This window comes from Callionymus lyra, chromosome 14, assembly GCF_982586985.1.
Source record: "Callionymus lyra chromosome 14, fCalLyr1.hap1.1, whole genome shotgun sequence".
NCBI lineage: Eukaryota > Metazoa > Chordata > Actinopteri > Syngnathiformes > Callionymidae > Callionymus > Callionymus lyra.
This window is the reverse complement of record NC_141831.1, coordinates 6,797,218-6,864,717: the sequence shown is the minus strand read 5'-3', so window position 1 is coordinate 6,864,717 and position 67,500 is coordinate 6,797,218. Positions and strand designations below refer to the sequence as shown.

The 67,500-nt window shown below is 38.7% G+C and overlaps 3 protein-coding genes across 5 annotated transcripts in view; all 3 read right to left on the bottom strand.

The window, feature by feature from the left end:
* The window catches only part of LOC148065872 (von Willebrand factor A domain-containing protein 7-like), a 17,762-nt gene extending 14,081 nt beyond the window's left edge, over positions 1-3,681 (bottom strand). The window contains exons 1-2 of one of the 2 annotated variants that reach the window (XM_087806637.1): positions 3,549-3,681; positions 950-1,154 (exon numbers count right to left, since the gene is read on the bottom strand). In XM_087806637.1, the coding sequence (XP_087662763.1) occupies positions 950-1,123 (174 nt within the window). In that variant the 5' untranslated portion in view covers positions 1,124-1,154; positions 3,549-3,681. The remainder of the gene's footprint in view (positions 1-949; positions 1,155-3,548) is intronic. The other variant, XM_087806638.1, reaches the window with a different exon arrangement.
* A 12,055-nt stretch (positions 3,682-15,736) lies between these two features.
* LOC148065871 (serine/threonine-protein kinase TAO1-like) lies at positions 15,737-43,801 on the bottom strand. 2 transcript variants are annotated; one of them, XM_087807242.1, is made up of 20 exons: positions 43,208-43,801; positions 32,667-32,926; positions 31,927-31,998; positions 31,741-31,842; positions 30,014-30,059; positions 29,729-29,939; positions 28,684-28,775; positions 28,517-28,610; positions 26,509-26,590; positions 25,013-25,180; positions 24,746-24,952; positions 23,758-23,889; positions 23,455-23,691; positions 23,268-23,396; positions 22,229-22,312; positions 22,054-22,173; positions 21,761-22,000; positions 21,472-21,684; positions 19,987-20,169; positions 15,737-19,304 (listed from the first exon to the last, which is right to left on the bottom strand). In XM_087807242.1, the coding sequence occupies exons 2-20, from the start codon at positions 32,805-32,807 to the stop codon at positions 18,726-18,728; spliced, it is 3,132 nt and encodes a 1,043-aa protein (XP_087663368.1). In that variant the 5' UTR covers positions 32,808-32,926; positions 43,208-43,801; the 3' UTR covers positions 15,737-18,725. The 2 variants fall into 2 exon arrangements, with proteins under 2 accessions (XP_087663368.1, XP_087663367.1); XM_087807241.1 differs by having other exon boundaries at positions 43,216-43,801.
* A 2,161-nt stretch (positions 43,802-45,962) lies between these two features.
* smg6 (SMG6 nonsense mediated mRNA decay factor) lies at positions 45,963-59,902 on the bottom strand. Its single transcript, XM_087807268.1, has 19 exons — positions 59,802-59,902; positions 56,164-58,423; positions 55,893-56,085; positions 55,688-55,798; positions 54,876-54,982; positions 54,614-54,692; positions 54,440-54,550; positions 54,075-54,290; positions 53,124-53,185; positions 52,903-53,048; positions 52,695-52,808; positions 52,306-52,465; positions 51,256-51,475; positions 50,991-51,158; positions 50,396-50,566; positions 50,180-50,324; positions 48,063-48,322; positions 47,043-47,124; positions 45,963-46,984 (listed from the first exon to the last, which is right to left on the bottom strand). Exons 1-19 carry the CDS (start codon positions 59,890-59,892, stop codon positions 46,854-46,856), a joined length of 4,827 nt encoding a protein of 1,608 aa, XP_087663394.1. The 5' UTR covers positions 59,893-59,902; the 3' UTR covers positions 45,963-46,853.
* Positions 59,903-67,500: the final 7,598 nt, after the last annotated feature.

Here is a 67,500-nt window from a genome sequence, read left to right as displayed (position 1 = left end):
ACACACACATGAGGAAACACACATGAGGACACATGTACATAAACACACACATGAGGACACACCTACATAAACACACACACACACACACACATGAGGAAACACACATGAGGACACATGTACATAAACACACACATGAGGACACACCTACATAAACACACACACACACACACACACATGAGGACACATGTACATAAACACACACATGAGGACACACCTACATAAACACACACACACACACACACACATGAGGAAACACACATGAGGACACATGTACATAAACACACACATGAGGACACACCTACATAAACACACACACACACACACATGAGGAAACACACATGAGGACACATGTACATAAACACACACATGAGGACACACCTACATAAACACACACACACACACACACACACACATGAGGACACACACATGAGGACACATGTACATAAACACACACATGAGGACACACCTACATAAACACACACACACACACACACACATGAGGAAACACACATGAGGACACATGTACATAAACACACACATGAGGACACACCTACATAAACACACACACACACACACACACACATGAGGAAACACACATGAGGACACATGTACATAAACACACACATGAGGACACACCTACATAAACACACACACACACACACACACACATGAGGACACACACATGAGGACACATGTACATAAACACACACATGAGGACACACCTACATAAACACACACACACACACACACATGAGGACACATGTACATAAACACACACATGAGGACACACCTACATAAACACACACACACACACACACACACATGAGGACACACACATGAGGACACATGTACATAAACACACACACACACGAGCACACACATACGTAAACATATATTAACACACACTCACACACACACACATCCTGTCCTGTCAATCATCAAGTCATACCGGGGCAGTGAAGTCGTTTCCCGCCGCCTGAGAAATGGCTCGACACGTCTCCACGGTAACATTAAAAATGGCCGCCTCCGTGATGTCCAGGTGGTTCTGGGACTTTCCCGGGAGGATCCCGAACCCGAGACCCTCGTGGACCAGGAGCAGGAGACACAGGAAGGTTCTCCACATGTTTGAGAAGGTTCTTCGTCTGGAAGAAGATCTGAGAAAATGATCAAAAGTCTCCTTTTGTCGACGCAAACATGTTTGGAAACAAATCACAGTCGAAGTTGAAGGAAAGAAAAGAACAAAACCCTGAACACGAGAGCAGCTTCAAGAGATTTGTGGATCCAGATGGTTATTCAGAAACATTTTATCAAATCATTTCAAACATATCTTTTTAGATATTTGACAGATGTCGCTCTGAACCATCACGAATGTTCGTACAAAAATGCATAAAACTGACAAAAATTATGTTTGAATCTGTTTTAAAGAAGAAAAACACTTTGGAGGAACTTTTGTCAAACTTTTTGTAAAGATTAGAAGATCAAATATTAGGTCAAAGTAAAATAACGTGTTGTTCGACCGTTGTGAAGACTTTTTTATATGACTTTTTTTTTACCAGTTACTTTACTTGAGTCGTTTACTGTTTGTGTTTCTTTTCTATATTTCGCTCGACTTTTTCCCCTAAATTACTGACTTACTTTGCTTTTTTTTTACATGACTTTTTGTTCCTGAAATATGAATTAAAATAAATTAAAGAAGAAGAAAAATATTCTTGCAGAACAAAGTTTAAAGTTGAATATAAAACCAGACGAAACAAATATTACGTTTAAAAAGACTTTTTCTCCTGGTGACTAACGTTTGTTGCAGATGTTTTTATACTTTTTCTGTTAACTCATTTTTGACTTTGTGACTTTTTTTTTCTATTAAATCCTTTGACTTTACTTCTTTTTTTTTTGCTACAGACTTTTGTTTACTTCATTTCCAAATAAACAAAGAACCTTTCAAATAGAAAAAAGATTCGACTGTTAAATGAAGTCGTGACTATTTTGCATGTTTTGCTTTAAAGGGAAATAAGAACTTGATTGACAGGAGTGACTTTAAGACTAATTATTTTAATTAGTTTCCTTTTCTAAGGTATAGCGTCAGGTTCAGAGCAGGACAGGCATTTTTTAACGTGACTTTTTTTTGCTCAAGACTTATTTTTGCCTTATTTTTCAAAATACTTTTTTGGTGACTTTTCCCCGACGACTTTTCCCTTTTCCAGGTGACTTTTTATCTCATCTTTGAAGTTGACCTTCCTGGTTATTATTTTCCTGATTGTTTTTTTCTATGACTATTTTTTAACTTGACTTTTTTCCCTCAAGACTTTCTTTTCCTGGCGACTTTTATTTTGTTCCCTTTGACTTCTTTTACTTTAAAAGTTTTCAGCAGAGAAACAACTTAAACATTTAATTGGCTCAATAAACAAAGAAACCTTTCGTACAAAAGATGAACTTAATAGTTGATCATTAAAAACCTGATCGACAGTCACTGTGAGCCAAATTATTTAATGAAAAAAATGTTTATGTTTTTTTGGCGGTTCAAAGCAGGTTCTTTTGCTCGAGACTTTTTTTTTAACTTGACTTTGTTTTTGCTCAAGGCTTCTTTTACTGTAACTATTTTGACTAAATTGATTTTTAATGTGACTTTTCTGCTGAAGACTTTTTAAACTTAACCTTTTGTTCTGAAGGATTCTTTTACTGTAAGTTTTTTGCTGGACAGCTTTTTAACGTGACTTTTTTCCTCGAGACTTTTTAAACTTTACTTCTTTTACTGGAACTTTTTTTTTGCCAGTGACTTTTCTTTCATCTGCTGATTTTCTTGATTTTTTAAATTGACTTAGTTTAACAATTAAGGAAATATTTTAACCAAATGTGAACTAAATAACAAAAACTATTGTCATAAAATTTTCCAAAAACATTTTTTGATTTAATTTTATATTATGTGTTTACATTTTACACTATTTTACTTCCTGATGTAACCATTTGACGTGTGAAGAAGTTAATGTTTGAAAAGTCATGGACTATTTTGATGTTTATTGACGCAGTTTTCGACACGAGACGAAAAAACGATTCAAAAGTGACATAAAGGCTAAAAACAAATCTACGAACAGAACAATGTTGACTCAAGAGTCGTGTTAGAAACGAGTTCAACCTTGAACTCTATATGAAATATATTATGATTCATAAAAAAGTCTCAGAGTCGTCATTAGTAAAAAGTCGTTCTCAACAAAAGACAGAAGTGGACAGAAGTGGACAGAAGAGGACAGAAGAGGACAGAAGAGGACAGAAGAGGACAGAAGTGGACAGAAGAGGACAGAAGTGGACAGAAGAGGACAGAAGAGGACAGAAGAGGACAGAAGTGGACAGAAGAGGACAGAAGAGGACAGAAGTGGACAGAAGAGGACAGAAGAGGACAGAAGAGGACAGAAGAGGACAGAAGAGGACAGAAGAGGACAGAAGAGGACAGAAGAGGACAGAAGTGGACAGAAGAGGACAGAAGTGGACAGAAGAGGACAGAAGAGGACAGAAGAGGACAGAAGAGGACAGAAGAGGACAGAAGAGGACAGTACCTGCGTGGACGCCTGCTGCCTCGACACGAAGAGGTTATTTTGGCAACAGTGGCTGCGGCGACTTCCTGGAGCCGCGAGACTCGTCCGACCTGTTGACGCTGAAGGAAGATTTCATGGAAGAACGACGAGTCGAATAAAAACCCTTTACAATATGAAAGTGAGTCGACCAATCAGACGCGAGCGTCACTAACTAACCACTGATCCGGGGATTAACGGGCGAGACGTTCATTAGTTTATAGTTTATTTTTCACTCACAGTGGAAACTATCGAGGAATGAGATTTAAAAACACGTTTAAATGTTTTAGCATCGAACGAATGTTGAACTTTAAACGTGTGAGGAAGTGAAAACTTTCAGTTTGTTTCTATGACGAAAATACTATTTTAAATACAGTTTTAAAGTACAAATTAAGTATAAATAAATGTAGGTGCGAATTAATATAAAGTTACTCCAAATAAATTCATTATTTCCGAATGGGTCGAAGAACTGTTACTATTAACTAGTAACTATTAACTATTACTAGCAGTGTCATTTTTAAAATTAATAAAACACAAAAAGTGGAAAAGTCAGTAAAAAGTGAAATGTATGATGATATATATATATATGTTACATCATGTATATATATATATATGTTACATCATGTAACATATACAGTATATATATGATACATGATGTAACATATATATATATATATATATGTATATATATATATACATATATATATGTATATGATACATGATGTAACATATATATATATATATATAAATATATATATATATATATATATATATATATATATATATATATATTTATATATATAAATAATCATTCATTTAATAACTCTCAGGAAAAGAAAGTACCTATTATTTCTGATAATATACATTTAAAGTCAACGTTTGATTCTTTAAGGTTCAACTGCTTCAAAAAAACTTTATTTGATTAACAAAGTCTTTGAGGTTTTTCAGTCAAACTGATGCAAATGTAAGTTAAGTTTCTTTGAACAAGTACTTATCAGATCAGGTCAAACAAACAACTTCTGAGCTCTTAAGAACAGCACTTATGATTAAAAACAACACACATGTTTAAAAACAACACTTATGATTAAAATCAACACACATGTTTAAAAACAACACTTATGATTAAAAACAACACTTATGTTTAAAAAACACACATGTTTAAAAAACACACATAATAAACTAGAAGATTCTAGAAACAAGAGTGTGTTTCATCATCAGGTAAATACAGGTCATGACAGTGACGCAGTAAAGACGACGAACTGGAAGAAAATACTTGAAATACTTTGGTCGCACCTTCTTCTCTTCTACTCTTCTCTTCTACTCTTCTCTTCTACTCTTCTCTTCTACGCTTCTCTTCTACTCTTCTCTTCTACTCTTCTCTTCTACTCTTCTCTTCTACTCTTCTCTTCTACTCTTCTCTTCTACTCTTCTCTTCTACGCTTCTCTTCTACTCTTCTCTTCTATGCTTCTCTTCTACTCTTCTCTTCTACTCTTCTCTTCTACTCTTCTTTTCTACGCTTCTCTTCTACTCTTCTCTTCTACGCTTCACTGTCACGTCCGATACCATCTGTTCATTTTCTACATTCTTACATGTCTTGCATGACATATCAACCCTTTCCTCTCACAAACATAATATGAGTGTGTGAGAAGAAGATGATTACACATGTTATTTGAAGATGTACAAGATAGAAAACTACACCTCACACTGATGTGACATCATTTGAAAATGAACAAGATAGAAAACTACACCTCACACTGATGTGACATTTTAAAAATGAACAAGATAGAAAACTACACCTCACACTGATGTGACATTTTAAAAATGTACAAGATAGAAAACTACACCTCACACTGATGTGACATTTTAAAAATGAACAAGATAGAAAACTACACCTCACACTGATGTGACATTTTAAAAATGTACAAGATAGAAAACTACACCTCACACTGATGTGACATTTTAAAAATGAACAAGATAGAAAACTACACCTCACACTGATGTGACATTTTAAAAATGTACAAGATAGAAAACTACACCTCACACTGATGTGACATTTTAAAAATGTACAAGATAGAAAACTACACCTCACACTGATGTGACATTTTAAAAATGAACAAGATAGAAAACTACACCTCACACTGATGTGACATTTTAAAAATGAACAAGATAGAAAACTACACTTCACACTGATGTGACATTTTAAAAATGAACAAGATAGAAAACTACACCTCACACTGATGTGACATTTTAAAAATGAACAAGATAGAAAACTACACCTCACACTGATGTGACATTTTAAAAATGAACAAGATAGAAAACTACACCTCACACTGATGTGACATTTTAAAAATGAACAAGATAGAAAACTACACCTCACACTGATGTGACATTTTAAAAATGTACAAGATAGAAAACTACACCTCACACTGATGGGACATTTTAAAAATGAACAAGATAGAAAACTACACCTCACACTGATGTGACATTTTAAAAATGAACAAGATAGAAAACTACACCTCACACTGATGTGACATTTTAAAAATGAACAAGATAGAAAACTACACCTCACACTGATGTGACATTTTAAAAATGAACAAGATAGAAAACTACACCTCACACTGATGTGACATTTTAAAAATGTACAAGATAGAAAACTACACCTCACACTGATGTGACATTTTAAAAATGAACAAGATAGAAAACTACACCTCACACTGATGTGACATTTTAAAAATGTACAAGATAGAAAACTACACCTCACACTGATGTGACATTTTAAAAATGAACAAGATAGAAAACTACACCTCACACTGATGTGACATTTTAAAAATGAACAAGATAGAAAACTACACCTCACACTGATGTGACATTTTAAAAATGAACAAGATAGAAAACTACACCTCACACTGATGTGACATTTTAAAAATGTACAAGATAGAAAACTACACCTCACACTGATGTGACATTTTAAAAATGAACAAGATAGAAAACTACACCTCACACTGATGTGACATTTTAAAAATGAACAAGATAGAAAACTACACCTCACACTGATGTGACATTTTAAAAATGAACAAGATAGAAAACTACACCTCACACTGATGTGACATTTTAAAAATGAACAAGATAGAAAACTACACCTCACACTGATGTGACATTTTAAAAATGTACAAGATAGAAAACTACACCTCACACTGATGTGACATTTTAAAAATGAACAAGATAGAAAACTACACCTCACACTGATGTGACATTTTAAAAATGAACAAGATAGAAAACTACACCTCACACTGATGTGACATTTTAAAAATGAACAAGATAGAAAACTACACCTCACACTGATGTGACATTTTAAAAATGAACAAGATAGAAAACTACACCTCACACTGATGTGACATTTTAAAAATGAACAAGATAGAAAACTACACCTCACACTGATGTGACATTTTAAAAATGAACAAGATAGAAAACTACACCTCACACTGATGTGACATTTTAAAAATGTACAAGATAGAAAACTACACCTCACACTGATGTGACATTTTAAAAATGAACAAGATAGAAAACTACACCTCACACTGATGTGACATTTTAAAAATGAACAAGATAGAAAACTACACTTCACACTGATGTGACATTTTAAAAATGAACAAGATAGAAAACTACACCTCACACTGATGTGACATTTTAAAAATGAACAAGATAGAAAACTACACCTCACACTGATGTGACATTTTAAAAATGAACAAGATAGAAAACTACACCTCACACTGATGTGACATTTTAAAAATGAACAAGATAGAAAACTACACCTCACACTGATGTGACATTTTAAAAATGTACAAGATAGAAAACTACACCTCACACTGATGTGACATTTTAAAAATGAACAAGATAGAAAACTACACCTCACACTGATGTGACATTTTAAAAATGAACAAGATAGAAAACTACACCTCACACTGATGTGACATTTTAAAAATGAACAAGATAGAAAACTACACCTCACACTGATGTGACATTTTAAAAATGAACAAGATAGAAAACTACACCTCACACTGATGTGACATTTTAAAAATGTACAAGATAGAAAACTACACCTCACACTGATGTGACATTTTAAAAATGAACAAGATAGAAAACTACACCTCACACTGATGTGACATTTTAAAAATGTACAAGATAGAAAACTACACCTCACACTGATGTGACATTTTAAAAATGAACAAGATAGAAAACTACACCTCACACTGATGTGACATTTTAAAAATGAACAAGATAGAAAACTACACCTCACACTGATGTGACATTTTAAAAATGAACAAGATAGAAAACTACACCTCACACTGATGTGACATTTTAAAAATGTACAAGATAGAAAACTACACCTCACACTGATGTGACATTTTAAAAATGAACAAGATAGAAAACTACACCTCACACTGATGTGACATTTTAAAAATGAACAAGATAGAAAACTACACCTCACACTGATGTGACATTTTAAAAATGAACAAGATAGAAAACTACACCTCACACTGATGTGACATTTTAAAAATGAACAAGATAGAAAACTACACCTCACACTGATGTGACATTTTAAAAATGTACAAGATAGAAAACTACACCTCACACTGATGTGACATTTTAAAAATGAACAAGATAGAAAACTACACCTCACACTGATGTGACATTTTAAAAATGTACAAGATAGAAAACTACACCTCACACTGATGTGACATTTTAAAAATGAACAAGATAGAAAACTACACCTCACACTGATGTGACATTTTAAAAATGAACAAGATAGAAAACTACACCTCACACTGATGTGACATTTTAAAAATGAACAAGATAGAAAACTACACCTCACACTGATGTGACATTTTAAAAATGAACAAGATAGAAAACTACACCTCACACTGATGTGACATTTTAAAAATGTACAAGATAGAAAACTACACCTCACACTGATGTGACATTTTAAAAATGAACAAGATAGAAAACTACACCTCACACTGATGTGACATTTTAAAAATGTACAAGATAGAAAACTACACCTCACACTGATGTGACATTTTAAAAATGAACAAGATAGAAAACTACACCTCACACTGATGTGACATTTTAAAAATGAACAAGATAGAAAACTACACCTCACACTGATGTGACATCATTTGAAAATGAACAAGATAGAAAACTACACCTCACACTGATGTGACATTTTAAAAATGTACAATATAGAAAACTACACCTCACACTGATGTGACATTTTAAAAATGTACAAGATAGAAAACTACACCTCACACTGATGTGACATTTTAAAAATGTACAAGATAGAAAACTCACCTCACACTGATGTGACATTTTAAAAATGAACAAGATAGAAAACTACACCTCACATTGATGTGACATTTTAAAAATGTACAAGATAGAAAACTACACCTCACACTGATGTGACATAATTTAAAAAATGAACAAGATAGAAAACTACACCTCACACTGATGTGACATCATTTGAAAATGAACAAGATAGAAAACTACACCTCACACTGATGTGACATTTTAAAAATGTACAAGATAGAAAACTACACCTCACACTGATGTGACATCATTTGAAAATGAACAAGATAGAAAATTAAACCTCACACTGATGTGACATCATTTGAAAATGAACAAGATAGAAAACTACACCTCACACTGATGTGACATCATTTTAAAAATGAACAAGATAGAAAACTACACCTCACACTGATGTGACATCATTTGAAAATGAACAAGATAGAAAACTACACCTCACACTGATGTGACATTTAAAAAATGAACAAGATAGAAAACTACACCTCACACTGATGTGACATTTAAAAAATGTACAAGATAGAAAACTACACCTCACACTGATGTGACATTTGAAAAATGAACAAGATAGAAAACTACACCTCACACTGATGTGACATCGTTTGAAAAGGAACAAGATAGAAAACTACACCTCATACTGATGTGACATCATTTGAAAATGAACAAGATAGAAAACTACACCTCACACTGATGTGACATCATTTTAAAAATGAACAAGATAGAAAACTACACCTCACACTGATGTGACATCATTTTAAAAATGAACAAGATAGAAAACTACACCTCACACTGATGTGACATCATTTTAAAATGAACAAGATAGAAAACTACACCTCACACTGATGTGACATCATTTTAAAATGAACAAGATAGAAAACTACACCTCACACTGATGTGACATCATTTGAAAATGAACAAGATAGAAAACTACACCTCACACTGATGTGACATCATTTTAAAAATGAACAAGATAGAAAACTACACCTCACACTGATGTGACATCATTTTAAAAATGTACAGGATAGAAAACTACACCTCACACTGATGTGACATCATTTGAAAATGAACAAGATAGAAAACTACACCTCACACTGATGCGACATCATTTGAAAATGAACAAGATAGAAAACTACACCTCACACTGATGTGACATCATTTGAAAATGAACAAGATAGAAAACTACACCTCACACTGATGTGACATCATTTTAAAAATGAACAAGATAGAAAACTACACCTCACACTGATGTGACATAATTTCAAAATGAACAAGATAGAAAACTACACCTCACACTGATGTGACATCATTTTAAAAATGAACAAGATAGAAAACTACACCTCACACTGATGTGACATCATTTGAAAAATGAACAAGATAGAAAACTACACCTCACACTGATGTGACATCATTTCAAAATGAACAAGATAGAAAACTACACCTCACACTGATGTGACATCATTTTAAAAATGAACAAGATAGAAAACTACACCCCACACTGATGTGACATCATTTCAAAATGAACAAGATAGAAAACTACACCTCACACTGATGTGACATCATTTTAAAAATGAACAAGATAGAAAACTACACCTCACACTGATGTGACATCATTTGAAAATGAACAAGATAGAAAACTACACCTCACACTGATGCGACATCGTTTCAAAATGAACAAGATAGAAAACTACACCTCACACTGATGTGACATCATTTTAAAAATGAACAAGATAGAAAACTACACCTCACACTGATGTGACATCATTTTAAAAATGAACAAGATAGAAAACTACACCTCACACTGATGTGACATCATTTTAAAATGAACAAGATATACAACTACACCTCACACTGATGTGACATCATTTGAAAAATGAACAAGATAGAAAACTACACCTCACACTGATGTGACATCATTTGAAAAATGAACAAGATAGAAAACTACACCTCACACTGATGTGACATCATTTGAAAAATGAACAAGATAGAAAACTACACCTCACACTGATGTGACAGCATTTGAAAATGAACAAGATAGAAAACTACACCTCACACCGATGTGACATCATTTGAAAATGAACAAGATAGAAAACTACACCTCACACTGATGTGACATCATTTGAAAATGAACAAGATATAAAACTACACCTAACACTGATGTGACATAATTTTAAAAATGAACAAGATAGAAAACTACACCTCACACTGATGTGACATCATTTGAAAAATGAACAAGATAGAAAACTACACCTCACACTGATGTGACATCATTTGAAAAATGAACAAGATAGAAAACTACACCTCACACTGATGTGACACCATTTGAAAATGAACAAGATAGAAAACTACACCTCACACTGATGTGACATCATTTGAAAATGAACAAGATAGAAAACTACACCTCACACTGATGTGACATCATTTGAAAATGAACAAGATAGAAAACTCACCTCAGGATTTAAGAGTCAGCGTCTCCTCAAGGCATGATGGGAAAATAAAAACAATTTCAATCAGAAGCTGCTGAGAACAAAACCATCTGAAGAAAATACACAATTTAATTGTGTGAGGATGTAAATACTTTGTTAAAAAGTTAAAATGTATAAATAAAAGTACAAATACACAGAAAAACCTTGATCTTCACCCAAAATAAAATCTGAATTATTATTATTTTATTATTATCATTTAAATTCATTATCAGAAGCAGAAACTTTTATCGTCAGCGTCGTAAACAAAATACAAGAATTTGTTGTGTTTGAATCACAGAATATAACATATTAAATGCAGTAAATTGGGAAATATTTAAATAAAATCCTATATATGTACATATTGAATTATTAATAAACATAAAATATGTTGCATTTATACATATATGATTTCTATGTATTTATACATTAGTTCTATGTATTTATACATTAATTCTATGTATTTATGCGATAATTCTATGTATTTATACATTTATTCTATGTATTTATACATTAAATGTATGTTTTTATACATTAATTCTATGTATTTATACATTAATTATATGTATTTATACATTAGTTCTATGTATTTTTACATGAATTATATGTATTTTTACATGAATTATATGTATTTATACATTCATTTTATGTATTTATACAATAATTCTATGTATTTATACAATAATTCTATGTATTTATACATTTATTCTATGTATTTATACATTAAATGTATGTATTTATACATTAATTCTATGTATTTATACATTCATTCTATGTATTTATACAATAATTATATGTATTTATTCATGAGTTGCATCGTTGTGAACAATTGAAGTGACATCACGGCTAAACAATGCATCGACCGTCACAGTCACTGACACCTGAAAACACCTGTTGACACCTGAACACCTGTTGACACCTGAACACCTGATCCAAGCACCTGCAGCTCTGACGTGACTCTCGACACGAGGAGGAAGTTTGCAACATAAAAACATCAACCAGAAAGTAAAGTCATGACTCTACTCACCTTTGGCACTAGTGGCGGATCAACAGGTGAGACCGGATTAGAACTGAAGCATGTCATTCTTGGCACAGATAAGTCTGACAGCTACAGGTGAGTCTGACAGTTACAGGTGAGTCTGACAGGTACAGGTGAGTCAGACAGGCACAGGTGAGTCTGACAGTTATAGGTGAGTCTGTTAGGTACAGGTGAGTCTGAAAGTTACAGGTGAGTCTGAGAGGTACAGGTGAGTCTGTTAGGTACAGGTGAGTCTGTTAGGTACAGGTGAGTCTGACAGGTACAGGTGAGTCTGTTAGGTACTGGTGAGTCTGAAAGTTACAGGTGAGTCTGACAGGTACAGGTGAGTCTGACAGTTGCAGGTGAGTCTGTTAGTTACAGGTGAGTCTGACAGGTACAGGTGAGTCTGTTCAGTTCAGTTCAGGTACAGGTGAGTCTGACAGGTACAGGTGAGTCTGTTCAGTTCAATCCAGGTACAGGTGAGTATGACAGGTACAGGTGAGTCTGTTCAGTTCAATCCAGGTACAGGTGAGTATGACAGGTACAGGTGAGTCTGTTCAGTTCAGTTCAGGTACAGGTGAGTCTGTTAGGTACAGGTGAGTCTTTTCAGTTCAGTTCAGGTACAGGTGAGTATGACAGGTACAGGTGAGTCTGTTCAGTTCAGTTCAGGTACAGGTGAGTCTGTTAGTTACAGGTGAGTCTGACAGGTACAGGTGAGTCTGTTCAGTTCAATCCAGGTACAGGTGAGTATGACAGGTACAGGTGAGTCTGTTCAGTTCAGTTCAGGTACAGGTGAGTCGGTTAGGTACAGGTGAGTCTGACAGTTGCAGGTGAGTCTGACAGTTGCAGGTGAGTCTGTTAGTTACAGGTGAGTCTGACAGGTACAGGTGAGTCTGTTCAGTTCAGTTCAGGTACAGGTGAGTCTGACAGGTACAGGTGAGTCTGTTCAGTTCAATCCAGGTACAGGTGAGTATGACAGGTACAGGTGAGTCTGTTCAGTTCAATCCAGGTACAGGTGAGTATGACAGGTACAGGTGAGTCTGTTCAGTTCAGTTCAGGTACAGGTGAGTCTGTTAGGTACAGGTGAGTCTGTTCAGTTCAGTTCAGGTACAGGTGAGTATGACAGGTACAGGTGAGTCTGTTCAGTTCAGTTCAGGTACAGGTGAGTCTGTTAGGTACAGGTGAGTATGACAGGTACGGATGAGTCTGTTCAGTTCAGTTCAGGTACAGGTGAGTTTGTTAGGTACAGGTGAGTATGACAGGTACAGGTGAGTCTGTCAGGTACAGGTACTGACACTAAAGTCCTATTACCATGACTACAGTTACGTAACCGCTCCCTCCCGAACACAAACACACCTGTAGACCCTGAACCACAGGTCACATGACACTGTAACGTGAAACTCATTAGAAACAAAGTCAACAACAGATGAACATTTGAATCGATCGTTTAATGTCTTTGTTTGAAGAATCGTTTAATGTCTTTGTTTGAAGAATAAAGTGTTTAGTTTCAGGAGAGATGAAAGTAAAAGTGCTGAAGATAAAAGATAAAGAAGTTTAACTTGTTAAAAAAAAGGTGAAACAATGAAAGACTTTTTAATCGTTTGGAGAAATATTCATTTTTCATCTGAAAAAGGGTTAATTAAGAAATTGTGTTTAATGTAGAATTATTATTTAAAAACATTGTGTTTACGCTGGTATTTCTTTATTTTTCTTAGTAAGTAATAAATAATTAAAGTAATGTTTTACATTCAAAATGGATCCTTTATGTTCCTTGAAATGTATATAGAGATTGAATGAATAAAAAAAAGGATGAGAGACTGAAATGTGATGATAAATAAAGTTTCATTGAATTTACACCAAGAAAATGAAATTCTCCCAAACTAAGGTGTAAAAGTTAACTATTATTTTTGGACAAAATGTATAATCTTTAAAATACGAAACTAGGGATTAGATGAACATAAGGAAGAAAGTGCAAGTTCTATGTTGACAATGTAACGTAATGCTACGAGCTAACTTGAACTTAAACAACAAATCCATCTAAATACATCGTAAAATTGTGTTTTTAACTTTCTCTCCTTAAGGTGGAATAACTTGTGATTAAAAAAATAAAATGTACATTTAGCCTAGCTTGTTAGCTATGCTGTCAGTTAGCCTGGCTTGTTAGCTACACTATCAGTTAGCCTAGCTGGTTAGCTACAATATCAGTTAGCCTGGCTTGTTAGCTACACTATCAGATAGCCTAGCTTGTTAGCTACACTATCAGTTAGCCTAGCTTGTTAGCTACACTATCACTTGGCCTGGCTTGTTAGCTACACTATCAGTTAGCCTAGCTTGTTAGCTACACTACCAGTTAGCCTGGCTTGTTAGCTACACTATCAGTCGGCCTAGCTTGTTAGCTACACAATCAGTTAGCCTGGCTTGTTAGCTACACTATCAGCTAGCTTAGCTTGTGAGCTACACTATCAGTTAGCCAAAATTACTAGCTACAATAACAGTTAACTTAGCTTGTTAGCTACACTATGATTTAGCCTAGCTTGTGAGCTACACTATCAATTAGTCTAGCTTGTGAGCTACACTATCAGTTAACCAAACTTGCTAGCTAAAATAACAGTTAGCCCAGCTTGTGAGCTACACTATCAGTTAGTCAAACCTGCTAGCTAAAATAACAGTTAGTCTAGCTTGTGAGATACAATAACAGTTAGCCTGGCTTGTTAGCTACAATAACAGTTAGCGTAGCTTGTGAGCTACAATAACAGTAACCTAGCTTGTGAGCTACAATAACAGTTAGCCTGGCTTGTGAGCTGCAATATCAGTTAGCCAAACTTCCCAGCTGAAATAACAGATAGCCTAGCTTGTGAGCTACACTATCAGTTAGCCAAACTTGCTAGCTAAAATAACAGTTAGCCCAGCTTGTGAGCTACACTATCAGTTAGTCAAACTTGCTAGCTAAAATAACAGTTAGCCTAGCTTGTGAGCTACAATAACAGTTACCCTGGCTTGTTAGCTACAATAACAGTTAGCCTAGCTTGTTAGCTACAATAACAGTTAGCCTAGCTTGTGAGCTACAATAACAGTTACCCTGGCTTGTTAGCTACAATAACAGTTAGCCTAGCTTGTTAGCTACAATAACAGTTAGCCTAGCTTGTGAGCTACAATAACAGTTAGCCTAGCCTGTCAACAAAAGTGTCCGGGTAATCTTGTAGTAACTAAAGTTAAAGTAAAGACTTGACTTCTGACTGATAAATGAAGAAATAAAATACTAAAAATAAAAGACAGTTTAGCATCCATGAGTGAAACACAAGACAAATAAATATTAAAATTACTTTATTACAGATGATTTTTAATCCAGTAGCCCTCTTCCAACAGAAAATAGTAATTACAACAAAATATGACATTTACCCCTAAACTTGGACATTTTTTTTTTTCTTTTTACACAATTTAAATCACTTTGTCGTCTGCGAGGCTTGTTTTTCTCTTCTATGCAACATTCAGCATTTTTTTCCCCCACAATCTGTACATTTGTAATTACATGGTTCAAACTCTGGACCAGGATCCAGCAGCAGGGACACCAGGAAATACTGACGAAGTGAAACTCGCCCGAGACTCACTTGTGCAATCAGTGCAAACGGTTCGGAGCCGAAGCTCTGGACCAGCAGGAGGAGGAACACCTCCAGGAACATCTGCTCCGGAGGACAAATCAACTCTTTCTGACCGACTTCAACAGCGGCAGAGACGTGAAGGGTTGGATGGAGAAGGTTCGGAGCGTGAAGAAGGAAAATAACAAGGGTGTGAAAAAGAGAGGTTGGCAAAGATGAAAGCGAAGGCATTTGTTCAAGTGCATGAAAGAGTGAAGACGCGGAATCTCTAGAAGTTTATCAGCGACATCGGAATCAAGGATTGAATTCAACGTTGAATTGTATTTATCGTTTTTTAAAATAATTCTTAATTCAAAGGTTGAATTTGTTTTATTTAATCATTTAATGTCATCACTTCTAAAGTGAAAGGTTCCAAAAACGACCTTGAAATCTAATCATTTCGATTTTTCTACACAGTTTCAACAAAAGATAAATATTTCCAGATTCAAGATTGTTCATATTAAATAATAGCTGAATATTTTAAAAATGAAAAATAATAAAAAAAGTTCGATAATAACTCGTAATAAACGTTCTTCATAGCCTTATTTAATTCAATATAAAAATGTTGTTGAAATACTGCGATTATTTTTATTTTAAATTTAAAATGCTACACCTTTTTAAATACATAATTAAAAAACAACAAGTATATCAAACTCTAAAATCAATTATTTCAATATATTTTCGATTTTTTTTAATCAATTATTCAATAAAAATAAAAATAAAATTTCAATACATAATTCGATCAAAGGTTTTTTAACACTTTCGTATAGAAATGATTGAACTAAATGATTAAAACCATAATTTAATGCTGAATAAAATCATCTTCTGAAGACGCTGATCGACTTCCAGACTGAGACGCAGCGTCGATGAAAGTCTAAAACGACTCAAGTGGAAACTTCACTTGATCTTAATCCACAGGAATCAGGAAGAAAAAATGCTGGAGAAAAAACTGTGCAAAAAATCCTCCCCAAACAAACGTGTTCGTCCAGATCATGTTCTCGTCACCACAGGTCAAAGGTGAGTCTCTGTACATTAGCGCGCGGCGGCGCTAGCATCACAAACACATGTTGTTTTTTAAATCATCCAAATATACAATATCAACTGTTCATTCCACCCCTGAAGGACTCCCACCGCTATCTAGCATTTACATCATAGCTGGAGGGTCGCTCGCTTTCCAGGAGCTCCTCAGAGGTGAGGAGGGAGGAGGGGGTGAGGCAGAGTGGGCCGGGGGGTGACGGGGGGGGAGAGGTCGCGGGAGCATCGCCGTGGAGGTCACAGCATCACGACCCAGAGACGGTCAAACACGCCGCCGACCCCGGACGTGTCGTCGTCCCCGAGAGGAACTTTGTAAACGTTTTTTCAAATCGTTGTGTGTTTGTGTGTGTGTTTGTGAAAAGTGTGAGAAGGTCACGACCTCCAGACCATTGTTTCCATCTCAGCTCTCTGTGCAGACGAGCAAAGAAAAGTGCAAAAAAAGCGTCCGGTGTTTGTGGTTTAAATCTTGAAACTTTGATTTGTTTTTACTGAAATGTTGCTGTTTTTTTGAGCATTGAATCTTGTTTGATTACCATTATTTGATTTTTTTTTTTTAATTCTGTATTAAAAAGTTGTTGTTTTTTTAAATGAACCATTTAAAAAAAGAATGCATTTTTTTTTACATTTATTTTAATTCCAACAATTAAAAACTAATTTCTCTAAATTCAATATATTTTAAGTAGAAGACAGAGCACTGAGCTACTGATCGAACTCTCAGCCAATCGTGCGACGCGCTGATGATCATGTGATGACGGAGAAACTCAATAACTGGATTTAATCATTTCTTTACTGAAGGATTTAAAAGTATCTCAGGAACGTTCAATAATGTCTTGTAACACAATAATAAGAACTTTTTTATATTTAATTTAAACAAATAAATGAATTTAGAAAGTTTATTTTTTTAGAAAATCAAAAAAAAGGTGACGTTTTGAAGACGCTTCATGGCAGTGTCATGTTGCTCACAGGTCAGTAGGTGGCGCCATCAGTTTAAAAAATGATGTTTCATTAGAACAACACAAATGAAAAGTAGTGCAGAGACGCCATCTAGTGGACTGTAAAGATAATGACTCTTTCAAGAAGCTTCATCACTAGAAAAAAAAACCTTTAAATATGGAAATTATTGTGTTTAGTCATTGAAAAACATTAAATAAATACTTTAAAAAAAAACAAAGAGTTTGAACATTTAAAATGTTCAATAAACGATTCAATCTTCCAGTGAAACGTCAATATTTGACACGTGATCCCGTGAAATCCGGTGAAAACCCCCAAAAAACCCGACGCACAAAGACATGTTTGGCGTGAAGAACGTGGCGAACGTGTGGCACCTCAACCGTGACCTCTACATGACCTCTGACCTTTCGTTAGAACTGCCCGACTGTGCAAACGTTTCCTCCAGACGCGTGTTTTTCTGACGTGTGCTTCGACTCCGAGGCGGTTTCGGACTAAACATGTTTTAAAAAAGCAGATGAATGGTCGTTGAAAACAGTGAACTATGGCTGCGGCTGGTTTGGCAACTGAAGCGACGCGTGGACAACATTTGGAAACTTGTGTCTGAGCTTTTGTGTTTTCAGCCCCTGTTGCCTCGTTGAGTAGAAGCGTGAGTGAAGGTGTGTGTGTGTGTGTGTGTGTGTGTGTGAAGGTGTGTGTGTGTGTGTTCTAGGTGAAGGACAGGTGCGAACCGTTGGAGATCTGGGAGGTGATGCTGGCGCTCCTGCTCATGCTCTGTTCACTCCTCCCCCCCGATGGCGTCCTCCTCATGGCCTGGGGGCTGTTCCTCACCCCTCCTCCTCCTCCTCCTCCTCCTCCTCCTCCCCCACCGCCGCCGCCGCTCCCCCTCTGACCCCCGGGGTGGTGGAGGCTCCAGGGTGGGGGGCCCCCGGAGAGCATGGGGTGACCCCAGGGCTGCTGGGAGCTGGAGCCGCCCTGATGGTGGTGACCGTGGTGTCCGGCTCCTCCTCCTCCTCCTCCTCCTGCTCCTCCTCCTCCTCCACCTCCTCCTCCAGGCCAGTGGCTTCCTCCTTGACTCCCTCCTCCTCCTCCTCCGCTGCCTCCCCCGCCTCCTCCTCCCCCCCAGCCCCCCTGAGAGTCCGGGGCCAGGTTGGTGAGGACCATGTTGCTGAAGCCCAGTCTCATGGACTCGGAGTCGAAGGCCTCGATCTCTCGGGCCTGACGCTCCAGGAGGGAACGGATCCGTTCCAGGCGCTCGTTCTGCAGCGACAGCATCTCCTCCTCGATCTGAGGAGACCAGGAGACAAGTTATTAATTTTAGTTGATTAGTTAGATTTTATTTATGGAATAACTAGAAACTTGTGGAAGTTCTATATTGAATGTTTGTTTGATTTATAATTTAAACTTTGTTTATATACATATATATATATATATATATATATATATTTTATTTATATCTTTTTTTACACATAAATTTATGATATTACTTATTACAGTTTTTATTACGGTTATTATTATAGATTTAATATCACAGCCTTTTAAATTCAATACAAAAATGTAGGCACTATTTTACCAAGACTTATTACTTAATAATACGCTTAATTTATTCAAATATATAATTTGATAAAATATAAAAATATATACCATTAGTATTGGAAATCATCAAAACTGTTTTATTTAATTATCATCAGAAAAGAAAGGAACACAATTAAATCTTTCAATATAGACATTAATAAAGAAATAATTAAATGCTTAAAAAAACATTTCAATAAAAAAATGTGTCAAAAATTCATTCAATATTCTGATGACACTGAAATACTTCCATAGTACAGACATTTATTTAATTAATTGTATTTCAAGCGATCTTTAAATATGTAATAACGTACTACTATAGATGAAAAACGAATGCTTTAATAGAAACGTTTAGTTTTGATCATGATCTATGTGGTTCTGGTGAGTCCGGACCAACCTTCTGCTCCAGAAGAGCCCTCCTCAGAGAGACCCTCTGCTCCAGGTCCCGTCGCTCCTTGTCGTGCTGAGCGTCCGTCTGCATCTTGATCTTGCTCTGGTAGGCGTTGAGAAGCTCCAGCTCCTGCTGCAGCTGCATCCTCAGCACCTGACACTCGGCCTCCTGGGCCTCGTCCAGCTTCAGCTGAAGAACCAACGACTCGTCAGTTTTCAAACTCTTCAAACACGACACTAACTTCTGGAGGTTCGACGACAATCATGTTTCTGGCATCAGAATATTGAGTCGACTTGGAAATTTGAACATTTTTAGTAAAATGTGTATATTTGTGTCTTTATTCAAAGGTTGAATTTCAAATAATATTAATATTAATAAATAATTTGTTTTTTCTTTGTCTTTTAAAACAAATGTATTTCTTTTTTATCTATTATCCCAGTAATTCACAAAATTTATAAAAAATAAATAAATAAATAATTATATTTTTTAAATTGTAGTCTTTTAATTTCCTTATAAATATGTTCAAGTGTCTCAGTACTCTTTTGGTTTATCTGGTGACACCGTTATACCAACATTTGTGTATTGAATATAAAATATATAGAATTAAGAAAATGTTTTAAATTATTGGAAATAAAATATGAAACAAAAAAAATATATATATATATATTTATTATACATGTATGTTTATAAAAATAAATAAATACAATATTTTGTATACATTTTATTTTAAAAATGTCATTTAATTTTAAGAAAGTTTCTCAATATACAAATAATTAAATAACTAAATAAAATAAAATTAATAAAAAAATAAATAAAATAAAATACAATAAAACTTTCAATATAGTAATTTTTTAACTCGATCAATACATTATATATGAATTATTTAATTAATTTCAAGAAAGTTTTTCAACATACAAATGATTAAATTTAATGACTAAATTAAATTTAATAAAATAATAAAATAAAACGTTCTATATAGTAATGATTTAACTCGATCAATACATTTTATTTGAATTATTGAATTAATTTTAAGAAATTGTTTTCAATATACAAATGATTAATATTAATGACTAAATTAAATTAAATAAAACAATAAAACTTTCAATATAGTAAGGATTTAAATCGATCAATGCATTTTATATGAATTATTTAATTAATTTTAAGAAAGTTTTTCAATATACAAATAATTAAATTGAATGACTAAATTAAATTAAATTTAATACAATAAAACTTTCAATATAGTAATGATTCGACTCGATCAATACATTTTATATGAATTATTTAATTAATTTAAGGAAAGTTTTTCAACATAAAAATGATTAATATTAATGACTAAATAAAATAAAAGAATAAAATTTAACTTTCAATATAGTAATGATTAACTCGCTCACTAAACAATGAAATGCTTGAAAACATGCATCAACATATGAAAAGTTAAACCAATAATCTTCTGAAGACATTGATCCAGATCTAAGTTCCCGGGCGTCTCACCGCCTGCGTGGACAGCATCTCGTTGATGGAGTGGTCGTACTGCTCGGCCAGGATGGCCAGCTTCCTGGTCTGCTCCTCCTTCAGCCTCTTCAGCACCGCCTTGTGGTCAGACTTGGGCGTGGTCTCCAGCAGGTGGTTCCGAAGAGCCTTGTACTGCTGGGCCTGAGTTTTGCACGTCTCCTGGAACTGCTTCTTGATCTGGAGCTCCTTGGGCTGCGGCGGGAGTTAAGACGTTAGGGTCACGGGGTCACGGGGGTCATGTACGACGTTGTTCTGACGGGGCCGCGACCTTGAGGTTCTTGGGCTGCTGTCGGACCTCCATGACGTGTTTGCGCCGCAGCTCTCGCTCCCGCCTCTTGTTGTACTCCAGCTGGTTGGTGAGCTCCGTCTGGTGCTGGGTCCGGATCAGCTCGGCCCGGGCCTTCTGGATCGTGGCCAGGTGCCGGAACTCCAGCTCCTGCATGGACTCGTGGTGCCGGAGCAGCATGGCGTGCTCCAGGTCCTTCTGCGTCTGCCGCTTGTTCAGCTCCTGCAGCGACACGGGTCAGGACGCGGGTCTAGAAGAACCGTGAGAAGACTGACCTCTCGGGCCAGGTCCTGCTCCACGTTGTGTCGGGCGATCAGGATCCGACGCTTGAAGCGCCGACACTCCAGCTCCAGGTACTGCCGTTGTCTCCTCAGCAGGTTGGCCTCCTCCTCCGCCTGAAACCATCACACGTTAGCACAGGACAAGAACACGAGGACTTGAGGTCCAGACCTGAAAGTGCTGAATGTTCTCCTTCTGCTTGGACAACCATTCCTGCTTCTCTTTCTTTGGCGTCGACTGGTTCTCGCTCAGTTCCTGCAGCACACGTCGACAAATACATTATTATTTCATATCTTACGAGAGTACTTGTACATGTTTTTAATGATGTTTTTTTAAATAGCATTTAATATAAAAAATATAGTTTAATTTAATTATTTCTATATTGAAAAAGTTGAACTTGTTTTTATGTAATTTAAAATTTGTAATAATTTTTATATTAATTAATATATATATATATATATAATATCAATATTCAATAAACATTTAAATATAAAAATAACTAAATCAAATAATTCAATAAAATCTAAATAAACATTTGAATATAAAAATAACTGAATTAAATTATTCAATAAAATCTAAATACACATTTAAATATAAAAATAACTGAATTCAATTATTCAATAAAAGCTATTTAAACATTTAAATATAAAAATAACTGAATTAAATTATTCAATAAAATCTAAATACACATTTAAATATAAAAAAAAATGAATGAAATTGTTTAATAAAAGCTAATTAAACATTTAAATATAAAAATAACTGAATTCAATTATTCAATAAAATCTAAATACACATTTAAATATAAAAATAACTGAATTAAATTATTCAATAAAAGCTAATTAAACATTTAAATATAAAAATAACTGAATTCAATTATTCAATAACATCTAAATAAACATTTAAATATAAAAATAACTGAATTCAATTATTCAATAAAATCTAAATACATTTTTAATTATATAAATAAGTGAATGCAATTGTTTAATAAAAGCTAATTAAAAATTTAAATATAAAAATAACTGAATTAAATTATTCAATAACATCTAAATAAACATCTTAATATAAAAATAACTGAATTAAATTATTCAGTAAAAGCTAATTGAACATTTAAATACACAAACAATTGAATTCAACAGTTTAAAAGAATAATTAAATACTAAACATTCGTTCAATACACTGATCTACTTGAATATTCACTTCCTTTATTTACCTCTTTGAGCTGCTCTTTGCGCAGTTTATACTCTCGTTTCTGGGACTCCAGGAAGCTGCTGAGCTCCTTCTTCTGCTGCACCTGGATGTGCTGCTGGAACTTCTTCTCGTCGTTGGCGAACGTCTTCAGCTGTCAAGCCAAACAGGGTTTAAGAAACATCTTCGTTCCTCGACCGTCATCTACGTACGTCTTTCTCCAGCGTGGCCTGGTGTTTCTTCAGCAGCTTCTCCATCTCCTGCGTGAAGTTGCTCCTCTGGCTCTCCAGCTCCTTGTCCAGCCTCAGCCGGTGCTCGTCCATCTCCGACTTGAGCTTGTTCTCCAGAGCCATCAGGTGCTTCTGGTGCTGCCGCCTCATCCTCTTGTAGCCGGACATCTGCTCCCGCAGCTCCGAGTCCTGCTCGTGCTCCTGCATCTCGCGGGTCACCTGCACGGAAGAGGTCGGGGGTCAGCGGTCTGGAGACCCCGTGTTTCCGACCCGGGTCCGACTCACGAGCGACGCCGTGCGAATGGTGGCGAAGTGCTCTCGGTTCCTGTACTTCCTGGGGGCCGGCGCCGGCGCTGGCTGCGGCTCGGATGGAGGGCTGATGGTCGCCGGCTCCCCTGAGATGCTTTCCTCTTCCTCCTGAGAACATTTCAAACAGTATTTTAATGAACTTGTTGATTGAATCATCGTTCACAGCAACATAACACGACGTTTAACACCATCGACTAAAACCCTTTTTATCATTATATATATATGATTATATTGTTGCTACAACATGCAAGAATTCATGTACGTACAGGGTTCCTGCATCTTTAGTTAAATCATTCTTTAGACTTTTTAATACCATTTTAAATTAAATTCAAGACCAACAATCGACTAAAACTGAAAAATGAATTAGTTTAAACCAAATACATACAGAAGAATGTTACCAAATGTTTATTTTAACATAAAATAAACATGAACTTTTTTCCTCGACTCCCATCCTGATGATTTAAAAAAGATTCCTGCTCAAAGTGACTCATACTTTGTTTCCCTGGAACTGCTTTCATTTATCAGGAAAGAGTTTCCAGATCCAATTATCAGTAACTATTTCAGGTCTAATTACTTATTTTCTATCAATAAAAAAAACCTTTATAATTGATCTTACTTAGCATGTTAACAATTAATTTAATTCATTTAATTAAATTTAATGTAATGTAATGTAAACAATTTCCCGAAGGAGATCTCCTGAGGGATCAATAAAGTTCTACCTAACCTATGTGTTCACAACATTTTAAAAATGTGATTAAAGACATTTTAATGCCATTTAAGGTCACATTTTTTTAAGTCATGAATTTTAAACATCTGCAGCATTGAGTGAGTATTTAATACGAAAACTATAGTTTTTTTCTGCCGACGAAAACCTGTGGCTATTTCTCTGAATCATCTCATCCATCGACGGTTTGTTTCAGAACTAGATACCGTCTCAGAACCGAGGGTTTCCGTGGCGACGCACCGGTTTGAGGTGGATGACGGAGCTGTTGGACATGACGGTGTGGTCCCCCTCCATCAGGTCCAGCTCGCTGCGGCTGTCCTGGGCCGCCTCGTTCAGACTGTTGACGGAGCTGCTCTGCGAGCTGGCGCTGATGGACATGCTGGGGATGGACTGGTTGCTGCCGACGCTGTTGACGGTTCCGGTGCGACCCGCGCCCGGCTCCAGCTCCTGGAGGGAAGAACGCTCGTAGAAACACAGGTGCATTGTGGGGCCGTGGAAACAACAAACCTCTTCTCCGTCTGGAGCTTCGGCCGTGGGTCCGTTGTGGGCTTCTTGGAGAAGGATCTTCTTCATCTTGCGGTACTGCAGGTTGTCCAGCTCTCGCACGGCATCCTTCGTCCTCTGGATCAGGTCCATCAGCACCGAGTCTGGTCGTTCTCGCTGTAGAAACGCATGCTGTGGTGGAGAGTAAGAAAAAGAATAAATAAATAAATTCAGGAGTTTAGATGTATTTTTATTATTTAAGTGAATTATACAAATAGTGACATATTTGAGTCTGTTGGACACAAATCTACAGAAGTAGATCCTCTAGAATATTTAATGGTTGAATTTAACATTTTAAATGAAATTTAGACTTTTTTAAATTTAAATGTTTTGAGGTTTTGAAAAAATGTAATACATTTTTTTTAAATTAGTGATTAAATATTTATATATTCATTTGTTTTTATTGAATAATTAAAACATTTTATATAGTATTCTTTACAAAATTTTACATTATACAAAAAAAGTATAATTTCTACACATTTTTGACATTATAGACATTGATATTCAAATGACCACAGCTCTAAAATATATTCTCTAAATGATTATTCAATTTGAAATCTTTTTTAATTCACTATAAAGCTGTTGTAATAGTGAAATAAGACAAAACCAACAGAGCACCGAGCTACTTGGATCAGTCTAGTAAGACGACACTATTATACCAACATTTTAAACAAACTTAAACGGAATAAACAAGTATCCAATTTAGGAAAAACATTTTTGAATGAATGGAATTTAAATATCAAACTTGTTATAAAAACATTTAGAAAATGTTTGGCTTTTTTTAAAATGATTATTCAATTAAAACAAATGCAACCTTTTGATATAGAAAGTATTTAATTACTTAAAAACAAGTTAACATTAAAAAAAAACAGTAACACAACTGTTTCAATACAATATAAGCTCTGAATGATCAAATGAATCAACAGTTCTCCGGACAAATCAAGTTCAGTAGAAAACTGAAGCTCCACAAAATGGAGTTTTACTCAAATGACTGCGTCGAGCTTCAACATCGACACATTAACAAGCGTCTCTGGTCTGAAGCCATTAGCAGCACGAGTCCATTAGTGGTCAAAGTGACAGCTTTAAGACGGATGCAGGAATCACATCTCCACCACATGATGTCCCTGTTCAAAAAGAGTGTGTGTGTGTGTGTGCGGGTGTGGGGGTGTGTGTGTGAGTGTGTGTGTGTGTGTGTGTGTGTGGGTGTGTGAGTGTGTGTGTGTGTGTGTGTGTGTGTGTGTGTGTGTGTGTGTGTGTGTGTGTGTGTCCGAAAGTTGGGGATTAGTGGATGAAAATGTAAGCCTATGGGAACAGACTCTAACATCAGAGGCAGATTTATGAGCAGAGGGGTTTGTCCAGTTCCACCTTACAACAATGACCAGACTGTGTTGTGTAGTCACAGGCGTGTGTGTGTGTGTGTGTGTGTGTGTGTGCGTGTGCGTGTGTGTGCGTGGACTTACACCCAGCATGTCGTCAGAGTGCGGTCTGTCCTGGGGGATTTTCTGAAGGCAAGATTCGATAAAGTTTCTGAAGAAATCCGTCCTAAAACAGAGAGAAACGACATGAATGTGAGAAAGATGAAGATATAAAATATACAAAGAAGATACAGAGGAGATACAGAGAAGATACAGAGGAGATACAAAGAAGATACAGAGGAGATACAGAGAAGATACAGAGGAGATACAGAGAAGATACAGAGGAGATACAAAGAAGATACAGTGGAGATACAGAGAAGATACAGAGGAGATACAGAGGAGATACAAAGAAGATACAGAGGAGATACAAAGAAGATACAGAGGAGATACAAAGAAGATACAGAGGAGATACAGAGAAGATATAGAGGAAATATAGAGGAGATAGAGAGGAGATACAAAGAAGATACAGAGGAGATATAGAGGAAATATAGAGGACATAGAGAGGAGATACAGAGAAGATACAGATGAGATATAGAGGAGATATAGAGGAGATACAGAGGAGATACAGAGAAGATACAGAGGAGATACAAAGAAGATACAGAGGAGATACAGAGAAGATACAGAGGAGATACAGAGAAGATACAGAGGAGATACAGAGAAGATACAGAGGAGATACAGAGGAGATACAAAGAAGATACAGAGAAGATACAGAGAAGATACAGAGAAGATACAGAGGAGATACAAAGAAGATACAGAGGAGATACAGAGAAGATACAGAGGAGATACAGAGGAGATACAGAGGAGATACAAAGAAGATACAAAGAAGATATAGAGAAGATACAGAGGAGATACAAAGAAGATACAAAGAAGATATAGAGAAGACACAGAGAAGATACAGAGGAGATACAAAGAAGATACAGAGGAGATACAGAGAAGATACAGAGGAGATACAAAGAAGATACAGAGAAGATACAGAGGAGATACAAAGAAGATATAGAGAAGATACAGAGAAGATACAGAGGAGATACAAAGAAGATACAGAGGAGATACAGAGAAGATACAGAGGAGATACAAAGAAGATACAGAGAAGATACAGAGGAGATACAAAGAAGATACAAAGAAGATATAGAGAAGACACAGAGGAGATACAAAGAAGACACAGAGGAGATACAGAGGAGATACAGATAACATACAGAGAAGATACAGAGGAGATACAAAGAAGATACAGAGGAGATAAAAAGAAGATATAGAGGATGATACAGAAGAGTAATAAGAGGAGATACAGAGGAGATGGAGCCTCACAGGAGGAATCTCCAAAAACTATGTTATAGTTTTCAAAATAGTGTATCTATCCCTAATGTTTATGACCTTTTAAAGTGAATGTTTAGCTGCACTAGATTGTCACACATCAGGAGGTGTGAGAAGAACAAGTTCTTTCTTTCTCACCTTCACAGCTGATGTTTTCTTAATGTTAGGGTCTCACTCTTGCAGAGACAGAGACAGGTTTGCTAGAATAACAAAATAATAGAATCTAAATGTAAACTTTAAACAAATTAACCGTTATCAGATGTATTTTAACCCGATCCAAGTACATCTTCTCTCCAAATGTACAATTGGGAAAGTTAAATATACAGCTGCGGGAGATAGAACTACTTACTGAGACTAAAACGAAAAAATAAATGACATAAGAAACACTCGAGCCGAAACGTAACATCAGTGTAAGATAAGATAATACTTTATTTATCCCACAGTGGGAAAATCCAAGTTGCCACAGCAGCAGGTTCACAGTACACAAACGGAAGCAAATATAACATATAAATACACATTAAAAGTGACAGTGCACTTAAAAAACAAAAAACAATATGATAATTAAATAAATAATATATCATAATAAAACAATAAATAGTACTAGTGCCAAAAAGCCATACTACAATAGTAGCAATACATGAATAAACAGTAGTTAAGTGTATAGTACAATTGTGATGTTTTTATCATAAGACCCGAGTGGTCAGGCGGGTGATTGACAGCTGTCAGTGGAGTCAGGTGTTCTTACCATTCACTGGACTGCAGTGTCGGGCTCTCATTCTGTGCTATGTGGTATAAGGCACTCATTGCATTCATGTTAAATAAAGGAGGCTTCCTCTCGGCTGCAACACAAACAACATGATTTTAACTTATCAAGTGTGTGTTTTCTCCACACACACACACACACACACTCACCTAATTCTATACAGGTGATCCCTAGAGACCAGACGTCCACCTTCCCGTCGTACTGGCCTTCATCCATGGCCAGGATCACCTCAGGGGCCATCCTGGAGGAGAACCAGTGAGAAACGGTTTTATTTCACCACAATGTAAAAACAATTATTTTGATTAAAAGCTCGATTTCATTTACATTTTTTTGCATGGTCTAACTTTGAGCTATTTTTTACTCGTTTTATTTGTCACTTTATTTTATAAATCTGTTCCATATTAAATATATAATCAAAATTATACAATTTGATGTTGATCCTTGTCTTTCTTAACCACTTGACGTTGTACAAAAAGTATTCAAGTAGGATTTAAGTACATCAGTGTCATCAGAATATTAATTTTTCTTTCTAAATATAACATTTCAAATTTTGAAATTTAATTTTTTTCAAATACAAATGTTTTTCTTTTTTAAACATTGAATAATTTCTTTGAATAGTGTCAGTTTAATTTGTATTTTTTTTTAATAATTAAAACATTTTCTTTTTTTACACAGATTTTGATATTCTTGTTACGATAATTAAAAATATATTTTCTAAATTAAATGTGTTTTTATTTATAGCCTTTTCAAGTCAATAAAAAAAATGGTGGCACAATTATACCAACATTCCTATTTAAAATTTAATTTTGAGTTGCTGGAACTAGAATATAAAACATTATGTATCATAAAGTATTACATTTCGTGTTCCATTATTCAAAATAAATTGAAACAAATTCAACTTTTCAATATAGAAATGATTGAATTCAATAATTTAAAAAAATGCTCAATATTGAAAACACAAAAACAAATTTCAATGCATTAAATGAGTTGAAACATGTAAACTGTTGTAATTAATTCAATATTCTGATGCTTCCATAATAAGTTCTTTCTCGTTCTTTCCCTTTTTTTTCCTTTTTATGAATAATTGCTGTATTTCTGTGGCTAATTGGAAAAAAACGATTTCAATCAATAAAGTTCTACCTAACCTAACCTAACCTAACCAAACCTATTAGATGATAAATATAAAGTACTGACCAGTACGGCGTCCCCACAAAAGAGTTGGCGGGCGAAGCGATGGAGGCGGAGCCAAAGTCGGCCAGTTTGACCAGACCCGGCTCGGTCAGCAGGATGTTTCCCGCCTTCACGTCCCTGTGGATCATGTTGTGAGAATGGAGGTAGGCCAGACCCTGCAGAGCACCGTGAGTGATGGCAGCGATCTCCACTTCTTGGAGAGGTTTTTTGTGAACTGTCAAAGACAAGGAAAGAAAAATCACGATTCAAGTCTTTGTTTTGTTTTTTAACGGAGAGTCATGTGCAGACCTTCCAGCAGATCGGAGGCGGAGCCGAGGCAGTACTCCATCACCAGCTGTGGATGAAAGCAGTGAATAGATGGTCCATGGTTCGACTCCAACTAGGGCTGAATGATATAATATATATATATATATATACAGTATATATATACATTTCGATATCGCGATGTTGGCAAGTGTGATATGCATCGAAAACATGTGATAATTTATCATTATTTATTGTATAAATTAAGCATTTCTTAAATGCTCACTTTGATCAATCAGTGTCACGTTCTGTAAAGTTGTCAATTTGTACTTCTATGTCTCGTTGTCGTTTACGTCTCCGTCCGTCTGTGAACTGTGCGCCGCAGCTCTATAGGCTCGGTTGCTATGGCGACGCAACATAGTATATCCACGGAAGTAATACTAACTTATGATCTAGTCAAACACTAGTGATCCAGTCACTCGTCTCTTTCAACCTCCTTTGTTAAAGCAACATATTGTAAGAACTTTTCATCTCGTCTCAGTTGTTTTCTTATAAGATCGTGAACTTCCAAACAAACCTGTGCGTCTTCACCGTATGCTAATGAGCTAAGTTGTTAGCGTCATTTATAAAGTGTTATGTGTGCGTCTTCACCGTATGCTAACGAGCTAAGTTGTTAGTGTCATTTATAAAGTGTTATGGGTGCGTCTTCACCGTATGCTAACGAGCTAAGTTGTTAGCGTCATTTATAAAGTGTTATGTGTGCGTCTTCACCGTATGCTAACGAGCTAAGTTGTTAGCATCATTTATAAAGTGTTATGTGTGCGTCTTCACCGTATGCTAACGAGCTAAGTTGTTAGCGTCATTTATAAAGTGTTATGTGTGAGTCTTCACCGTATGCTAACGAGCTAAGTTGTTAGCGTCATTTATAAAGTGTTATGTGTGCGTCTTCACCGTATGCTAACGAGCTAAGTTGTTAGCGTCATTTATAAAGTGTTATGGGTGCGTCTTCACCGTATGCTAACGAGCTAAGTTGTTAGCGTCATTTATAAAGTGTTATGTGTGCGTCTTCACCGTATGCTAACGAGCTAAGTTGTTAGCGTCATTTATAAAGTGTTATGTGTGCGTCTTCACCGTATGCTAACGAGCTAAGTTGTTAGCGTCATTTATAAAGTGTTATGTGTGCGTCTTCACCGTATGCTAACGAGCTAAGTTGTTAGCGTCATTTATAAAGTGTTATGGGTGCGTCTTCACCGTATGCTAACGAGCTAAGTTGTTAGCGTCATTTATAAAGTGTTATGGGTGCGTCTTCACCGTATGCTAACGAGCTAAGTTGTTAGCGTCATTTATAAAGTGTTATGGGTGCGTCTTCACCGTATGCTAACGAGCTAAGTTGTTAGCGTCATTTATAAAGTGTTATGTGTGCGTGTACAAGGAGGTGGATTCATTATTGATTTGGTGAGATCACGACGCGCCGGCAGCTCCTCTCTGATGTCGCTCAGTTTAACGGGACTTACATTGGTTTCCCGCGAAACTGAGCGACAGTTATAAGTGATATTTTGCTACGATCATGTCGACACAGAAGCGCGGAAATAAACAAAAGAAAATATCGCATAATTTTCCTTCTCTTACCCCCCGGACCTAAACTACTAGTAATTTTTAGGTGAAAGAAAAAACATTGCATTTAATATCGATATCTCGATTCAAGACACCAATATCTAATATCGCACTTTTTCCCCCAATATCGTGCAGCTCTGACTCCAACGGAGACTCACCCATGCCGTGTGCTCCCTCAGGTAACAACCCTTGTACTCTATACTGTTGGGATGTCGGATCCTCTGCAGGAACTTCACCTCCTTGATGATGTCCTGCCATTTCTAGAGGAGAACAGAACGAAACGATGGATTTAGGATGAACTGAATTAAACGATCAACGGTCCAAGAATGTTGGTGACCTCTCACCTCAATCGACTGCTTCCCATTGTAGGACATTTTCTTGATGGCCACGACCTCATTGGTGCGCACATCTCGTGCCTGATCAAAATACATACGGTTTACACTTTGTTCTATTAACCAGAATCTTTTTATTATTTAAGAGTTGATGTTGTGTAAGAATAAGAAGGAACTTTATATGGAAATACATCAGGGTCATTTGGAAAAAATTCAAAATGTTTGATAGAAAGTTTCTTGTTTTTTTTGATCATCAAAATTAATTTATTTTTATATTCAAAGGGAAGTTTTAGTTCATATTCTAATTAAATCATCAGATTTATTTTAATGAATGAATAAAAAACCAATAGATTTTTTTTTAATGAATCATTATTTTATACATTTTCTTTTTATATTCCTATAATTCAAATATATATTTTATTTAATCAATGTTTTTAAATCTGTAGCTTTTTTAATTCAATTGAGCAAAAGTAGCATTTTTAAAATATTCAGTTTTTATTTGTTTTGATCATTTAAAAAAACACTCATAATAAATAAATAAAAAATAAAATAAAATAAAGGAAAACAACCTTTCAGTATAGAAGTTTAACTAATTAAATTATATTAACAAAATGAAATGCTTAGAAATTTCAATTACAAGAAATCTATGTTTTAAAAAGGAAAATTTAATAATTAATTAATAATTTAATCCAATGGTTTTGGACAAACATAAGTCCCACCGTCTACCTATGAAACATGAACGATGGACTCACAAAGTAGACGGCGCCGAAGCTGCCATGTCCGATCTCTCGGAGGTCGGAGAAGAGCTTCTCCGGGTCCTCCTTGAAGAACAGCTCAGCCACCTCCGGGTCCTTCAGGCTCCCCGCTCGGACGGAGGCTGGCATCCTGGTCATTGGAGCCCCTTATCTCCCGGGCCCCAGGGGACGGGACAATCTGGACGCTGAGCTTCGCCAAAGCAGCCGAAGATTCATCTGCAGGAAGAGATGGAGCGAAGGAGCCGACACATCGGCACCTGAGAGAAGAAGAAGAAGAAGAACAGATTTAAAAACATTCAAAATCACAAACTCTGTGCACAGAACAAAGACCAGGATCAGGTCATGATGTCAAAACCACAAGAAGACCAACCAATCCAACTAACAGTAATACGGAGAAGATCATGAGTGAGACCAGGACCAGGACCAGGACCAGGACCAGGACCAGGACCAGGACCAGGACCAGGACCGCCAACAACATCCAAACATTAAGAACCCAAAATTTTAAATGTAAAATTCCAGCCTCTAGACAAGAACAACAAGAACAATGAAATCCCGCCCTGATCCTGGCGATGACTTAGGACGAGAGGATACAGTGACTCCAGCAGCTTTTAAAGTTAATATTTGGACATATTCTGGCTCATCCTGGAGGGTCTTGACCCAAACATACGTGTCATAAATCAAACTGGGTCAAGAGTCAGATGTCGAGGTGCAAGAAAATATCGATGTACTTAAATATACTACATCAATATTAAACAAAACTATACATTTTTTTGGCTTTGAAGTGTTGTTTTAGTTCATCATAATTGTTTTATGGTTTATATTCAATTAAGTGCGTATTCATTATAATAATTAGATTTTAATAAATGTACAGTTAACATTCCAATATTCACAGTGTTTGTTAATATTTGTTTTGCAATTAAACTTCCGGCCTCTAGATGGCAGCAGTCATTACGTCCTCTGCGGCATGAGGAAGAATGAAATCCCAGCGATGACTGAGGACAAGAGGATACAGTGAGTCCAACAGCTTTTAAAGCTGATGTTTGGACATATTTTGGTTTGAAAACAAATGAAAGTAGTTACGACTTCATCAAGAGTCATGTGGTCTGTAAATACTACAACACCAGAGTCAAGTACTGGACAATACTACACATATATACTTGTTACTACACTATCACAACACCAGAGTCAAGTACTGGACAATACTACACATATATCCTTGTTACTACACTATCACAACACCAGAGTCAAGTACTGGACAATACTACACACATATACTTGTTACTACAGTATCACAACACCAGAGTCAAGTACTAGACAATACTACACATATATACTTGTTACTACACTCTCACAACAGCAGAGTCAGGTACTGGACAATACTACACATATATACTTGTTACTACACTATCACAACACCAGAGTCAAGTACTCAACAACACTACACATATATACTTGTTACTACACTATCACAACATCAGAGTCAAGTATTGGACAATACTACACATATATACTTGTGACTACACTATCATTATACAGTACAGTATAATATATCATCATACAGATTCAACAATACTCTCTACTTAAGATATAATTCCTGCTGACTTTGTGACATCAGGAAAGACCAAAACAACTGAAAACATGTTTGAATGAAGCAAAACAGTTCATTTGCCTTCTTAAAAAAAATCATTGGTTTAAATTAATTACTTCTCATGTGGCCTTGGAAGAAAAATAAGCTTTTGTATAAAAATAACTTATTTTTTTAAAACTTATTTTATACATGCTTGTGTGAGATTTTAATGTTGTCTTATTATATCACAGTAAAGCATTGATTGATTGTATTATGTAAACGGTAATAAATTTGACTAAGAAAACCAAACAAGACCAAGCGACATCAATCATAGTTCCTGGGCCTTAATAAACAATAATGTATTGATATCATCATCACTGAGGCTGCAGGTTAAGTACAGACTGCAGTTATTAAAGAAGTATTAATAGCAGCGTCAACACTAGTAAAGATCATCTCGGCAATTATCGTAAATCTGTGCAACAACATCGACTGAACAACACGATCGCAGCAGCAGGATTGATCTCACGTCTGATAGAGCGAGGCTAGCCTGGTGTAACCACCGGAGCTCCATCATCATCGGGCGACACGGGCGAGTAGATCCTCGCGAACTACAGGGGGTTCAATACATGAATGTAGGCGACATTATGACTAATTCTGCATCATCTTGGTGTGGCTCACATGCACACCAAGATGATGCAGAATTAGTCATGAAAGCTCCATTATGATGATGGTATTTTGGACCAAGAAGAGGAAAAACTACATTTTTGATTCCAGCATCTTCCTGTATATGTCAGACATTGTTTTATAATACCGGATTTTCCGAACTATAAGTGGCTCCGGAGTACAAGTCGCTCCAGCCATAAAATCTATAATAAAGAAGGAAAAAACATATATAAGTCGCACTGGAGTATAAGTCGCATTTTTGGGGGAAATGTTTTTGATAAAATCCAACACCAAGAACAGACATGTCATCTTGAAAGACAATTTAAAATAAAAATAGAGGCGACAACAGGCTGAATAATTGTACGTTACGTTACATGACACAACTGAGAACCTGGTATGTTAACATAACATATTAAGAGTTATTCAGAGAACTATAGCATAAATAACATGCTAAGAAGTTTACCAAACCATCCGTGTAACTCCAAATAACTCAAATCACATGAAATCTTCATCCTCGGTGTCACTTTTAAACAACTAACTAACTCCGGAGGTAGAAGATGCGGCGCTTCCTCTTCTACGTCGAAGTTATCAACACAGGCCTAGAGCGCCCTCTTGCGGTTTAGTGTGAAAATAACATGTGAAATGATATACCGGTAATAACGTGTTAATAATTTCACACAGAAGTCGCTCCAGAGTATAAGTCGCACCCCCGGACAAACTATGAAAAATACTGCGACTTATAGTCCGGAAAACACGGTAATAGTGATGGACTAAATGATACTGATTCATGCTAAGTAATCTTTTTTTTTTCTTTTATAAATGAGATACTTTAATTAATAAAACTCCACATATACTTTTAAATATATTTATTAAATTATAAACAGGTTGATTTTTGTTGTGTTGATATTTCCTACGTAGATTTTTATTAGCTGGTACAAGTGGACTCTCCCAGTGTCACTATTAAACTCTTTGTTCATATATATATATATATATATATATATATATATATATATATATATATATATATATATATATATATATATATATATTTATTCATTTTCTTCCGCTTTATCCCTTGTGGGGGTCGTGGGGGAGACTGGAGTCTATCCCAGTTTCATTTGGTCGAGAGGCAGGGGACACCCTGGACAGGACTCCAGTCTGTCGCAGGACACACAAAGACAGACAACCATTCACACACACACTCATACCTACGGACAATTTTCACAAAGTTCTCGATCAACCTCTGTATGTTTTCAGACTGTGGGAGGAAACCGGAGTGCCCGGAGTAAACCCACGCAACACCCCGTGTTTGTCGAACATACACAAAATAATTTGGCCATTTATCGTCTGATTTTTGTCACCCCACTTTTATGATGCGATTCATAATCATCTCGATTATTGATAATAAAAAAATTGATTTTGATTATTAAATCAGAATCATTTCCGCGGTTCATCGATTAATCTTGTTACTAAAACTACTTGTCGTCAGTCGTTTTTCGTCACAGTTCTGACATGCTTTTTCCAACCTTTAAAAGGTTATGTAATGGATCTTAATAAGAAATTATATTTATATATGACACAGGCATTGATAACAACATGATTGTTATACATCAGCATCAACCCAAAGCACATAAAAAAAAAAATACAAAATTGGATTCAAAAAAGTTATTTGTAACTTAAGTACAGACTTTTCTGGCCTACTTTCGATACCGTCTAAATTAATAATCGTTAGTTAATGTAGGAACTTCTGCTGACTGACGTGTGTTAGTACTTTAACTGGAGACACTGCTGTGAAGACGACAAATTAAATATTTACATTGGAACCGACTGTCAAATCTGGGAGGCTCTGATGGGAAGAGCAACAGATTTTTATTAGTTCACTCAGTCTTTGGATCCACGTTTAGTTAAACATGTCATCGATAGTCGAGGAAAATTCCAAAACAATTAGTTTGTTAAACTGCTACCAAAATGTCATTGGTTAGATTAACAAGTGCTGGGAACAAAATGGATCCACTCAATTATTGTGTATATTTTTCCACAATACTGTATATTTGACAGCACTACATTGATAGTCATTTTCCAATTTTGGGCCGCTAGATGGCAGCAGTCAATACGGAGGACGCCAGAGCTAAAAGAACAATGAAATAGATTGCTGAGGACGAGAGGATACAGTGAGTCCAGCAGCTTTTAAAGCTGATGTTTGGACATATTTTGGTTTGAAAACAAATGAAAGCAGTTACGACTTTGTCAAGAGTCATGTGGTCTGTAAATACTACAACACCAGAGTCAAGTACTGGACAATACTACACATATATACTTGTTGCTACACTATCACAACACCAGAGTCAAGTACTAGACAATACTACACATATATACTTGTTACTGCACTATCACAACACCAGAGTCAAGTACTGGACAATACTACACATATATACTTGTTACTACACTATCACAACACCAGAGTCAAGTACTAGACAATACTACACATATATCCTTGTTACTACAGTATCAGAACACCAGAGTCAAGTACTGGACAATACTACACATATATCTTTGTTACTACACTATCACAACACCAGAGTCAAGTACTCGACAATACTACACATATATCCTTTTTACTACACTTTCACAACACCAGAGTCAAGTACTCCACAATACTACACTTATATCCTTGTTACTACACTATCACAACACCAGAGTCAAGTACTCCACAATAAATACTAAAAATTATCCGAAAGTACCGCAATGCATCTTATTGTTGCCACGTATCTTGACATTTGCTATCGTCAGATTATTGTCAATACAAACCCATAGAAAAGAAACTTGTGGAAGTAAATAAAACCGTTAAGATGCAGGTTTGCCAAATATGTTCCGAAGATTGAGAAGAAATCTGGCCAAAGAACTGGTTTCGCTCCACAGGGAGCGTCGCCGCGTCTGCAGTTTGTCGGTGGGCAGTGAATGTTAAAAAATAGAACCCGCTTTAGACAGAACCGGTCACTGACGTCTCTCCTTCTCGCTCGGTTTTATCTCAGGCGAGCACTCGCCGGAGAAACATAAACACGTTATCTATCCGGAGACAGGAAACATACGGTCAAGACAAGAAACAAACCACGGTGACATCATCGCAGAACAAATATGGCCAGAAAATGTCATTTAGCTTCTGACATTTCCAGCATGACGGTCGGTATGGATGTCATCGGACGACAAACGTACGACTGTAGCCCGTGATTACTTCACCAGCAACATGTGGACTCACTGGACAGTAGCTTGTGGTTCTGTTGACGCACGTCAAGTACTGCTTGCGTTCATGTGGCATAAATATATCGAATTAAAGCTAAATAATAAATGATACATGTCCCTGAACGAGCGTCTTATACCTGCGTCAGATAGAAGTGATTTATCTTTCATCGACACACACAAAGTCACAGGACAGAATCTTCAAGCTGCTCCACAAGTTACGGTTGTTATCACAAGAAGTCAGCCTTCCCCGAGAACTGCAGTGAAATTTGTTTTGCTTTTCATGCCACGGAAAATGGATTCTCTCTCTATTACATAAATAGATTTTCTCTGCACTTTAGAACGGCCAGCAGTCTAATGAAGAGCTGAGCTGCACAGGCGGCTAAGCAGCGGAGGGTGTAATGAAGAAATAGAAGGATGATAAATAATCTAATACTGTACTGATCCCCATTGAGAAACTCTCGGCGCGGCACAAGTGGATCTCGCTGGTTGCTACTGCACTGAAGATGAATAAATATCACGTGGAAACGAACAAATATTATGTCTATGGATTACTACAATCAAAGCAATTCAGAACACAACATTACAAACTTCAAGATGCCAAAGAAAACAACCGACACCAGGACACACCACAACACGTTTCAAAACAAAGTGTAACATTACTTAATACTAGCCATACTACTAGTGGAGTGCATTTGAAAGAATATGTTGGTACAGAGACAAGGAAAATATATAGATAAGACAATGTTTTGAGGAGGGACAAGATGATTCAAGTGAGGGCCAAATATGAACAGTGACATCAATAGAATAGTTGTTTCATTCAGAACTTCAAAATAAAAGCTTCTACAGATTCAAAACATCAAGACTTTAGTCTAGAGTCTAGAGTGTAGTATTGTCCAGTACTTGACTCTGGTGTTGTGATAGTGTAGTAACAAGGATATGTGTGTAGTATTGTCCAGTACTTGACTCTGGTGTTGTGATAGTGTAGTAACAAGTATATATGTGTAGTATTGTCGAGTACTTGACTCTAGTGTTGATAGTGTAGTAACAAGGATATATGTGTAGTATTGTCTAGTACTTGACTCTGGTGTTGTGATAGTGTAGTAACAAGTATATATGTGTAGTATTGTCGAGTACTTGACTCTGGTGTTGTGATAGTGTAGTAACAAGGATATATGTGTAGTATTGTCGAGTACTTGACTCTGGTGTTGTGATAGTGTAGTAACAAGGATATATGTGTAGTATTGTCGAGTACTTGACTCTGGTGTTGTGATAGTGTAGTAACAAGTATATATGTGTAGTATTGTCGAGTACTTGACTCTAGTGTTGTGATAGTGTAGTAACAAGGATATATGTGTAGTATTGTCGAGTACTTGACTCTGGTGTTGTGATAGTGTAGTAACAAGGATATATGTGTAGTATTGTCCAGTACTTGACTCTGGTGTTGTGATAGTGTAGTAACAAGGATATATGTGTAGTATTGTCCAGTACTTGACTCTGGTGTTGTGATAGTGTAGTAACAAGGATATATGTGTAGTATTGTCCAGTACTTGACTCTGGTGTTGTGATAGTGTAGTAACAAGGATATATGTGTAGTATTGTCCAGTACTTGACTCTGGTGTTTGCTGAATTTACTAGATTATTGACTGAGTCAAGTGAAGTCTGGCTTTCATTTGTTTTAAAACCAAAACATGTCCAAACATCAGCTTTAAAAGCTGCTGTAGTACTGTATCCTCTTGTCCTTAGTAATTTTATTGTTCCTTTGGCATGGAGGATGTAATGACATATAGTTGTCCAGACATCTAGGACACCAGTTGTAAATGTATAAAAAAAAGTATACATTGATGTTGAATATTGTTAAAGTATCAGGAAAAAAACCCTCACTATTTCACCTCTTCGTAGATAGATGACAGTTCTATTTGAGATTTCTCTTTCATTTGGACGTCCCTCCCTTGACAAGACAAATGTCTTGAGATGCCTTCATTAGAAAAGAAACCCCTGGATATTCCTGAAGATAATTTAACGTACACACAACCGAAGGATGAATATTTCAGCTGTTTATAAGCTACACGTTTCTCCAAATAAACCCTTTAGCAACAAACACTCATTTTAATACACATTAAGACTCCATTCAAACGACTTTACGGAGCCTCAAACATTTCCATACTGGAATATAGTCGTCTTCTACTTCCCTTTCCTTATTTATACCAACAATTCCAAGTACCCCGGCAACATCCCAGCTGTTGGGAGACAATGCTAATTTCATGACCTACTTGTGCACTGTTGCTCGAACGGCTCAGAAAAGTCTTTCCATTCTCTAATACGACGGTGGAGAGGTGTCGCTGTTCCTGCCACCGTGTCCTGTCTGAGCTCCAACTCAGGCTTTTAGCAAATGAGAGAGAGAGGGGGAAAAAAAAATGGCTTGTGACACAATGTCAACAACAACACGTGCACGTCGCGGCGGAGGAACGAGGCGAGCTAAGAGGATTTAACCCTCAAACATTCCCCCCTCACACAGCTCCATCGAGAGGCGACGACTCGAGCTCCAGGACCGTCACACAAGTCTTGACACATACAGTATCTCTGACTTGAAAACTGAGGGCCTTAGATTTAGTTTCTGCAAGGATTCAATACAATTTAAACACTTCTTTTTTGGTACAAGAATGGAGATAAACATTTTCAGATTTGATGGATTCCACTCTTCATCTGACACATTTATTGACTCACAACTCTTCGTCCGGCCATTTATGTGTGTATAAAATGTTGCTTTCCATTTCCTGAACCCTTTAAAAACAACCCATTCATGTATTTGCGATAAATAAAGCTAAAGTTGGGCTGGGTATGAACAAGAGACAAGACAAAAAGAGATTTGAAAGTTCCAGCAGCCATCCTTTCAAGAAGGTGAACATGGTAGTGAATGTGTACTGTGTACTACAAACAATATTGTTTCTAGAGGTCAAGTCTCTCGGTTGGATCCAGACTTGTGCGTGAAACGAAGGACTTGCAACAGACTAATCCATTTTTTCCTGTAAGACGCTTAAATGCCATTTGCAGGAGCAGGAACATATTTGGTGGCCCCTGACACGACTGAGCCCGGGATCCGAACCTGCGTTCGTGAGCGACAGGTAACAAGGAAGGGAGTGGTTCTGATACGCGACGTCGACGAGGAACATGAACCAGTGCACGGAGTCACCCGGGTGATCTCAACGAGCTGATAAATGATAACGCCGTTAACAGTAAATGTAAAACGATAAAGGGAAAATGAAGGATTGAACCAAAGACGTTCATAGTGATTCGTGTTACGCATGGATTCTCTTCGAGTCGACTCTCAATCCGTCGACAGGTGGGTGACGGAGAAGCTCATAGATATGCAGTCGTTACACAATATCAATAGAAACTGAGGAATGTGAGTCATGATGACGGTTCACCACAACAGCAGCAGCAGGACGACCACACAAGACACACACATCCATAAACACAACACCAGGACGGATACACAACCAAAGAAATCGAAGCTAGCACAACATCTACACCCGCGCCATCATGTGACCGACTTATCTGGCAAACTTCCATAAATTCTGAGACCAAACTTAAAGACTCTCTGGACTGACATGTAGTAAATGTTCTTCTCCAAGATGCAGTAAGTTCCTCATCATGACCATGTTTTACACTTATTTCTTTATAAAGTTGCTCTGAAATCTGGACGAACGAGAGGTTACGAGAGTCCATTATGACGTAATAATGCATTCATTCTAGCTGTAATCAAAGCCCTGCTTTGTTTATACAACCAGTCCCTTGGAGGTGGTGAATGCTTGACCAATCGCAGCAGAGTGGGTGTGGTTATGGTCAACAAGATTTCATCTCCAGAAAAACAAAAATGTTTACAGTGGGCGGAGCTTACGATCATTTTCTAATGTCAATATTTCAATGAAAAGAGAGTTTTGTACAAACATCAACACTGTTGATACAATAGAGTCACACATCACAACAACACACACACACTGATGATACAATAGAGTCACACATCTATTCAACACACACACACTGATGATACAATATAGTCACACATCACAACAACACACACTGATGATACAATAGAGTCACACATCACAACACAAACACTGATGATACAATAGAGTCACACATCACAACAACACACACTGATGATACAATAGAGTCACACGTCACAACAACACACACTGATGATACAATAGAGTCACACATCACAACACACACACTGATGATACAATAGAGTCACACATCACAACAACACACACACACTGATGATACAATAGAGTCACACATCACAACAACACACACACACTGATGATACAATAGAGTCACACATCACAACAACACACACACACTGATGATACAATAGAGTCACACATCACAACAACACACACACACTGATGATACAATAGAGTCACACATCACAACAACACACACACAAAAATACACTAGATAGATAGATAGATAGATAGATAGATAGATAGATAGATAGATAGATAGATAGATAGATATTTGTAATAACTAGTTTGATAAAAGTAAATGACAACGGTGCTAAGAAACATATTGAACTAGTCATGACTGATAGAAATAAAACACCAGGTTTCTACGTGATGCTTGACCTCATGGGGGCCACCTCAGGAGTCCGAGGGCCTCACGTCAGGCTGCACTTGTCCAGGTCTGAGGAGCCACAACAACAAGAGGAGGGAGTGGCACATAGTTATAACATCCATAAAGTGGCTCATAGTTAGAACATCTATAAAGCGGATTAGCAAAGCTAACATGACGAGCTAACACCTCCCTTCCAGTCAAACTGTCACAATAAACAACTATCCTCCCCATTTTATCTGCCACACACCACACGACACACGCCTTCTCACACCAACAAACAACACAAACAGGTCGAGCAGGATTTTAACTTTAAAACCCACAACGATTATTGACAGAATGAGCTTTTGAAAGAGACATGTTTTAGTTGTTAGCCAAAAAAAAACTAGCTTTAGCCTGTGTTGCAACACTGCAGCGTGTAGCAACACAACCTCCTTCCTAGCTTAACACTCACTTTCTTACCCCGTGTCAAGTCGAGTCCAGGGCGGGCGAGGAGTCGCTACGAGCAGCCGGTCCTGTCAACGAGACTCACAACAATCCAACAAAAATCTCAGAAGGAGCGGTTGGGGAAAAAAAAAAAAATCAAAGTGACGGCTCAGCTAACAAGTTAGCCGATGCTAACAGTGTCAAACTAACATGTCCAGTGACTGTCACGCCCGAAACTGACGCCCGAGTCCACCTAGACTTCCTCCCGCGAGAGGACACGAGAGCCCGGACCCTGGACCACCTTCCCTCGGGTCATGGTCGTGAAAGTCTCTCCTTCTGGGGGGCTGGTTCGAGCGTCAACTGTCATCCGGGGGGGTTGTTGCTAAGTGCTAACGCCAGCTAGCAAAGTTTCTCCTGTCGGAAGGCAGTTCCCCAAAAATGGCGGCGATTAGATTTTTTTTTTTTTGGTGTTTGTGTTTGTTTGTGTTTGTTCCTCCTCCCGACAAACAATCAGGATCTTCAAACACAAAGCAAAGATCACGAACCGACACCAGGTCTCGGGAATGACGAGCGCAGGTGGAGATGTTTACTATTCTTCCTCCTCCTTCTTCTCTGTGTCGCTGAGCTTTTAACCTGATTAACAGTTTAGTTAGTAGTAAACTATCTTTATAAATAACATGTAAACTATCTTTATAAATAACATTTAAACTATCTTTATAAATAACATTTAAACTATCATAAGGAAAAACAATCCTGAGAATTATTCACGATATTACTGAAGAATATGTGTCGTTAAATATCAGAATAAACTTGAAAACATGTGTGTATTGTGGAGGTACAAGTAGTAAACATTCATCTAAAATACTAAATAATATTTATAAATAAGCATAAGGAAGATACAGTGTCATTACTGAAGAATTATTAGGAATTAATCTAAAAAAAAAGAAGAAAGGTTGATGGTTAAATTATTGTATTAAATTAATATAGTATTTATTTAGATATCTGCTTAGTATACGCATATATCATACTATATAATGTTATTTATTTTATTAAAGATAGTAAAAAAACAAGATATATACATTATGTAATGCTATGACAGCTTATATATTATTTCTTTTTATGGTTGTCGGTTAAGAAACAAACTAAACAATAAAAATTTGGCTGGAAATTAAAGGTTATTATAGTTAAGTATATTAATCTTCTTCCTACTTCTTTTTTTCGATTTTTAGTGTTTTATATTTTCTTTTTATTTTCATTTATTTTCATTTATTTTGTCTGCACAAATAATGACATTTTTTAAAACTTAAACTCATTTCTGTCAACAAAATTCATCTATTAAAGATGAATCCCAGCGTAAAGTGAAACCTGAAGGCGGATGAAAAACAGGGATTAAGAACTTTAACAGGATCCGTGTGCTCAGGATGTATGGATGCTGAGGGGCATTCCACAACAGCCCCGCAGACCCACGCCGGCCAATCGGCGGCAGGGAGGGCCCACGGAGGGCCGCGATTGGCCGGCAGGTCGCTCCGTTGTCATGATGATGAGGATCAGCTTCCTGTCTGTGAGGTCTGTATCCAGGCACAGAAAGTGAGGATGGAGAAGGAAGAACTCATTGTCCCTGACACACACACACACACACACACACACACACGAGTTTAGTCGAGTGTATTTGATCACGTACAAATATCTGTTGAATACACTGAAAGTACCGAGGTTAGGTTCACGTGATGATATTTATGTCAGCTGTCATGATTTTTATTGAACAACAAAAACTGCAGGAAGAACAGAAGAAGAGAATCTTTCACGCTGGATGGTTAATAGACATCATGGAGTTCATCGCTAGGATAACAATGTAAGGTGTTTTGTAAAAAACTCCCACATGCATCCATCGCTGCCCACGCCGAGGAGCATATAGACCATGATTCACTGCTTTAGACAAGAACATTCCAACACCATCTTATTATTTCATCACTTTTTAAAAGGAGACTATGGAAGTAAACCAGTGCCAGCAGAATATTTTAGTTCATTTTATCCTTTTTTATTGAATTGTTTTAAGCATTTTCATATTTCGAGTACTAGAATTCAATTTGAGTATTGAATATTCGATTACAAATAAACAATTGAATTTCAAATATTTTTCCAAAAACAGTTTGATATTCCAATTCCATTTTTATGTTCCACAATTCAATATAAAAAACCCCAAATTGGTTTAATAGTTCCACCAGACATTAGCAATAGAGCACCGAGTTACTTGATCCTTTTTTCAGCCAATCATGCGACGCGCAGATGATCACATGACTAGAGCTCAATCCATACACTAATACTCACAATACGATTCAATATATTCAGCTCAAGGTATATTTGGAGACACCTTTAACATACTTTTCGTTACGATTTCAGGGGACACTGAACGTTAGTGAAGCCAAAAGATTACAGCTTTAAAAAAAGCCGGAATTAATTGTATCCTCTCGTCCTCAGTCATCACCAGGGTCATGGATTGAATTGTTCGTTTAGCTTTCATTTTAATTATGAATACAAAAAAAAGGATGATTTAGTTGTACACGCACTTTATTGAAAATATAAAAACCCAAAAATATACATAATAAATACATCTAGTGCAAACAAAACAAAATATTTTTTTCACGAAAAAAACCAAACATTTTAACACTAAATATACAAACGATATAAATCAATTATAATCAAATTAAACTTAATATAGATATTTTGTTCAATCATTTAAAAACATAATTCAATGCCTAAAACAAAACGTAAAATAAAAACAATTCAAGGTTTGAACATTGATTTACTTCCGTCCAGAACTTTCCAGTTACAACACAAACGTGGTGAAGATTTCAGCTCCAGTTCAAAAACACACAATAACCGTCGACATGTTTGTTTTTCTCTAAAATAAATCACACTTTCTCCGCTTCACTGCAACGGTTTAATGATCGACCACTGAAAACATGTTCTTGTGTCAGATTGACTATGTTCACACTTCACTTGAAAATACTTCAATGATCCACAACAACAACAGAAAATAAATCAAGGTCAAAGTACAATAAAATGAACCGAACATGGATCCGTGGATGTCTTTAAAGAAGTGATTCCACACTCGTTCTAAAGGAACCTCGTCGGAGGTTTCATGACGAAAACACGATGAAGAAACGAGACGAATATTCCGAGGCTCGTCCGTGACTCTTGGTCGCGTGGACGGCTTCGTCTGGAACTTCGACGACTGGTCTACGTCCTCCTCACCCCTCGGGGGGGTCGTGAGATCTACGGCCTTTTCGGACCCGGTTGACGACCGTGTGCGTCGGCGACACGACGAGAGCGGCGACCGCATCCGTCGACCTTCAGGACGACCTTGAGATGGGACCGGACGATGGCATCAAATCACTCCTCGACGGCCTCCCTTCCTTCCCGACGCTCGTCGAGTCTGCCATCTCTGAGGAAGATCAGCGATCTCAAGAAACACACACACACATATTCACACACACACACACACACACACACACACACACACACACACACACACACTCTGACACGAGGGGAGGCTCGTGCGGCGCTTCTTCTTCTTCTTCCTCTTCCTCCTTCTACTCAAGTGCGTCTGCTCTCGCGGCCGAGGCCGGCTTCAGCAGTGGGCAGCGTTCCTGCGGCTGGACCTCGGCGTCGACTCAGCCCACTTTGGCCCAGCTCAGGAAGGCCGGGATGTCTCGGACCGGCACGTCGCGGGTCAGAGCCTTGACGCGCAGGTTGCGGTCGTCGGTGAGAAGAACCACCTCTCGGCGCAGCTTCACCGTCTCGTCTGGAGGGAGGAAGGAAGGAGTGAGTGAAGATCTGGTTCAAGAGTGAAGGGAACCTACTTCTGGGATCGGCGGAGGCGTCTCCGGTCTTGTCTTTGCAGTAGTGGAGGCAGCAGGACAGGATCACGTCGTCGTTGTTGCCCTGAGAAGAACAAAGTGTCAGAATCGACATGTTCGGCAACTTCCTGGAGAGTGAACGTCTACAGTGTCATCACGATATATAATGTTTAATAAACATTTATAAGGTTTTTTTATTCATTGAATTCAATCATTTGTATATTGAAAGAAATACATTTAAAAAATATATTTAAATACAATTGTCATTTTCTAAATTCAATCCTTTTTAATTTGTAGGAATTCAAAGTGACTATAAAAATGTGATATAATAACACCAGACCCTCTCGTCATGTGATCGTCAGCGTGGCGCACGATTGGTTGAAAGTTTGATCAAGCAGCTCGGTGATCGTTTGGTAATGTCTGGTGACTCTATTATGCCAACGTTCTTCTATTGAATTTAAAAGAATATTAGTTAAAAATATTGAATTTAGGTAATTTTTCAGTTATTTCAATTAGAATAACAAACTATTTGTATTGAAAAAAAATGCATGGTTTAAAAAGAAAATCTATATTTTAATATTAAAGTGTTTAAAAGAAAATAATTTATTCAACCTTTCAATTTACTGTAGATTTATTGAATTTATTTACTAATTACAAAATGATACATTTCAATATAGATACACGATAATTGACAATATTTTACTATTTTTTTATTAATTAAATTTAAAGAATTCCAATGAAAAAATATTGAATTAAATTGTCTTTATTATTGGATTTTTTAAAAATTAATTCACTAAAAAAATCTAACTAAATTAAACCTTATTATAGAAATTATTCAACTTGATTTTTCATTAAAAACTCCATCATTTAATATAGAAATTATTAAAATAAATAGACGCTTAAAGACAAAAAATCAAGTCAATCAATAGATTCAAAGTTCAAACATAAATGTTCAATATTCCAACTGATATTCTGTCATAAAAGCGTCACCAGAATAAATAATAATTCCCTGAAGCATCGAACCTGCTGCCCGGACGTGTCTTCGCTGCGGAAGGCGATGGACTCCAGCTGGTTCCCTCGGCTGGTCAGCGCTCGCAGACGCGACTCTCGGTCTTCGAAGCTTCTCTCCAGAAACGCCACGGCTTGACGCGACTTCTCCTGCACGCCGCGCACGTGAGCCGCGCTCACGCTCGAGTGGCTGCGGCTGCCGGGGCCGCGCCCTGACCCTTGACCCCCACCGAAGCTTTCCTGGCCTTTAGCGAGGCCGTCCAGCTCTGTGATCACTGAAGTGAAAACATGTGTAAGATACACTTAAATAACACATTAACGTATGGACAACAGCAATGTATCTATTTTTCCTTTTCACTATAGTTTATGTTTAAATAAAGTGAGTATAAAATAAAAGCTATTCTACACTTAAATTTACAGTTAACATCCAAATATTTACATCGTTATTTTGTTGCAATTAAACTTCCTCAGTTATTAAATCCTCCGCAGATGAACAATGAAATCCCGTGAGATGGCGATGACTGAGGACGAGAGGATACAGTGACCCCAGCAGCTTTTAAAGCTGATGTTTGGTTTGAAAACAAATTAAAGCAGTTAAGACTTCGTCAAGAGTCATGTGGTCTGTAAATACTACCACACCTGAGTCAAGTACTGGACAATACTACACATATATCCTTGTTACTACACTATCCCAACACCAGAGTCAAGTACTGGACAATACTACAAATGTATACTTGTTACTACACTATGACAACACCAGTGTCAAGTACTGGACAATACTACACATATATACTTGTTACTACACTATCCCAACACCAGAGTCAAGTACTGGACAATACTACACATGTATACTTGTTACTACACCATCACAACACCAGAGTCAAGTACTGGACAATACTACACATATTTACTTGTGACTACACTATCACAACACCAGAGTCAAGTACTGGACAATACTACACATATATACTTGTTACTACACTATCACAACACCCGAGTAAAGTACTGGGCAATACTACACATATATACTTGTTACTACACTATCACAACATCATAGTCAAGTACTGGACAATACTACACATATATACTTGTTACGACACTATCACAACACCCGAGTAAAGTACTGGGCAATACTACACATATATACTTGTTACTACACTATCACAACACCCGAGTAAAGTACTGGGCAATACTACACATATATACTTGTTACTACACTACCACAACACCCGAGTAAAGTACTGGGCAATACTACACATATATACTTGTTACTACACTATCACAACATCAGAGTCAAGTACTGGACAATACTACACATATATATACTTGTTACTACACTATCACAACACCCGAGTAAAGTACTGGGCAATACTACACATATATACTTGTTACTACACTATCACAACACCCGAGTAAAGTACTGGGCAATACTACACATATATACTTGTTACTACACTATCAAACATCAGAGTCAAGTACTGGACAATACTACACATGTATACTTGTTACTACACTATCCCAACACCAGAGTCAAGTACTGGACAATACTACACATGTATACTTGTTACTACACTATCACAACACCAGTGTCAAGTACTGGACAATACTACACATGTATACTTGTTACTACACTATGACAACACCAGTGTCAAGTACTGGACAATACTACACATGTATACTTGTTACTACACTATGACAACACCAGTGTCAAGTACTCTACAATACTACACATGTATACTTGTTACTACACTATCACAACACCAGAGTCAAGTACTGGACAATACTACACATATATACTTGTTACTACACTATCACAACACCAGTGTCAAGTACTCTACAATACTACACATGTATACTTGTTACTACACTATCACAACACCAGAGTCAAGTACTGGACAATACTACACATATATACTTGTTACTACACTATCACAACACCAGAGTCAAGTACTGGACAATACTACACATATATACTTGTTACTACACTATCACAACACCCGAGTAAAGTACTGGACAATACTACACATATATACTTGTTACTACTCTATCACAACATCAGAGTCAAGTACTGGACAGTACTACACATATATACTTGTTCCTACACATTTATATGACAGATGTTTCCTCCTCACCGATCAGAGGCACGACTATGATGTACGTTCCACACTTCAGCAGCTTCTTCAAACCCTCCAAGTGGTCGATGAAGCCGTTGGTGTCTGGAACCAGGTAGAGCGGTCGGACCTCCAGCTGCAGTCGTCCGCCGGTGTGCAGCACCGCCTGGGACACGAACAACAAGCTCCGTCAGACGCACGTCCGTGGATGGGAACTGAACATTTCAAAGACAGAACCTGGATCTGATCTCTGCGTCGCTGCTGCAGCGCCAGCTTGTTGGTGAGGTCGTGACGTCGCGCCTTCAGCTGCCGGATGTCGCCCTCGCTGTCGCCGGCCTCCTCGGCGCCGTCGTCGTCGCCTTCCGACGCCGAGCACGACGACTCCGCCTCCACGATGACATCATCGCCCTGACGGACAGAAGACCACGAACACAACGGTCGTGGATCAACCAAGTCAATACTCCTCAGAGAAACAAGTATTGATTAATTCCATTATTTTAAATCGTAACGTTGAATGAATTTTTTTCGTCAGTATTTTATAATCTGTAGTCTTTTAGATTCAATATAAAAATGTTGGTTTAATCTTCCACCAGACATGACCAATGATCAAGTAGCTCGGTGCTCCATTAGTAATGTCTGGTGTCATAATTACTGTACATCTACATTTTCACAAATACTTGAAAAGATGACAAAAATTAAATAAAAGTAATTAAGTCATTGGAATTTTTTAAGGAAGCTGATTGACTAATTGAATAAAAACAAGGTTATATCATTCGTTTGTGTCTCTAAACAACCATCATACTACGTCAGATTCTCTTTCTTCAGGCTTCACCTCTTTCTCGGTCGACTCATCTTTGGTTTCCTTCGAGTGCTCGCTCACAGCATCGGCCACGGACACGTACTTTCCTCCCTTGAACGCCAGCAGCGGCTCCTCCTGACCGCACAACGCTTCCAGGAAGTACTTGAGGACCGTCACTCGCTTGCAGTCGGCGGCGCTGGCCTGTTTGAGAAGCGAAACAATTCAGCGACGGAAGGAAGGACGAGGAGGAACACGAGGCCGTTCAGAAGCCGCATAAATGGGTCCGTCTCAAGATCACCTTGTCCATGTGCTTATCAATGTAACAGGGTTCTTGGGGCGCCGCCAGCAGAGGGACGAACCCGGCCAGGAGTTTGTCCTCCTTCAGCAGCAGGACGGTCAACTCGTCGTCGCCCTCGCCCTCCTCCGTGTCGCCCTTGTACAGCGGCAGCTCCTCGTGGTCGACGTGAGCGAGGGAGTTGCACAGGTCAGCGAGACACTGCCACACATCAGGGCTGCCACTGGAATCAAGAAACAGATTCGGTTCAATATACTTTATTGATCTCCGTAGAGGAATCTCACAGAGTAATTCAACATGGTTCATTTATATGGAAGTAGATCAGCAGCATCAGAGGCTTGAATTGATTGAATATTTCACATTTGACCATTTTATAAAAAAGTTTCTTTAAGATTTTAATAATTGATTCAATCATTTATATATTAAACTGTCAAATTTGTTTTTTATTAATTAATTATAAGAATTCACTGATTTGTATATTGAAAGGTTTGATTTTCTTTAATGATTTAATTAAAAAAGTAACTTTTTTTTAATCATTCATTTTTAATTTGATCCACGTGCGTCGCATGATTGGCTCAAAGTTAAATTGAGAAGCTCAGTAGTCTTGGTATCGTCTGGTGGTAAATAATATACTTATATTTTTATATTGAATTTTAAAAGCTACAATTCAAGAAATATTGATTTTAGAATATTTATTTTTCAATTATTCAAAGTACAATAAAAACAAACTCTGTTTGCACAGAAATTAATTAATTAATTTGGAAAATTACAATAATTCCCAAATTATTAATTATTTAAAAAATAAATAAAATGTAAGCTTTTAATATAGAAATCATTTAATTTAATTATTTATAAAATTGAATGCTTAAAAATCAGCATTTAAGAACATTTTAAACATGATTCAATAAAACAAATCAGACTTTTAAATATAGAATTGAATTAAATTATAATAAAAAAAAGAAACGATAGTTTTATGATAGTTAAAAACAACAGAATATCATTAAAAAAAGTTTTAATGATATGCTGATCATCATTGGCAGTAGAAACACTCACTCAAGGAGACACGGCGGTGGGTTCCACAGCTCTGGGTGTCCCAACATCCAGTCGGACCAGACCTTGATGCTGGGCAGGATCTCTCTGAGGTCTGAAGAGAAGTCCGACACCCGCACCATCCCTTCCACGTCTTCCCCCTCCTCCTTGTCGGCCACCGGCACTGGTTTGAAAAACAAACGAGCTAGAATCATCTCTTCCTGCTCAATAGTGTTGTTTATCTTAACTTGATTTTACCGACTGCTGTCAGGATATACAACAGAACGACAACATTCTTAATCAGCGTTCATAAGATTTAATTTCAGTGAAATCTACCGATAGATTCTGCAGAACTCTGCCATGTCTTGTGGCCGACTTGTCAAACGCTGCAGACCCGAGTGGGAAGTCAGTACCTGTGGGAGTGTCTCGGAGCAGCTCGGTGCAGCGGTGAACCATCAGGGCGAACATGCCGAGGCCGAGGGCGGTGCTTTGCTCCTGCAGGACGGAGCGAACGTCTCCTTCTTCGCCTGTGACACGAAGAGCAACGTTCATCATCCTCGTACGCATCAAACGAGAGAGCGATGGTTTCGGTTGAAACCACAGATACGAGTGCAGACTGGCCTCTGGAGAGCGCGTTGTGGATGGTGAACATGTTGACCGTCATGATCTGCAGCATGTGCATGCTGCCCAGGAGCGAGGGTCCGAGCTGCAGCAGCGCTCGGAACTCCAGCAGAACTTGGTTCGCGACGTTTGGAAAGGACTCCATGCTGAGGAGACGAGAACACAAGACTCAAGACTCCTCACTTTCAACGGGAGGACGAGACCCCTGCAGAAGCACTCACCCCACTTTAGTGTAGAGTTTTCCATGAGTGTGGAGGAAGCTCAGGATGAATCTTTTGTTCAGCTGCAGACGAGAGAATAATTATCAGCTTAATATGAGAACACATCAGCCTATCATAGACCAGCTGTGTATGGAAGTATTTTAGTTGCATCAGAATATTGAATATATTGAATATTGAGTTTGAATTCAACATTTCAAATGTTCTTATAACTTTTTTTACATTTCATTTTTAATGATATTTCAGCATTTAATTAGGTATCATTTTATTCAGTTTTATAAGCTACTTGAAATAACTCAAGAATAAAATGATTACATCCAATATATTTAACCTTTTTTATTATTTTCTTTCCTGTAGTATATATATATATATTTCCTAATTTGAACTTTTATCGTTTTAAAGATGTTCATATGCACGTCAAAATTAAAAAAGTTTTTTTTTTTGATATTAAAAGGTTAAAAAAAGATTTGATAACCTAATTTTAAAAATGTTTAAAATAAATATAATTATAAAACAAGTTTGATGTTCAAATTCCAATTATTCTAAAATAAAATGAATGATTTGATATGAATTTAATTATTTTTTTTATTTGTAGTCTTATAAATTAGGTATAAATACAGCATTAGAACATTTATCTTTTGAATTATTGGAGTTTGCATAAAAAAATCTGTGTACTTCTAAAAGAAAACAAAACAAAAAATCAACCTTTCAATATAGAAATGACTTAATTCAAGTATTGAATAAAAACAAATTAGATCTTCCCATATACAAATTATTGAGTTAAATGATTTAAAAATAATTTGATGCTACAACATTTAAATTAACAAATTCAACATGAAATTTGAAATGTTAATATTCTGTTGACTCTTTATAGTTCCATATCTATGATGACGATATTTAAACCTTATTAATCCAACACTAAAATTAGAGAGTATAGAAGTCCAAGAGACTCACATCACTTGCACTGAGCGAGCCCAGTTCTCCGTCCTGCTCCGAGTCTCGGCTCGACTCTCTGCCCGCTCTGTGCGAGGACTGTCTCGTCGCTTGTCCAGTGGGTCGAACCCAGACCTCGGTCCGGGCTCCTCCTTCGCCTCTTCCTCGGCCCCTGACAGCCGGACCCTCCGAGCCCCCTTCTTTTTCAAGTCGCCTTTTCCTCTCCAGCTGCTCCGCCTGCACAGTTTAACAGTTGAGCTTCTGACATAAATGCAGCTTAAGAAATCACTTGTTTTCATAAACTACATAATGTTGAAAACAAACTCATATTTATTTTCATATACTATGTTTCGTCTGATAAATTCTCCACGAGCAGCAGAACCGACCTTTCTTTTGGCCTCTTCGAACAGACTCATCAAACTCTCCTTCGCCGTGAGGATCGGGTTGGAGGCGGCGAGGCTGCGCATGTAGTAATACACGGCGTCCAACTTCCGCTTCTGCAAGACAAGAGTTTAAAGTGAGCGAGAACCAGGTTTTCTGTCCACACGTGCAACTCTTACGGTGTAAACAGCCAGAAGAGCCAACTGGTTGTACGGACGGCCATTTTTAGGGGCGATCTGCTGGGCTTTCAGGTACCAACTGAGAAGAAAATCCACCAAATAAAAACAGATCTTTTTCGTATTTATCTTAACATAAAATGCATCTCCACACATGTCCTCATACTTCAATCCAACATGGTGTCATATCAATCCTAACAGGGGTGAGAAAATGCCGACATCGGAACTATTTGACCCGATAATGAGACGATGAAACGGTTCCGACCTGCGAGCCTTCCCGTAGTTGGCGGATTCGCTGGCCTGTTCACGGTACCGAGCGAGGTCTCCTTGACAGATCATACAGCGCTGAGCACTGATGAGTGCGTACTTGACCTGCAGGAAACACATGGTTCACTTTAGATGCAAACAAACAGGTCGTTCTGAACAACGTTATTCAAAATAATACACATGAGAAAAGATGCGACTCAGCAGGAAACTATATAAGTTAGCCTTTTGTTACTGCGCAGCACAGGGAAATAATTAAATTAAATAAACTCGATTTCTCTTCTATCAATTATTATTGTCTGGAAGGTGTTTTCTTTTGAAAAAGAATATGTACATTTCTCTGAAGTGACATTCTCATATAAAGTAGTTATTTCTCTATGGAGATCAATGAAGTATATTGAATTGAATAAGTTATTAAATTGTATTTAAAATGTCTTATCATAACAAAGCAACTCAAGCCACTTTACAGTTTAAGTAAGAAAAATGGATCCCAGCAACTTAACTTTACTTACTGTTTTTTTACTTGACCGTTTTTATCTTATATATAATTTAGAGATAAACTGTTACTTCCTTCACTCATGAATAACAAAGTATTTTTTAAAAAAAAGGAGAAGAACTTCGAAATTCTATAAAGTTGTGAAAAAAAATGTTTTCAAGTATTACATATTTTAATCACAACACAATACACTGTAGAACTATGACTTCCCATTACAATAACACATCTATGTTTAGCTCTCGTTTGACTTTTCAAGACGAACAAGTTTCAATATTAACACACAAAAGAAATTCCACCGGCAAGTATTACAACAATACCGTCTTTCTTAGAGGCCGCGCTCTGATCGCCATGCCGTCCATGTAGTCCTCCAACTTAAACTGGAAGACGGTTTGAAGTTTCTGAAGAAGGGAGTCGAAGAATATCGCCCCCTTCAGGGAAACAAAAGAGCATTAGGTCATTTTATGATTCACTTCCGTTACTGTGGTTAACCTCACTGTCACAAACTCATCTCAGCGTTCTTACCTCGTCCAGCAGGACCAGCAGCATGTTCCTCATCTCCGCGCTGTCGTCCGCGGTGGGATCTTTGAGAAGTTGCCGGAAACGCTCGATCACTTGGTAGAAGACGTTCTTCCACAGAGCCTGATCCACGTTTTGAGAGTCGGAGAGTTCGATGTCGGACAAGATCACCTGCTCGTACAGCACCAGAAGTTCCGCCCTGGAGAGGAAAATAGTTTTTAGGATAAAGTTAAAAACCCAGATTATCACAATGTCTTGAACCCCTTTGCTCGCTCACCTGAGCTGTGCCATACGATCCAGTCCATCAGCACTCACTCTCTCCCGGGACAACAGGTTGCTGAGCTGCAGCTCCTGTGAGTCTGCCGCCCTCAACAGTCTCCCCATCTCGCCTCTGATCTGCTGCTCGGCCTCCTCTGGTGTCAGTCCAGCTGGCTGAGAATAAGCTGCTCCTCTGTAATACTGACCCACACCAGCGCCCATGTACGCACTGTTGGCCATTTGGTACGTCGGGGACATGTAGGGAACGTGGAAGCGTTGGCTGGTCGTCACGTTGGCGTTGCTGGAGGTCACCGGGTAGCCGTAAGGGTTGTCCGAGTTCTGGAACTTGTAATAAGCCATGGCTGTCGCCTGCTGCGACCGAAAATGTTCATTCTTCGCGACGGGTGGACTTCCTGAGACCTCGTCGTCGGTGTCCAGGAAGTGCAGCTGCCCGTAGCCGGATCCGGCCTGGAGGTACAGGGACTGTTGGAGGGGAGACTGCTGAGACGGCGGCGTTCGGGCGAGAGCCGGTTTCTGGTCGGGATTATTGGGATCCCAGAGTCGTCGGACGCCTCCGCCCCGGCCTCCGCGGCTCCTCCCGGCTGCTCCCCCCCTCATCCTCCCGAAAAGCATCCTCTGGCCCACTTCCGGAGAGCTGGTCATGTCCGTGTGTGCTGGAAGGACCAGGATTCCTCCACCCCTGCCTCGAGGAGCCGACCCTTGCTTACGATCGTTTCTCTGTGGGAATGTGCCGGACTGCTTTTCCAGAGAAACTTTAAGGATTCCCCGTCCTCCATCTCGGTTTGCTTTAGCGCCAGACTTTTCAACCCGCCGTGCCTTTGAGTTCACGTCCTTAGCTTTGGACTTCCTTCTGCGGTCGTCGCCGGGATCGCTCGTCTCCCCTTCCATGGATTCTGAGGACGACTCGCCATTCCTGGTCCAGCTGGCGAGATGGCGACGGTGTCCAGCTCTATTACCTGCCGATCGTTCCTCACTGTTTGCGATCGGCTCTAAACGTCGTGAAGTTTCCAAACTCGTCACACTGCTGGCCGAACTACTGCTGTAGGTTCTGTTCCGAGAGTGTCTCATGTCAGACTTAGAATAGCGCTTGGAAGCTGGTGCTGTGCGGCTTGGGGGGAATATTTTCTTCTCGTCATTTCTTTGCATTTCACCATCTTTTTCATGCCGATTGTTATTCCCCCCCCTCTTGTCTTCCCTCTGGCTCCTTCTCCCCTTGCTCTGGTACGAGTCCTCCATGTTACCAGACTTGCTATACCCGTCAGACTCCGACGTCTTCCTCAACCTGTCTCTGAAAGCCTCACCCGAGTCAGTCCTGCCTCCATCGCCAAGATGACCTTCTCTTTTGGTTGGTTTCCACTCTCGTTCTCCTCCCCTCCTCCTGTTGCTACTCCTTTCTTTTCGACCTTCCCCATCTCTTGATGAATCCTTGTAGTCTTTCTTTGCCTTTTGCACCTTTTCCCCCTTTCTGTCATTATCGTGAACAAAGTTTTTACCTTCACCTCCAGCATTTTTATTTTCCTTCAAGTTGAGTTTTTGCACTTTGTTTGAAAGCGTCTCCACTGAGGCATCGGATGATAATGGAAGTTTATCCATTTCTTTGTTTCCTTGACTTCGATTGCCATCCATGCACTTTGCAATTTTTACATTATCCACAACCGGTGTTGCCTTCATCTCTTTCCCTTCATTTTCCTGGCAACACGTCACCGGTTTATCTTGTGCATCCACAGTACTCTTGGGGTGTGGCTCGTGGGTCTGGTCATACATCGTTGACGAAGGTTTATCTTGTTCTCTCCCGGCTGTGCTCGCCTGTCCCTGGACGTTCCTTCGGCCCCCAGGCTGGTAAAATTCCCTGTCAGGTTTGCGGATTCTCTTCGTCGTCTTTGCGGATCCTGCAGGTTCCAGGTGTTCTCTGTTGTCGTCTGCACAATCATTTTCTTGTTTTTTTCCCACTTTGGTCTGTGGCTGAGTCTTCTTTTGACAGTTACTTCCATCGCCTCCTGTTCTGTCTTCAAATCTTTTGTTTGCCTCCACGGCGCATTCCATGCTTCGTTGTCTGTTTGAATGGCTTCCTTTAACAACCGCTGGTTTGGATTTCTGATCCGACTTTTGCGGCTCGGATGCAATAGTCACGCTGTCCTCCCTCTGACCAGAGTCTGCCTCTTCACCGTCACGAGGATGTCGTCCATGTCCAGGTACCGGGTGGTAGCGCGGTAACTCTGGACGCTTTCGTTGATGCTTGTTTCCGTGAAGCTTCTCAGCTGAAGGGAAATGAGGAGAAATAAGAAGAGATTGAAACTTCTGCCTCACATTTTGTAAAGACTTAACATCATAATAAAACATACAACAACAGATTAGTGCTTGTAATTTGCCCAGTAGACAAATAAAAATCACGATTTTTGGGAGCATCAGTTTGAAAAAGTTGAGCGTGTGCCTTCAGTCCAATCATTTTACGTTTTTAACACCAACAACTTAATTTAAAAAAAGTTATTCTGTTTCATTGCGGTCACAAATACTATTTCTAAAACCCTGGATTTCAGATTTAAAACATTACTCACAGCAGGCTAACAGTATTCATGTGGATGTTTTTCTCCATTTGGCCCTTAGGCATTTAAAAATAAATAAATATATAAATAACTATACAAAGTACGCAACACTGCACAGTAAATACACCCGAGATTAGTTGTTGCACTTTTATAATGGTTACTACAATAGTGATAGTTTTTTGCAATTGTTTGTTAATTCTGTCAAGAAATACTTTATTAATCCTCAAGGGAATATTTATTTTTAGCTGCATTTACAGCATTATAAGAGGTTAAGTAAAAAGTTCTAAATGTCTAAGATTAAAACAATATACACAAGTAGAGAAAATCAAATATACAGCATCTACATTATATGTAGAGATAAATAAATACAGCTAACCACTAAAAACATGAATATAATAGATGGTGGGAGGAAAGATGTCAGGAAATACATGTATTAGGTAAATGTTAATAGCCGATTCAAATACTATTCTTTACAGTACTTTTAAATATGTACAAATTGTAAGCAAGTTACGTCTTCCTTGTTTTGTACATTCTAAGTGAGAAACATTTTTGTCAAGTTGGCTCTGAAATGAATGACAACGTTTGTCTTTGACAATCTCGACTTTTGATCGATATTGGCGACATTTTTAGTCTGACGTCACTAATGTGAGACGACGTGACACATGTCAAACAGACAGGTGTCACTCCCATTTACACGTATTTAAAAGTTAACCACCAACTGCTTATTTTGATGTAGAACTGAACTTCTAAGTATATTTTCAATGTTATAGTGGATGTCAATGATCAAAGCTGGAGGGGTTTATATCAAACAAACTGTCCTGAAATACATGGAAATTCAATTAATAAAATACAAGCTAGGATAAATAAAGATGGTTCGTCGGATTAAATCGCGGTTTTAAGGTTATATTGAACGATTCAGTTCGACGCGAGGTTCAAAACAAACCGCGCGATTCTGCGAATGGACGCGCAGATGCTAGCGCTGCAGCATTAGCCGTTCCAAAGTTAGCCACTCGAGTTCGACAATATACGAGTTCCGAACGCTGGGCTTCTGTCGAACACACCGGGCTCCGGTCCGCGCTCGGGGCTCTCTTACCCTTCCGAGAGTCGGGCGTAATCGGTGAATTCGACGCTTCAGCTCGAAGTTCCGCGGCGGAGATTCGCACTCTGTCCAAGTCGTCCGCCATCTTTGTTTCGAGCTCGAGAAACAACACAACAAGTACGGCGCGGCGGAGAGACCAAAAAAAAAAGGCCTTCGAGTGACGTCACGCGAGTTGACTTTAGAAAAACAATTGATTGTTTGTGACAAAAAGATGCAGAAGAAATTAAAATACAGACAAAACCCCGAACGAAGAACAAGATACGATTTAACGTCAGGAGTTCTACCTGTTGGATGGTAGAAGTAAAAATCAAAAATAATCATTTAATATCATTAATATCTTTCAATAAACCATTTACATGTTCTTTATTGTACTTGTGTATTGTGTTGTGCTAATGTTTATTTGTTGTTCATATATTTATTTAAAATATGATTGTTCTTATTTAAATGTATCATTTTATTATCATTATTTATTTGTTGTTATTATTATTCATATATTCACTGTATGTCCTGATATAACATATATGTTTATTATTATTTTCTTATGAACCGCTTAAACAACTTAAAACCCCCTAATGTGGGAAGAATAAAGATAAACAAAATAAATTAGTTTTAATTGTGACCAGATTGTAAAATCTTACAGTTGTAAGTTGTAAGTAAAAAAAAAAGAAACAATAAACAAGTGTACTGTACGCTGTGGAAACAAAACGATTGAATAAATGTGATTTTTATTGTATTTCTAATATATTCAACATATGCTGCAAGTTTACACGTGACACTGCAACTGCAATCGAGGACCAACGAGACGTTTTTGAGCCAGAGTCCAGCTCTATTTTGTTGTAAATAAAAGCATTATAATTGAAAGGATTACAAATAAATAGATGTAAATTATTCTATTTTTTTTGGTAAATATCACATTTTGTTACGAGGGAAATTATAAATAAATAATTACAAGATAATCTCGTTACGTCACAGTCAAGTAAGCACTGACCTACATTTATGACGAGCGGAAACGTAGTAAGAAAGATTTTACGGACGTGTTAGAATCCTCCACTAGATGTCGCTGTTGACTCTGACAGCAGAAGTTGAAACTTCGCAGAAACAACTTTTTTCCAGATTTTCTTCTTTTTTTTTTCCTCCTTGAAACGGAAGCAGCAAGAAAAAGTTTTAATACTGTAGAGGGAAATGTATTTGTGTGGGTACAGTTGTAGACATGACATGTAAGTAAGTAAGTAAGTAAGTCATTTGTATTTATATAGATCTTTTCCACACCAGGGTCACAAAGCGCTTAAACAATAAAAACAATACTCAAAAAAGTATATATTTAAAAGGTCAAGATAACACTGTCAATCATTTGTTATTATTATTATTGTCTTACAACGGGTAACAAGATGAGACGTTGTTGTTTGAGTGTGTAAATAAAACATCTATTTAAACAGAGAATTAAATCAAAATAAAAGAGAGAAATAATAAGTATAAAGTTATGCACGGCTAAGACATTTTTTTTACTTGGTTTCGTGATTCAAAATGTTATTTTTCCACTGATTTTGGAAAGTTTCTGGCTCATTTTGTGGAAATAAATACTAATAATAATCTTATTCATGCTGAGTGAATCCCAGACCAGCTCCTCCATCTCACACATATAGAGATGTTTGAGAATAAATGATGTAATTGGGTTTAATCTCATAATTCTTCCACTTTATTGCCCCATTTTATCGTCTGAAACTAATCTCTCGAAATCCAAGGCGAGTCATGAAGTGTTCAATGAGTTAACTTGGTCATAAATAAAATCACGATGCATTCGTGGACATCACGACTCGTTCTTGTGAGTCTGGACCTCACTGCTGAAGCTTAGAAACCGAGATGAAAGGATGAATATGCAAAAAAAAAAAAAAGAAAAAAAAAAATGACGATGATTCTACACCAGCAGTGGGAGCGAAGGCATGCCAGGGGTTGTCGAGTGTTTCTGCAGTGGCGGGTGTAAGAAGGGAGGGAGGGAGGGAGGGAGGGAGGGAGGTTTGGATGGAGGGATGGAGGGAGGGGGGTCACCGGAAGTTGTGGGCGTGTGTCTCCCTCGCCGTGTGTGCGTCTCCCTGTGTGTGTGTGTGTGATTGTCGGCGCTGCAGCACAGTGCAGGTGAAGCAATGCAGGGCGAGAGGAAAGGGGTGATGGAGAAAGAGGGGGAGATAGAGGGGGGAGACTTTGAATACAGATGCAGGTGAATCTCCAACACCAGGGGGGGGGGGGGAGTTCCTCCCGTCCAATCGCATCTCAATCCCCCCTTTTTTTTTCTTTCCCCCCACCTTCCACCCACGGGAGTCAGCGAGGTGGGAGGATATGACTTTTAGAGATGACGGGTGAGAAAGAGGGGGAGGACAGACGGGGGAAGACAATCAGGAGACGACGGTGAAGAGAGTGGGACAGCGAGGCTGGAGCAGAATAATGATAATTCTCGCCCTGGAAAAAAGATGAGTGAGAGAGAGAGAGAGAGAGAGAGAGAGAGAGAGAGAGGGAGAGAGAGAGAGAGAGAGGGAGAGAGAGGGAGAGAGGGAGAGAGAGAGAGAGAGGGAGAGAGAGAGAGAGAGAGAGAGAGAGAGAGAGAGGGAGTGAGAGGGATCCACATGTGCAGCAACACAGAGATTAAAAGCAGGAGTAGGAGAGAAGGATGACAGGAGAGAAGGATGACAGGAGAGAAGGATGGCAGGAGAGAAGGATGACAGGAGAGAGGGATGACGGGAGAGAAGGATGACAGGAGAGAAGGATGACAGAAGAGAAGGATGGCAGGAGAGAAGGATGACAGAAGAGAAGGATGACAGGAGAGAAGGATGACAGGAGAGAAGGATGGTAGGAGAGAAGGATGAAAGGAGAGAGGGATGACGGGAGAGAAGGATGACAGGAGAGAAGGATGACAGGAGAGAGGGATGACAGGAGAGAGGGATGACAGGAGAGAAGGATGACAGGAGAGAAGGATGACAGGAGAGAGGGATGACAGGAGAGAAGGATGACAGGAGAGAAGGATGACAGGAGAGAGGGATGACAGAAGAGAAGGATGACGGGAGAGAAGGATGACGGGAGAGAAGGATGACAGGAGAGAGGGATGACAGAAGAGAAGGATGACGGGAGAGAAGGATGACGGGAGAGAAGGATGACAGGAGAGAGGGATGACAGGAGAGAAGGATGACAGGAGAGAAGGATGACGGGAGAGAAGGATGACAGGAGAGAGGGATGACAGGAGAGAAGGATGACAGGAGAGAAGGATGACAGGAGAGAGGGATGACAGGAGAGACGGATGACAGGAGAGAAGGATGACAGAAGAGAAGGATGATGGGAGAGAAGGATGACAGGAGAGAAGGATGACAGGAGAGAAGGATGACAGGAGAGCGAGGGATGACAGAAGAGAAGGATGACAGGAGAGCGAGGGATGACAGAAGAGAAGGATGACAGGAGAGAAGGACGACAGGAGAGAAGGATGACAGAAGAGAAGGATGACGGGAGAGAAGGATGACGGGAGAGAGGGATGACAGGAGAGAAGGATGACAGGAGAGAGGGATGACAGAAGAGAAGGATGACGGGAGAGAAGGATGACAGAAGAGAAGGATGACGGGAGAGAAGGATGACAGGAGAGAAGGATGACAGGAGAGAGGGATGACGGGAGAGAAGGATGACAGGAGAGAAGGATGACAGGAGAGAGGGATGACAGGAGAGAAGGATGACAGGAGAGAAGGATGACAGGAGAGAAGGATGACAGGAGAGAAGGATGACAGGAGAGCGAGGGATGACAGAAGAGAAGGATGACAGGAGAGCGAGGGATGACAGAAGAGAAGGATGACAGGAGAGAAGGACGACAGGAGAGAAGGACGACAGGAGAGAAGGATGACAGAAGAGAAGGATGGCAGGAGAGAGGGATGACAGGAAAGAAGGATGACAGGAGAGAGGGATGACAGGAGAGAAGGATGACAGGAGAGAAGGATGACAGGAGAGAAGGATGACAGGAGAGAAGGATGACAGGAGAGAAGGATGACGGGAGAGAAGGATGACGGGAGAGAAGGATGACAGGAGAGAGGGATGACAGAAGAGAAGGATGATGGGAGAGAAGGATGACGGGAGAGAAGGATGACAGGAGAGAGGGATGACAGGAGAGAAGGATGACAGGAGAGAAGGATGACGGGAGAGAAGGATGACAGGAGAGAGGGATGACAGGAGAGAAGGATGACAGGAGAGAAGGATGACAGGAGAGAGGGATGACAGGAGAGAAGGATGACAGGAGAGAAGGATGACAGGAGAGAAGGATGACAGGAGAGAAGGATGACAGGAGAGCGAGGGATGACAGAAGAGAAGGATGACAGGAGAGCGAGGGATGACAGAAGAGAAGGATGACAGGAGAGAAGGACGACAGGAGAGAAGGACGACAGGAGAGAAGGATGACAGAAGAGAAGGATGGCAGGAGAGAGGGATGACAGGAAAGAAGGATGACAGGAGAGAGGGATGACAGGAGAGAAGGATGACAGGAGAGAAGGATGACAGGAGAGAAGGATGACAGGAGAGAAGGATGACAGGAGAGAAGGATGACGGGAGAGAAGGATGACGGGAGAGAAGGATGACAGGAGAGAGGGATGACAGAAGAGAAGGATGATGGGAGAGAAGGATGACGGGAGAGAAGGATGACAGGAGAGAGGGATGACAGGAGAGAAGGATGACAGGAGAGAAGGATGACGGGAGAGAAGGATGACAGGAGAGAGGGATGACAGGAGAGAAGGATGACAGGAGAGAAGGATGACAGGAGAGAGGGATGACAGGAGAGACGGATGACAGGAGAGAGGGATGACGGGAGAGAGGGATGACGGGAGAGAGGGATGACAGGAGAGAAGGATGACAGGAGAGAAGGATGACAGGAGAGAGGGATGACAGGAGAGACGGATGACAGGAGAGAGGGATGACAGGAGAGAAGGATGACAGGAGAGAGGGATGACAGGAGAGACGGATGACAGGAGAGAGGGATGACGGGAGAGAGGGATGACGGGAGAGAGGGATGGCAGGAGAGAGGGATGACAGGAAAGCAAGGGAAGACAGGAGAGAGGGATGACAGGAAAGCGAGGGATGACAGGAGAGACGGATGGCAGGAGAGAAGGATGACAGGAAAGCGAGGGATGGCAGGAGAGAAGGATGACAGGAAAGCGAGGGATGACAGGCGAGAAGGATGGCAGGAGAGAAGGATGACAGGAAAGCGAGGGATGACAGGAGAGAAGGATGACAGGAAAGCGAGGGATGTGACGCGGAGACGATCCAGATGGTTGTCATATGAAGAGGCGACGAGGAGGCGATGAAACCACAATAAAAAAACTTTCTCCTGGTATTTCCTCCTCTGGAGTCGTGCCGACGCGACAAAGAGACGAGAGCGAGTGAAAGATCCTGAAAACAACTTTTTACACAAGGACTCAGAGGTCAAGGTGGAACCTAAAGGTCAACAGGTCTGTGGAAAAGAAAAACTAATACAGTAGATCAGTGATGGAAGGTCTGACCATGAATAGATCTGAAAGTAAGAACCACAATTTAAAATGATCCTGAAAGAAACTGGCAGCCAGAGAAGAGTTTGAAGGAGAAATGTGAGTTCTTCTACTAGAGCGGCTCAGAATTCTGGCTGCAGAGTTTTAGTTTAATCTATAGCAGACCTGGGTAATCTTGGGTTAAATAGAGCTGCTCGGGGGAGGTCTGCGAGCTTTGAAAGCGTTCAATTGCAGCCAGTTTGTCTGTTAAATCAAAAAAAATTAAAAAATTAAATCATTTTCAACATATATTAAAGAAAAACAACGTTTTAACGATGGATTTTTAAATCATGTTTTCAGATGAATAACTGTATGTGACTGACTGTGTCTAATGAAGATCATGTCGTAACGTTTCCGATGATAACAGTTTTAATTTGATTTCCTTTCACCATTAGTTACTAATTAAAGTCGACATTTTTGAAAGTTTTACTCATTTTTTTCTCTCTCTTTTTGAAGTATTTCTTGAGATTATTGTCGAAATAAGATCAAATAATTTTACGGTTTAGGATATTTTAGTTTATTTTATCATGTCATGATATCATTAAACATAAATTGAAAAAAAAATAAAATAAACAAATGTACTGTATGCTGGGAAACAAAACCATTGAAAGAATCATTATTTTATTTTTAAAATAAATTCAACATATGCTGCAAGTTTACATGTGAAACTGCAATCGAGGATCACGAGACGTTACTGAGCCAGAGTGACTCCTCTTCCATTCAGCATTATTTCCTTTTTTGTGGGAAAGACAAAAGAACAATTTCTGGTTCTATTGTTGTCGTGTGTTCATGTTACAGAAAATTCACTGAAGATGTTCTAATGACCTCCAGCTACACACAGGTGTGTAACATCAACAACTTTATAAGTAAGTTTGTGTAGATGAAGAATCTGCTCCACGGATCTCCCTGGTGGACTTTGACAAACAGAAACATTTGCTCACACACACAAACACACACACACCCACACACACACACAGACGCACACACAAACACACACACACCCCTCCTCCTACACACACACAAACACGTCCTCCTACACACACACACACACACACACACACACACGTCCTCCTAGACACACACACACATGTCCTCCTACACACACACACACACACATGTCCTCCTACACACACACACACACACGTCCTTCTACACACACATGTCCTCCTACACAAACACGTCCTCCTACACACACACACACACACGTCCTCCTACACACACATGTCCTCCTACACACACACGTCCTCCTACACACACACACACATCCACCTACACACTCAGGTGGCCTCACACAGTAATTACACCACTGCACTACACGTGTGTGACTCAGAGAACGGGTGATAGAGGGTCACGCATGACCTTCAACAAGGACGTGGAGACGTCCTTCAAACTTCTGATTTTCTGGAACAACGTGGGGACAAGAGGGGATTAGAGATGGCGAGAGGGGACGAGATGGGGGCGAGATGGGGACGAGAGGGGACAAGATGGGGACGAGATGGGGCGAGAGGGGACAAGATGGGACGAGATGGGGACGAGAGATGGCGAGAGGGGACGAGATGGAATGGGATGGGAACGAGATGGGGCGAGAGGAGGCGATGGGGTGAGAGGGGGTGAGAGGGGGTTAGAGGGGGTGAGAGGGGGTGAGACGGGAGGAGATGGGGTGAGAGGGGGCGAGAGGGGGTGAGACAGGAGGGGTGGGACGGGAGGAGAGGGGGCGAGACGGGAGGAGAGGGGGTGAGACAGGAGGGGAGGGGGTGAGACGGGATGAGAGAGGGTGAGACGGGAGGGGAGGGGGTGAGACAGGATGAGAGGGGGTGAGACGGGAGGGGAGGGGGTGAGACAGGAGGGGAGGGGGTGAGACGGGAGGGGAGGGGGTGAGACAGGATGAGAGGGGGTGAGACGGGAGGGGAGGGGGTGAGAGGATGAGAGGGGGTGAGACGGGAGGGGAGGGGGTGAGAGGATGAGAGGGGGTGAGACGGGACGAGAGGGGGCGAGACGGGAGGGGAGGGGGTGAGAGGATGAGAGGGGGTGAGACAGGATGAGAGGGGGTGAGACGGGAAGGGAGGGGGTGAGAGGATGAGAGGGGGTGAGACAGGATGAGAGGGGGTGAGACGGGAGGAGAGGGGGTGAGACAGGAGGGGAGGGGGTGAGAC

Coding starts and splice junctions, on each gene's coding strand:
- LOC148065871 (XM_087807242.1), bottom strand. CDS start 32,807: ATGACCAGGATGCCAGCCTCCGTCCGAGCGGGGAGCCTGAAGGACCCG. Junction 24,953..25,012: donor AAGCTCCAGACGGAGAAGAG/GTTTGTTGTTTC, acceptor TCTTCCCTCCAG/GAGCTGGAGCCGGGCGCGGG. Junction 23,890..24,745: donor CCGTCATCCACCTCAAACCG/GTGCGTCGCCAC, acceptor AAATGTTCTCAG/GAGGAAGAGGAAAGCATCTC.
- smg6 (XM_087807268.1), bottom strand. CDS start 59,892: ATGGCGGACGACTTGGACAGAGTGCGAATCTCCGCCGCGGAACTTCGA. Junction 53,049..53,123: donor AAACTCTACACTAAAGTGGG/GTGAGTGCTTCT, acceptor TCGTCTCCTCAG/CATGGAGTCCTTTCCAAACG. Junction 51,159..51,255: donor TTGATAAGCACATGGACAAG/GTGATCTTGAGA, acceptor CTTCTCAAACAG/GCCAGCGCCGCCGACTGCAA.